Here is a 57,233-nt window from a genome sequence, read left to right as displayed (position 1 = left end):
TGCACATTTTAAGTTTTTGTTATTGAATTGAAAGCACCTTAAATGTTCTACTGCAGCTGCAATGACATCTTCTCTACAAGTAAAGAATGCAATGAGTTTATTCGCTATTTTGCTTTTCTGCAGGTTGGCAAAATTTTCCTACCGTTGCGTTGTTGAGTTAATTATCAAGTGGTTAATACCTTCCGATGCATGGTGGATGTACAAGGACAAGGATAGTGATAAGAAACAAAAACTTGTATAACAGACTTCATGTAGTAGGTTATTATAAAACTTCAGTGTTTGTCTACTGTATTGAACCAAATATTCATTGATAGCGGAAATCAAATTCACTATCCTCGGTGATAATGACGTATTAAATGACATGGTAAGCATTCCATCAAGAACCCACACTACAAAGTTAGTGTATAAATACGGAGAGGTCGACTTTAATAGTTTCAGTATGACTTCGCCAGAGCGATCGTCCAGTTTTTGTATTTTGTTTTGTAATATATGAAGTTATAAAATATTTTTACACTTTTTATTTACGCTTAATAAAACTTTGCCTTTATTTAACAAACTAATTACGTTATTTTATTCACTTCGTTTGGCTTCCAATTATGCCAAGACAGCAAAAATGATTTCGCCAATGTCACGTAAAGTATTCGTACATATTATGTAATAGCGTTTAAGGAAAATATTATATTATAAAGAAAAGCAATCTCATTAAAAATATCTTCTTATTTGCCATACATATCGCTTATCAAGTTTCGTGTATGTGATGGCATGGGAACGCATTCTTACGGCGACCGGACTAATTGTGAGAGTAGAATGTTACTTCTAACGCCATCTAGCGGTGTTCGAGTCGGCAACTACAAAACCAGTTCTCATGGCCTCTCGGTACTGCTCTGCTTTAATTTAATTGAAAATCAATTTTAAAGTTAGGAGTATCTTCACTGATATTTTTTAATATTAGCTTTTATTCACAGTTTTGTTCACGTCTACAGAGAAGAATACGATTTTTTTTATAATGCCTGGTTTTCGTTACCAAAGTGAGATTTAATATTGACTGGAAAATAAAAATATTTGTATTCAAGTAAATATTCTAACAAAATTAGTCGTTTTAAAAGATAATACTTAGAAAAATAGTCGTTTTTCTATTCAAAATTAATGAATTTTGTATTGTTACGTACGACGACGTAACGTAGAGTTTGTAGCGCTTAACTTTTATGTGCAGATAGGTAAGTTATGTTATGGTATATTATATTCATATAAATATATGCTATTTATTTTGATGCTTGAATATTTTTAGACTAGTATTTGTGCTAGTGTGGTTGTAGCTGATACAAGACTTACTTTTTCTTACCGTACTCCAAGTAGTCGTAGAGTCGTTGTTCCGACATAAATATGTAATCGTCATCCCAAACATTTTGAACTTACTTTTGGAAATACAAAATTTTGGAGTTCTAGATTAGGTAACGAACCAATAAATATTATGTTAACAAAAGCCCTTCGTAGGTTATTTATTGGGTATAATTATTAGACGGTAAATGTAATAATTAAATTATAGTTGAGCTACAAGTTAGAATATTCAAACCAACAATCGCTCACTTTTGCTTACGTTTTATACAAGTATAAAATATATAGAGAAAGTTTCACTAAACTATGATCTCTTTCATTACAGCCTATACAGTCCACTGCTGGACATAGGCCTCCACAAGTTTACGCCAAAAATAACGTGAACTCATGTGTGTTGCCCATAGTCACCACGCTGGGCAGGCGGGTTGGTGACCGCAGTACTGGCTTTGTCGCACCGAAGACGCTGCTTCGATTATTCGAGATCAACTCTATTAAAAGTCATTAAATATTTTTTCCCATATTTGTATTTACATATTATAAACATAGTACCTATGTGTTTTGTATTCTGCGTTGTGATGCCCTGATTTTTCTTTTTTGAAAACATTTCCCAGTGAAACCAAAATAAATGCAGTGAATTGAGTAACAAGGTAAAACCAATAAAAAAATTGTTCTATAAGGATTTGGTATATAAGTCATCAATGAAAAAGAAAACAAAACATGATATGTTAACAAACATTTAATTTTTTTATTCATTATCAATATATTATTTATAATAATTATAATTTAACTACATAGTAAATAAAGGTACATCTATTTGTCCATTTATGATACCACAGAGTACCTTAAACACAGACAGCAAGTATCTACACTTTAATTATAATATCTATCTTACTACTAACAACTAGTCTGCTAAATATTGATTTCTTTTGTATTGCACATTTCACCTTACCAACTTAATTCATTGCCAAGTTATGAATAAATTTGTAACGCCAGATACTTATGTCGTAATACTTCACCAAGGATGTGTACAAAACTCAAACGTGACATTGCTGATTAGTGTTGAAAATTCTTAAAAGGAAATCAAAACCAACTAAGATTAGAAATTAGGAACATAATTTTATTCTATAACAACAGTAATTACAACCTTAAGCTAGATTTAAATATTTTTATTTTACAATATTTTACAAAACGGCTGGCGACACTGCGTTTCTACTGTCTATAGAAGTCACTCGCGATTGCAAAAGCACTATTCACTGTTTTTTTGTAATTAAATATGCAATTCACTAAAAATAAAAAGTGCTACTACACAGCGCCGCCAAGTTATACTTCGAGTTAACAACAAAAAACATTTACAGAGATCGTAGTAAACCATTCGCTGTCACATCACGGAATGCACTAAGTGGGACTGTGTGGTGGGTGAGGGGTATGCGGGGCGTGCGGGGGGAGCGGTGTATGAGGCAGGGAGTGCGGGCTCGCGTCGCGTAGGGAGTCCGGGGAAGAACCGGGTGAAGCGCGACGTGGCGGGTAGGGCGAGAAACGGTGCTGCGAGAGAGGTGGCACTGCGCCCGGATACACCGGCCGAGGCAGTTGCAAGCCGGAACCGGACGCTAAATGCTGCTGAGCCAGCAACTGTGGCGCCAAGCACGCCCACTGTCCCCACAAAGCAGCTGCAGGCACTCCGTATAGTGGGTATGCTGCACGTAAGAACAATTGAGACCTAGCCGCCAGTATAGCTTTCTCTTCCAGAGTTAGGTTGTTGTTGTGTTGATCCAAGTCGAATGGTCGCAGTGGTGATCGTAAATAATGCTGCTCCGCTAGCATCGATTCCATCGTTTCCCTGCAATAATTTAAAAGATGCTTAGATGTTTTCCTTTAGACAATATGCTATACTTAAATTAATAATATCTAGTTATCTACCTAGAATTGGCAGCGCTGAAGCGCGCGTCATCGGGGAAGACGGGTGTTCTTTCGTGCTCCCCCGTGATATAGAATCTCAAAAAGAAACAAATTCAAAATAAAATAAACTTAACCAACAAAACGCAAGGAAGTTGTTTGTGCAGGAAACGTAAGCGTGTGTTTAAGTAAATATCGAATATTTCGCGCTACTAGAAACTGTAAGCAAATTATAAATCATCAAGCGAATGTAAAGTGGGTCTATATTTATCTAGATTCGATTACTGAGAGTTAGAGATAGAGTCGTAATTGAGTAGGCGCAGGCATCAATCAGTGTCGCTGCGTTTGTTTCTGAGAGCGTGTCTGATGCTCGATTAGTAAAGTGATACCAAATACTATCACACTCGTAATGAGGACTAATGAACGCTGGCGACCGAGTGAATAATATGCGGCGAGCAGACCAGCAGGTGATTATTACGCACGCTCGATTTTCATCATTTATCTCTTAAATTTTTTACAAATTTACTTCTAGTACCTAATGTTTACAATATAAAATTAGGCTAAAGCTATATTGTGCGATAGAAAAACAGAAAATAGATACCTTTCGAATTCAGTGAGACGTGAAGAATCTCGAAATCCTTTAGCGAAAGGATTACTGTCAATCTTTAATTTAGTAATCTGTAACAAAAGAATAAGTAATATTACTTCTCTTAAGCTGTAACAAATATTTTTAACTTCTTATGCCTGTCAATAGATATTTAACCAAATACAAATTATGTACTAGTAAATGGCATTAGTAAATAAATGTTAGAATAACAAATATATTTTAACACACAGGGAAAAGCAAAGTAAACATTTATATATCGTATCTTTTGCGTAATTTCTTATAATACAAGCGGAATTAAGTCGGTGCACTCATAAAATACTCTGTTGACTTAGGTACCGTCGAAGGTGTTAAAAAATGTATTTGGCAGAGGCCAAGTACTGTGATGAAAAATCGCCCCCTCGCTGCGCGCGCGCTCCCGCTGGGACCTCCATACAGCTTGTAAATAATATTTACGACAATCTCCCGCGAGCACGATTCCATCAAACGGCACTCGGTCGCCGAATATCCGGACAATTAAAAGATATTAAATTTAAAAAAATACTAGAAGAATACTTGAAGAATTTCGGTCTGTGTAAACAACAAAAGCGTGTTTATAAAAATCAAAGCCGGTTGGTTAATTTGCTACTGGCATAACTCTATCTATAAATTAATAAATGATTAATGAATAATAATGAATGAATAAGTAATATAACATTATGATAGCTTGTAATTTTGGTTGGCTATTCGAGAACTATCTATATAATTAACTAGCATCCCGCCCCAACTTCGAACGGATATTTAACAAAAAAAATCCCCTTTTTTTTAATTATAAGAATATAGCCTATGTCACCCGCGGATAGTGTTGCTTCCCAATAGGGAAAGAATTTTTCAAATCGTTTTAGGAGCCTATTCAATGCAAACAAACAATCAATAAAAATTTTCCTCTTATTATAAAATATTAGTATAGATAAATTATTCTAATAACATTATTATATTGTTAAATACTTATGGAATGATAATGATCCATCGAAGTAGACAAGAAGCCAGTTTGTTATTGACTTATCAATATTGATAGGTACTTGATAGACTTATGGATATATATTTAATCCCGTGAATGCTGAATTGGTTTTGAAATTTCTTCGAAATATTCCATTGAATTGCCAAGTCAATTGGCGAAGTGTGAATTCGGCATTGTGGTATTTGCAATAAACAAGTCATCGGGCAGCCATCGAGCTCGTGTCAATCTTTCAGCAATGCGTGTAGCGGCGGCCGGCGACGCGCCAGTAATTATCTGCCGAGTGATCCCGCACTATGCCGGGCTACTGAGCTATTCTAGCAGACGTAAGCGCTACAACCTCGTCATGCGTGTTTTATTGTCCTCTTTGTCGAAGTGCTACAGCGCTGCAAATGTCACACAGAGCACGAGTGTTCCACTTGACTCGCCTACCTACACAAGAGTTAATTGCATGGTATTTTGACAAGTTCGCACTAGACAGGTAATTTAGGACGATGAACTCCACAAAAGAATGTCGGAAATTGCAACGTTAACGATATACAGAAACAAATCAACTTTTATTTTTCAAACTGTTTTGTAATATTTCAAGCGACGACGATTAAACGCTTATTTTACTGTTAAAAATGTTTATGAATCTGTTTGATCTTCCGTCACGAAGGCGCGTTAATCTAACAAACGTCTTGATAAAGTCGCATAGTATTGTTCCAGATCAAAAGAAACAATAAACATTACGATATATTGACCGATTCATGTCAAGTGTTCAGTTAGTGGGGAATTTTATAGAACTAATGACTACCGAAATAATACTACTTTAACTACTGCAGTATCTTGTGTTGTATACGTATTATATGAAGGATAAACGTTAATTATTACGTACGTATTATTCTTCATATAACACGTACGTATAACTAGATACGCATCGCTCAGTGTTCAGTTAAAATCTCACTTCGGAATTAATGCGCCGTCATTTCGAGGTGAATAGGATTTGAGAGACACAATGAGGACTCGTATCACTCCACGGACGTTTGAGAACATGTTTCTTCGCCCCTCGAAGTACAAGCACCAGGGATGCGGTGTCGAGGGTCACACAGCTACTTACAATTGCACGCCCACCTGGCAAGACATTGACTACAATGGCCTATCACGCGCTTGCGCCCGATGTAATAAGTGCGCCTACGGTCAGGTAGCAGACATGTTGTCATATTCTAATAGAAAATGGTCGACTTAGGTAAGTACCTATAGTTTTACGTACTTGTATATTTTATAAGTATTATAATTGTTATTACTTTTTAACTACTTTGCTTTATGATGGATTTGATAAAATTAAAACATATCAATGATAATTATACCTAATAAGTGGGAGCACGAATCTCACAAAAGCGTTAAAAAATGTAAAATTTCTGAAAATAATGTTACTTATGTACTTGCAAGTTGGGTTAACAACTATGGGATTCTCATGACCACATCTCATGTCTTTGTAATGGTATTATGGTACACCTACAATCGTACCCGTCTACAAACTTAGGTAAAATAATTTTACAACAATATAGTCTATATTACTTTTTAATAAATAATTTCATAAAGCACGTTTCATACTTGTGAATAAAAAAATTTGCATTTTTCAATCCAGTTCCAATCAAGTTCCATTCTCGTAAAAACTTGGGACCATAAACCGTTTATTTTAAACCACATATTTGACTATTAATATAAAAATGTTTCATAGCAAACCATTTCTATCAATCATTTTAGGATCAAAGAACAAAGCTCCACAAAGATACAATCATAGCCTTTCCGCTGATAATACATATTTATAACGGGTACTCTTATAATATTCATCATGGGAGATTAATTGAATTGTTTTAATTCTACAGGTCGTACACCACACGTCGTGTAACGCTTGAATAATGAATGGAATACTTTCACGTTACCGACATTTATTAGATTTAGTACAAACATAAGGACGAGGCGTGTCAAAACAACCTAATTTCAGTATCAACAAACGGTCTCCTTGGGCGGCGTGCGCTGCCGCTCAGTGACAATATTAAAGGCGTCTTAATGACATTATTCCCGGGTGGGAAAAAAACTTCTAGAAAAAAATTCAGGAAAAAGGAAATAGTCGACTTACTGCGCTGGCGCATGTTTAGTCTACGATCATTATTTGTAATAAATATCCTTAATTAATGTATTATTTTAGTTTTTTATTTTTTCTCAATTTAGTCACAACGCGAATATTTATCAAAGAAACCATATTAAAATTAATATTCTTATAAACTTTACCTTTCATAGGAAAAATCAAAGTAATATTAAATCTGTATTTTGCACATTAAAAGCTAATATATTTGTCGATACATCGAGCTCGTAAGTTTATTTCGAAATGAAAAATAAAGAATCTGTCGTGTAAACACGGCGGGACGAGGAAGGAGACAGACAGGAACATTCTAGGGAATAAATAAATGTCGCGTTACCGCCAGCATTCTCCTTATGGTTTTATTGATTGACGTAGGGCCGTGTTTGACGTAGTGGATTTTAACTTTTAAATGTTAACTAAGTACTACAGTTCACGTTTTACCCTATTTTGAAATTTAATTGCTTGTGTTTAAAACTAGACATTATTTTAGAATAATAAAAAATATTAATAAAATTTCATTGTTTAAAGTGTTATTTTAAGTACGAAAAAAAAAAAACGTAAAATCTGTGACGAAAACAATGACACGTTACTTGTTTATTTTTTAAAAGTATTTTATTTTTAACTAAACAAATAGTATCAGATATCTAAAAGTTTCAAAGATTGTAGGAATTGTGCTAAGATAATAAATTTAAAACGACAAACAGCTGTGGGAGCTGTAAATGACGTTTTCAAGAATACCGGTGCTTTATTATTTTGCAAATGTTCAGAAATTACGGTCGATGCATGTGGCATCGATAAGTGAACCGGTTTAACTTCTTTAATAAAATAAATATTTCTTTAGCTATATATAAAAATTTATAAACAAATAAATCGCTCATATTTTGGATAGTTAGTACATTGAAATAAACATAAATTGCTAATAAGCGTTTCATAAATTTAACACATTCTCGAACGTATGTTGCGACAGTCTAACAAAAGGAACTTATATTTCATCTTCATCGTCCAGTAATTCGATAAGCTGTAAACTTTCACGTACCGTGCCGATGGAGAGAATAAAAGAAACGGAATGTAAATCGTAAAGATCTTCAGCGATTTCGTTCGCTATCTTTAGAAGTATTCTGCCCATCCACATAATTTTAGTTTTGTTTTTGTTATTTACTTAATAAAAGTTCTTAATTTTTAAAGTTCTCATTGAACTATCGTGTTATCAATTTGGAATTTGGTCAAGTACATTTCTTTCGGAGGGTCCTTGAATTTGCGTCAATAGTTCTCTTAATGGGCCTACTGTTAATATGAGGTCAACTTTACATTCGTGCCCGTAATCACGGCTATAGATTCTGAAAATCAGCGAGTAGGCAATCTCCCACATTTCAATAAGAACTATTCTTATAAAATGTTTACATCAAGTAACAATAATAATGATGGATCAAAATGACACGTTCAAAAGTGACAGTTAATTTGATGTTGGCGTTACAGATTAAGTATGTTATAATTAAGTCATAATTTCGTAACTTTTTGAGCCTGCACTAAAGGCAATTATCACATCCCTTAGCGGCAAGGTGCGCGAGTTAATAGATTATAATCATTTTGACACTTATATTGAAAATTATAAATGTTTTTATGTACTATGTAGTATCTATTAAATGTAACTATAGAATATGATTCATAATGGTACTTATAATATTTTGTGGTACATACGTACCTACGGATTTAAATATTTATCATCAAAAAAGTTCTTTGTCAATTTTTACTATAATGATAATGAAAAGTGTACTATAGACGGTATACCTAGATCAATTTCATATGAATTTCTTGCTTATTAAGTTAAGCTAACGATACCATAATATTATGTATATGTAGGTATCTTGAGGTGGCTGGGTGCGCAGACGCAATAAATTCAGACGGGCCGCACACGACGGCTCTGCGTGACGTCACACCTCGCGTGATCGATGGCGAGTGAGAAGGAGATCACGCTTTCCCACCTTCAGGCTGGCACGCCGGGAGCGAGTGAGACACAATATCGATAAATAATTTTACGTTAAATTATTTTAAATCCTGTCATAAGCAAGTACGTTGACTTCTTGTATTTTGAATTTCGTATGCTAATGCTTTTATTATAATATTGCAAATAACTTCCTAAAGGATAGGCATTTAGATCACTTAAGATATTTGTAAGTCGCATTTGCAACTGCAAAAGGTTAAACACAATTTTACGCATAACAACGACCTTATAAAAAACGTCATTAGTCATTTACGATATAATCAAAAATATTAATAGCAGTACGTTGACAAATATAAAAGGATCGTATTCTTCAGAATGGATCGATTATTTGAAGAGAAAAAGAAGTGAGACCGAGAGGTGCGCGGTGCGGAGGAGGGACACTCGTGACACCTGACCGCAGCCATTTTGGCCCGTGAAATATGTTTATTTGTCATGGCTGCCCTTTGTTATTGAAATTGTGTTTGCCTTTACTCCTTCTTTATATTGTTCGATTATGTCTGAGTAAAACTCGTTTGTGGATGCTCAATGTGAGAATAGCCTCGGATTGAAGATTTTAGAATATTGATTGTTGATACTGAGAAATGAGAAATAAATTTCAATTAAGTAGCCATTGAATGTGTTTACGCATCTACGTACGGCTGATTAGGCGCAGTTATTTTCGTGATTATCTCCTTCAAACGCGTAATATACAAAAGGTATGACTAACGAAACTGTTCGTTCGATCTCTCTAATCGCTATATTGTGTTTTGTGTCTATATTTTACATGTTCAAAGTCAATTGAGCACAGTCGCTTGTAATCTTAGATTTGTTATATGAACAAATATTTATTAGGTAATACGCTTTTTGAGGATAAACATGTTTGAACGGTCGATCCCTCGCGGCAGGTTGCCATCCGCGATATTTTTTCCGTCGTATCTCAGCGAAGCAATCGATCATAACAAATTCACTAGTCATCGGCTATTAAAAAACGCATTGTGTGTCGAGGACGCGTAAACTCTTACAAACATTGTCACCTCACCCCGAGTTGGATCCCAGACAAAGGATTGTTCACAAAACGAACAACGGTATGGTGGGTGTAGCTTATTAAATATTGAAGCAGGTTGGTTCGTTAGTCGTTTTCCCGGGAAACCACCCCGCGGCGCGTCCTGGCGACGCTGAGTCTCACGGCAAATGCACAAAAAATACACTTAACATTTTTTTAAATATTTTATCTCATCTCATATCAACGTTGGTGTATGATAAAGCACCAATAATGATGTTACGCCTCGAACCGATTTTGTGACCAATGTTAATAAATTTTGTTGACACTTTTTTGTTAACTTGTATCGTTCTTTATTACAAATATATGTATGCTTGCAACTCTACTTGTCTGTAGACAACAATAAAATTACACTACAAGTTAATAAATACTGAAGAGAAAAAATAACTGACTTTGCCATAAGAAAGCTCAAAAACTGCTACCAAGGAAAAGTTTTTTTTTCAATATTAAATTTATTATATAGATGCTGTGTCAGATTTACAGTGTCAACTAAATGACTCTATAATTTTTTGTCAAAGTTAGAATTTATGTGGGTTTAAGACGTATCGGTCGGCGCAGGTGCAAACACGCTAAGTGTGCTCTTATTGTTGTAAGGGATTGGGTTATCAGTGACACTATCTCCTCGTTCGACAAATGTTTAAGCTGTCAGAGTTGTGACGTCAGTAAGATCGTAGCTGCGCCCGCGCCGCATCGTTGCGATCGAAGAGTTGATAGCGTATTCAAAATTCTAGCTGTTATATACTTGAATACAATATATGTTTTTAGTAAATATCATATTATATTCTCTATATTCATTACATATATATCATTATCTATAATATAAAAATGAGTCGCTGAATGTGTTGCTAAGCGCAAAACTCGAGAACGATTGGACCGATTTCGCTAATTCTTTTTTTAAAATATTCCTTGAAGTACGAGGATGGTTCTTACGGAGAGAAAAATTCTAAAACAAAATAATAAAATTAAAGAATCGACTGTTAGGCGATACGAAGTTCGCCGGGTCAGCTAGTATTCTCTAAATTCCTATTCAAAACATTCTGAATATATATTTCATCAGTAAAATATATTTCATATTTATTGCTACGTCAATATATTTGATAGCAGTAGGCTTAGATTGTAAATCTAACTGTGCGTTAGAATCAATAGTTATCAATAACCCTGCCCTGGGGAGTCATTCCTACGGCAAATTGTATAGACGTAACCATTTAGTAGAGCAAGTAAACTATTACCCACTGCAACGAAGACTGTTAAATGCTTCATTTATAATAAAATCTTTAACAAAAATGTAATAGAATTATACGAATATAAGTATCCATATATTAATTAATAAATTGTCTCAACATGAGTCGGAGTTAATATTTTAAGAAATCCGAACCACGAGAGCTAATTAACGGGCGAATGAAGATTTATGTACCGCGTTGTCGATATAAAGTAACGCTTCCTTTATGAACCTCAAAACGTCCTAATTACTGCGCGGGAGAAAACAAAACGAGAAATTGTGACGCCCAAACGCTCTTGTGACAGGGAATTAATTGCTCGTGGCGACACATGCAGCATATGGATACGGGTGGGCTTAGCGGAAACATAAGCTGAGCGGGCAGAGGGTAAAACACCCGCCAATATGGTAACGGCCTTACGAAACTTTGTGTTATAATTAAATAAGACTAATTCTTAAATATCGAGCTTCTTGTTGTCTCTTATTCTATGGACATTAAAAAGAATATAACGAAAAAACATTTGTATCGACAGTTTAGTTGATGCTGAATCGAGACAGACAGTTTTATATTTAGCTCAGTGAAAACTTTAATCGTCAACGCGGCGCGGCCGTCACCCGCACTGTCCGTCCGTCGTCGGCATCGCCCGCGGTGGCCGCTTGATAAACAAAAAATTATGTGCTACCTCCCTTTGTTCAGACTGGACATACCTTTCAGCGAGATGCAATTAGTGTTCCAGAAATAATACTTGTCGATAGTCAGCCGACAACGCACTGCAATTTCAAACATTTGCTCCTCTGATCTATTTTCGAAATCGAATGATACCCAACAAATGATGCCAAATAAAACAGTGGACAACTTATTTATGACCATCCCGACGCGGATCGGTTACACTATGTACAATGTGTACTTACAAGTTGGTTTTGGTAGGCGGTGACCGCTGTGAAGACACATTCCGGAAAAATGAACGTCTTGAACTCCTCTTGCTCAAGGTCGGTTATCGGTGCGTTTATTGCACCTTCCCGTCTCAACACGAGGTGGATTCGAGGCTGATATTTATGCATTGAATTCAACACCAACTGCAGAAAATATATGATTGTATTAAGGTTTTTATAAAAGTTTTTCTTCCTTAGAGAATATATGTAATGTAAAAAAATAATTACCTGTCCGTTCTTGTCCATCTCGTTGTTGGTGAGCTTGACCTTCTCGAAGGAGACGACCTGCTTGCGTAGCTGGTCGCTGGAGAAGGGCGAATCGGGGTGCGGGTAGAGGCGCGCGGGCGCGGGCGGGTCTGCCTTGCCGGCCACCAGCCACGAAGAGCGGTGGTAGGCGTAACGGTAACGCTTGCCGTCTACGGGGACTACGTCCAGCAGCACGGCGTAGCGCGCCTCGGCGCGGCAACCCGCGAACGATACCCGCACCGTCGGGAACATGCGTCTGTCAATGATGATGACATGCTAAGCTATATCATAACTCAAACTACAATTTATTTCGAAAGGATGTTGATTTTATGTAGGAAATATTTGATTAATTGAGAAGATGCAGCAGGAAATCACTTATCATCGTATGAACTGTACGCTTGTTTGCCAACCTAGTTGTATAAAAAAAAAAACAGTTTCTTTATCTTTACAATCTAAATAACAGCTTTTTTATATTTTAATACAAGTAAAGCATCACGTGCATATTTTTTTCCTTGCTTTATCGACTTCCTCATGCTATTGTTTTGTTAAAGCGTGTATTTTCACATTAACGCAATTATTCGATAATTACTTGCATGAGTTAAAATTACCGCATGGTGAAACCGGCACCAATCGTCTTTGCTCATTAGAACTTTGTTTATCGCAAATTATCGCAACTTATAATAGCAACATTGCCTTATACGTCAATATTTGTAATAAAACGTGTAATGTCTTTTTTTCATATTTGATAGCATATATGTTTTCATAAAAATCAAAATGTGGCATCGTTATATTTTTCATTGTCTTGTTATTGTTAGAAGTGACAAAATAATATATTAAATAGGGAACAAAAAATGCACCGCAGCAGACAATCGTTAGAGCTAAAAATATATCAACGGAGTTAAAAAAATATGTACCAAAACGTACATATTTATATCAGAACGTATTTCCTCTCGTAGGACTACACTTCCTAGGCCTCGCTCCCCTTCCCCTTCTTAACGGAGACATTCTTTAATGTACCCTGTTGCAGAAAGATGAATGGGTAGACATTTTTGTATAGGTGTGTTTTTGTTTACTACTCGTAAAATTGCTTGTGGTAGGCTGAATTAATGGCTTTTATTACCCTCTTCCTCGTGACTGTGGTTCCCTGGTATATTTTTTCCTTAACAAGGAGTGGTATTCGTTTGAAATTGATAATTTAAGACAAACAATCGCTAATAGTTATTTACTAATGAGAAACAGAACGGCGAAATTGAAGTGTAAGAAAAAGCGATCTAAGATAATAACTCGTTGTACGAAGAGAGGAGTGTCACAAAAACTGGTGTCGGTAGCGAGCGCGTGTAACACTATCTTCAAATCGACATAAAATGGTAGTCATTGAGGCAGCAAGAACGGAAACAACAAATCTCTGATGTAACCTGAGAAGCAAGAACGTGTAGCGGTCGTTCGTTTTTTTGTTAGCATTACTGGAATGACTCGTACAAAAGCAATTGACAATTTGCTATCTGACATTAGGCAATATGAATTAAGGACGTATCTTGTGACCCGAAAACGACGTTATTATAGGCTTATTTTCTACCGACGACCACCCGCGCGCAGAGTATATTGTGTATATTATAGTTTACAATAGTTATGATTGGCTAAGATTTGTAATGGAATCTTTATGTCTCACGATTGTAGTCGAGGTACTAAACCCGAGACGCGTAACAAAGACGAGGCGTCATTAGAAATGTGCGTTCTAGCGATTTTACAACATCGAAGGACAACAAAAATAAGAATACCATTAATAAGATTTATGCACCTTTAGCCGTGGTCGCGCGCGTCGATTTGTGAGATGCCTCTTATAGCATTCACGATAGTGCACGCTCGCACGGGCAATTTCGTACATGCGTTAATGGCGACACTCGCCGTACACCGATATATATTGCCGCAATGATATATGACCACCGACGTCGTCCATCATTCTACCACCCAAAAGTTAGCAGAATACTGAGAGAGCAAAAGGATTAAGAGACACATACACGCGTTTTAATGAGCAGATACCGAAGACAGAAATAAGGGCTGACCGATTTAAACGCATCGTTATTGTTATGACATTGTTAAATTCTCACAATCGAGGTTTTATAGTTCATAAAATACGAATAGTCTTTGGAGAATTCTATTTTGAAATACTTATTTGATTTACAAAAAGATAAGCCATATAACTATGGTTTATTAATACTATACTAACATATTACTATTATATTAACATTTCTTGCTAATAATGAGGAGTTGTTACATAGATACGATAAAAACAACGCATGAGTCATTTCAGTGCTCAGGCATTTCGTCTTAATTAGAGGCGAGGTGCAAACTCGTCAATCATTGTTTCCCTGTGCGTCAGTTTGATGCATCTCCTCAACGCACTATTGCGTATCTTTCGACCATGAATCCTTGTTATATTCCTTTATTAGAAATAAATATTTATAAAATTTCTTAGCCGATATTTTTGTATTTATCAATGCTTAGCTATAATTTTTAAAATATAATATATTTATTTTCTATCAGCACATTATTGTGTATCCCTATTTAAATATATCAAAATATTTTGTTAGTAAAACCTTAATCTATATAAACTGATTTAATTATAAAACTAATTTTATATATTATTTCTTATATATAAAAATGAATCGCAAAATGTGTTGCTTAGCGCAAAACTCGAGAACGGTTGGACCGATTTCGCTAATTCTTTTTTTAAAATGTTCCTTGAAGTACGAGGATGGTTCTTACGGAGAGAAAAATTCTAAAAAAAAAAAAAAATTAAATTTCCTGAAAAAGTCTAAAAACAACACTTTTCTATACTCCCATACAAAAGATTTGTGATAATACTTAAAAGTCACTGTTAGGCGATACGAAGTTCGCCGGGTCAGCTAGTATTATATATAAATATTTATTCAACGCATTTACATTTTAAGGCCGCGTTGGCGCAACGGTCACAGCACTGGTTTATGGCCGTTGCGCTGGCGGTTGCGGCTTTGATCCCCGCACGTGAAAAATTATATAGTGTTGCCATACAGATGTTAACAGTGGTCTGGGTGTTTGCGCAGTCCTTCTGGGTCTCCCCACAGTGCCATATAAATCCGCCAACCTGCATTGGAGCAGCGTGGTGGATTAAGCTCTGATCTTTCTCGTACATGGGCAAAAAGGCCTATGTAAAGGCCCAGCTGTGAGATATTACAGGCTGAAGCGTAAAGTATTTATCATCATTTCAGCCTATTGCAGTCTACTGCTGGACATAGGCCTCCACAAGTTCGCGCCAAAAATGCGTGAACTCATGTGTGTTGCCCGTAGTCACCACGCTGGGCAGGCGAGTTGGTGACCGCAGGGCTGGCTTTGTCGCACCGAAGACACTGCTGCCCGTCTTCGGCCTGTGTGATTCAAAGCCAAAGCAGCAAAAAAGTTAGATGGTTATCCCGCCATCGGTCGGCTTCTTAAGTTCCAAGGTGGTAGTGGAACCTTGTTATCCCTTAGTCGCCTCTTACGACATCCACGGGAAGAGAGGGGTTGGCTATATTCTTTGGTGCCGTAGCCACACAGCACAGTATTTATACATCTAAAAAAAGTATTTATACATCTAAAAAAAATCATATAAAATATTTAAAAGTATCTATCTATTATTTTGTTACTGCTCTGTCGTTGTTCTAACATACCTAATAAACGACAAAGTCTAGTTTAAACTTAATAAATGAAAGTACAATTTACAACGATCAATTGTTCGTTTTTATTAGAAATGCTTGCATATTGATCTTAGAATAAATTATATTATATATTTTATTTTGTAATGAAATCTTAGAGGACTAAAATGTAAAAAACAAAAATATCAAAAAAGCTAAATTTATCTCGTGGTTTCACGTAGTCAAAAAATCCGTCGGACCAGGTTAGATCGGTCGGGCTGCTTATACGATTTCGATTTAGAATTTGAATAGTCTCACAACGAAACTTACATACTCTATATAAATTAAATAAAAAGTCACTCACAGTCAGTCAATCAGTCACTAGCGACAGTGAAGACAAATTATAAGAGTAGGGTACGCACATAAAATAAAGATAAGTTACTTATATCTTAATACAAATACAAATTGAGAAATAATGCTATGCGTGATAACAGAACGTATGCAGGAGGCAGTAAACATTAACGCAATGTTATCACGTCGTGATAGCACCGAGCGGCCAATCAGCGCGCGTCTAATTATACAGAAAAGCGCTTTATTATTAGCAATTATACGCCGCCATATTGCCAGCGATTTAATTAACTCGATTCGTTGATTAGGGACAGATGGCGCGCGCATATTTTGCTCATTAACGCACTTGAAGCAATCGCCTCGTATCATTAATGGCGTTTTGATAAAGCCAGATTTATTAAGTAATAATACTTATAATTGATTAATATTTTAATCAAATTCAAAACACTTTTGATTTGCTTTATTACAATAATAAAATTGCTTTAGCATGTATTTTATTACATCCTTTTAATTTATTTTTTTTTAAATACAACCTTTTATGCAATGTATTACCTACATGTGAATGATTTATTACAATAATAAGCATACACTAAGGTTTTCTTTCTTTATTTATTAGAATACATGCATTATTTGTTCCGATATTAGGATCAAATCGTTATACTTTATAGCATACATAGCCTTTGTTTAACTGAGGTAGGGACACAGCAGGAAATATTGTACTCAAAATCTGCAGCAGCCGGACTGGGGAAGTACCTCGATCTTACAGGAGATCGCGGCTAAATAATACTGCTTTCAAACAGTGTTGTGTTCCTGTGGTGAATAAGTTGACCAGAGTTCCTGGGGAGAGTCGGGGGTAGGGTCGATAACGCGCTTATGATGCTTCTGATGTTACAGGCGTCTATAGGTAAGCTACGGTAATCGCATAACATCAGTTGAGCCGAACGCTCGTTTGCCGTCCTAGTTGTAAAAAAAAGTGTGTGTGTTAGCTCCAACGCATGACTGGAGTATACTCCTTCAGATCAACTGTCTAAATAGGCACAAAAAGCCTTACTAGGATAAGAAAAAGATTAATACCACATCAAATGGTAAATAAACGAATCAAATGACGCCATCTATCGGGCCATAGTTGGCGTTATTAGTAAATATCGTCGTCTAGCGGAATCCCAGTAGGTTTCGATAGATAGCGTTACGAGAAATATAGCGAGGTCATTCGTTAAGTGGATTCTATGCTCTTCATATTTTTTCATGCTGGAGGCCTTATATGAAAATCGAATCTTAATGAGTTAAAATAAAATTTTAAATTCTACGTGTTGACGTATCTTAACATTAATGTATTCTTTATTAATACGCATTTAATATGCGTAATAATCAAATATTCCTTAGAATAAAGTAAACATAAACGTTACAGTTATTTTCAAGTTTATGTTAACAAATATTTCAAAATTAATAGTTATGAAAACATTGCTTAACTGATTATCATGCTGCCGTTTCGCATTAGTTCAAATTAGTACTAATAGTGAGCTGTGAGTGAGTTTCACTGCATAATTCAAGTGACAACAATCCCAGCCGGTAGCCAATGAATATTTCATATCAATAATGGCTCCACTTACCGCTAATTTTACGGCCGCAGGCTCATACCTAGCTGTGACTACATCTAACACAATCTGTGTACATTATCATGATCGCAGTGTATTGTTGACTGTTGTGTGACTGTTGTTGATTTTAAAAACTTGTATTTCACTACCCATTCCAGATGGTTTTACTTATTTAAACGATAAAAAAATTTCATGCCTGCCTTATTTTGTTTTAGATTAATTATTTTAATTTAAATGAATAGCTTCTGAAACAATTTCATTAGTTAGTTTACTTTGTTTCAATATATTACTTAGTAGTAAAAATATATGATGAATATAATACATAATATAATATTACAATTATAATCTGTCGTAAAGCACACGATACACTGGTCGTACCTACCTTTTTTTTACGTGGGGAAAATCCATCATGGATACCCTCCAGCGCAGGGCGCCAGAGGGTTATGTCAGACGCCTACTGACTAAGAAACCACCACGTGTGAGCAGTCGCCCGCCTGAGTGGGACGAGATGGGGTCGCACCAGCATTCGCCACCTCGCCCCGGTGGTAGGCCCGGGCAAAGCCTCCGGGCAATGGTGGGGTGGCCAAGCTCACAACAAGGCCACCCCTTAGACGTGTGGGGTCGTGTCATCTGGCCGGCCGAAGTCCCCCGACTAACGGCCGGCGACCCCACTATTACGAGGGGGGGAGGAGGTGGCCAACCGTCTCCTCTTTGCCCCCGTACGTCTGCGCCGGAGTGGAAGACGCCTCTGCTGGCCCGCTCCGCGGTCTCCTTCTGCGTCATTACCTCTTCGCAGAAGAAGACCGCCGCCTGCCACGATCTCTCGCTGTCAAGCATGGACTTTACGATACTCGACAGCGAGAGATCCCGTCCGAGAACCGCTGAAAGGCGCTCCAGCGTGTAGAGCGCCTGGTCGTACCTACCTACCTTAAGGTTTTGTAACGACATTTAAAGTTTTTTATCTGGCACTATAACAGTATATTACTAATATATAATGCAGCTTTCTAATAGTGTACATATATTGAAATCAGTTTATTGGCTTTAGATTACATCTTTAAAATGTACGGTTACTTACATACCTACTACTAATAACTAATGGATTAATGATGTGTCCTATGTAAAGTTTTGAGTAGATTTTTGCTAGTGTCCTTTTTCAGAATATGAGTAAATTTTATGAGTTAAGATAAATTAATATTCCTTTAATAATTAGTTAATATGTAAATATGATATTTAAAACAGTTGTTGGTTTCGTATGCCGGCTTTGAACGTGTGAGTGACGTGCGACATGATCACGACTTGTCGCCTCGCATCCGATGCGTTTGAAACACAACCCAAGCGATACTTCACCGCCAAATGTGTCGTTTAAACTAATTATATACGCTGATCACATAGTACATTCGTTTTTCAACGGAAATTGCCACTAAAAGTGCAGATTGGATCTGATTATAAACAAACACTACCCTCTATGACTTACAGCTTCAGTGAAACGAGAAAGGACGAGAAAAGAGAAGGTACCGGGTGTCCATAGGCATATTAAGGGATAGTGAGGATTTGAGAGAGCTATGACAAGATCTAAGGAATATTGACTTCCAATTAGTTCACTCTATCACAGTCCACTACTGGGCAAAGCCTTCCTCAAGTTCACACCAGATATTCCAGTTTTTCGCAATCCTCATCCAGCTTACACCGGAAATTTGACCGAAACCGGAGGACGTGTCACAATGCGTTTGCCAACACGCAAATTCTACTTCAAGACACGTCTGCTCCAGCGGCCATTGGTCCTGCGACACGGGTGACCAGCCCACTGCCACTTCAACTTGCTAATTCTGTGAGCTATGTCGGTTATAATAATAATAATAATAATTGTTTATTTGCAAGTACATGGTGTTGAAAATGTATAAGATTAACATTAGTATATTCCAAACATGTTCTACCTTACGGTGTGCAAATATTAAATATCAATGTGGTTAGATACAATATATTTTTAACATTAACTGTAGATTATTTATCATTGAATTATTTATACATTATTAAATTATTTATAGATTAATATATGATATAATTTCTTCCTAAGACTTTACAACTAATATTAATATAATTGAAAAAAAATATATAAAAAAAATATTTATACATTATTAATATATGTTTTTACTTTCGTTCTCTCGCAGATAGGCTCATTTTAAATACTGTCTTTGATAGATACTCCAAGCATAGTCCGTTCCATTGAACATTAAGCAGCTTTAAACTTGTGGACTAGTCTCTTCGCCAGTGTCTACGTCTCGGCATCGTATGTTAAAATAGGCAGGACGCATTGCTCGAAGACTTTTGTCTTTAAGCAATGCGAAATATTCGAAGTGAAGACTCGACGAAGCCTGCCAAACGCCGCCCAGCCCAACCGAATCCTCCACTCTAACTTCCAATACTCACACTTAATTTACAAAATAGCCTTTAGTAGTTCGAGAGTCTGGTTGAATCTGGATCTAGCTACAACTACAGTTGTTTACTTAGCTATGTTAGCTAAAACTATTAACCGCTTATAAAACAACTACCATAGTTTCAACGCATCATACATACTTGTTAATAAATTGTAAATCGTTATTTTAAGGTATTAATTTTGATTTGAGGTAATAAATTATGTTTAATTTTAAAAAGGCAAGCTTAACATCATCGTCTGCGTTTTGAGATGCGATTATGAAGAAGGGCGTAACGGCGCTGACGTATGAGTGATGAGATGACAAATGACTGCACGCCAACAATAATCCAACTTGTAATAAGAACGTATATAATATTTTCAAATAAACAATATAGCCAATTATCTGTGTGTAAATGAAAATGAAACTAATAGACCATTCATACTCGTACATATATACATTAAAGAAATAAAAAAAAATTAAAATAGTTTACAAGAACAAAGTACAATAGTATAAGCCGTTTATTATTCCCTTCTCAGACACAAACTATCGACAGAGTAGTGTACTTATCTCTAAAAATAAATAAAATTGGAGTGTCTTTTTGTAATATTAAAATAACAGCTTTTCATTAAATACATATGTATACACGGTACATATACCAAAAAAAAACATTTTTTTTAACAATTTTTGTCTGTCTGTTTGTTCCGACTAATCTCTGAAACGGCTGGACTGATTTTTACGGGACTTTCACTGGCAAATAGCTGATGTGATGCGGAGTAGCGTAGCGAATTCTTTTATTTTAGAAATTTATTTATTTTAGCTCTGCGAACGGAACAACAAATCTGTTGTGAATTTTCACTTGGACTAAGTCGCGGGCACAGCTAGTTTGATATATACGTCAGACATTTAATATATCAGACATTTCATAATATTAATTATGATATCGACTTATTTCATGCGAATATCAAAAATGGCGATTGTTTGATCTATGATGGAATCTATGCACACTGGTAAAATTAACTAATAGTCTTGTCTGGCATTATATAGATTACTTTTACTAGGAATATTCAGCATTATTGTGTTTTGTTTAGTTTCTATATGTGGTAGCTTGTCATTAGCCTTTTTAATTTTATTATGTATATAGCTAACCTAATAAAATAGAATAAAATAAAATAGTAGAGTATGATACTTATTTTTGAGAGTTTATTTTATATTAAAATATGTATTTAAAGCAATATTTTATATTATGGAGTTCCCTTACGATACAGATTTGTATACGAATAACATTAGCTTTTATAAGAAAATATTGTTGATTTTTACTGTAATAGAGTTTTTATGGGCATGTTGGAATGTGTGAAAGATTGATGTGTATTAGTTTCTTAATGAGCTGGTTGGGCGGGGCTGGGCGGATGGCACATAGGGTGAAGTATCGCTCTTCTTGGGAGGTCCGGGTTCGAAACCGCGTTCAATTTTCGACACTCGCACGATTTTGTCAATTCGACTGATTAATATCTACGTCAGACGGGCGGTGAGATCTCAGATAACTACTGCGCTTGTCACGGGCGACTTGCGTACATTTTGCTTTTTTATAACAATAACGCTTTACAATTCTTCTTACCAAGTTTTTAACACCTAATTTAAAACAATCTTAAATAAATAATTCAATGGTATTAAGTTAGACTATCTATGGGAACTAAATAACGAACCTTTTCTGTACTTTTAATTTATATTTATTAAGGGTGGAAATAAAAACGAATGCTAATACAAATTTCAATGGTTTCACGTAAAACTCGTGTTCACACGAATAGAAAATTACAAGGTACGAACCGGTGCGGCGCGCGTAGCAAATAAAACATTTCTACAATGCAACACGACGACCATTACCGCAGCAGATGTTGCATGTAAGTATTTATTAGCGGTTGTGTAATTAGTGATTTTAAACAAATATTACTTAGCCGTACTGTTTTAATTGCACGCCGAGCCAGTGACATGCCGCGCTCTTCCCTTATTTAGCGGTATGTAATCAATGGCTGCTTAATGGAAGTCAATTTTAAAGTATTAAAAAATTTATTTCAATAGATTATTGTTTTACTTTTATACAAACTATAAAAGAATACGCTTAGCGAAAAAATAATAATTTTACAGGGAAACTCACTTATAACTTCGTTCTGATGTAGTGATGCGTACACCGTGTGGGCGCTCACAAATCCGGGGATGGATATTTGTATTTGTAGAAATGTTTCTTTATGGTCTGATTATCTGTCTCTGTGGGTCTCCCCACCGTGCCTCGGATAGCACGTTTATCAGTCGTTTCCGATTATTATCATAGATAACGATCGTTAATATCGTCTGTTAGTACGGAATATCTACCAACCCGTAGTGGAGCGGGTGGTGGAGTAAGTTCCGACCCTCTCCTCACGGAAAAGAGGCTAGCACTGGGATGTCACAGACTGAATCATTAACTATTTCAGGCTGTCTTTTTTAATTTTACTATAACGCAAAGTTTTTATTCTAACATTGCTTTGATAGACTCTTGTATAAAAGTAAAGTACAACTTACAAGTATAAGAAACTTCATCGCCAACCGATATAAAACTGCAACGGAGTGTTCATACATTGTTTAAATATGTAAAATAAACAATTATGTTTTAATTTGTACGTTTAAAACATATCCGCCAACTCGCATTGAAACAGCGCGGCGTTAAGCTCAAACTCTTTACCCAGCAGTTGAAAGTCACAAGTTGATCCAATCAATTAAATTAAACCATTTTTTTTAAATATTATTGATTCCTAATTTGTATACTAACAAAAAGAGAAATCTAAAGATAAATGTTAATAGCATGTAACACAATTTTGGTACTTAAATAATTCGTCTCTTAAATGCGTTAATTCTTGAAAAGCTCCCGATTTGGCACGTACAAGTAACGCACACGGTATATTCAAGTTACACCTGTGTTTCCGTTTTCCGCGGCGACGAGTTTCGCAAGTCGGCACCGAAATTGCGAACTTAGTGATAATATTGCAAAAACTATCTTCACTACTAACGCTTGTAAGTTACATTTGCGTAAAAAAATGACAAAATTTAAGAATTAATATAAAATACATAGTTTCTCAAATTTGAAATAGTTTCTCAAAATTGAACTATATTTTTGTTAAACTGAATTTATTGGTTGCTATTTTTTTTTTAATTTTAATTCATACGATCCTTGTCCTTACAAAAAAAAAAAAATAAAGAATTGGATATTTGGTACAATCGTTCGAAAGTTATGCGGGTAGGTACATTATGGCGCTTTGTTTTATTTATCTAAATAGAGATGTTTATGAGCAGATATAATTTAATGCAGTTGGTAAAAAAGACAGATCTCAACTGTATTTTTGCTAGTACGTACAAATAGAAACAAGCGCTAATAAGTTTAAAAGTATTAGAGCTTATTTTAAACTAATCTTTAACGCTTTGTATGGTTAACATTTAAAGTTACTTACAGATATTCAAGTTTCACGTTAATGACACGAAATTGCTAGGAATTCATGCATCCGTAACAGGATCTAGTTTTATAAATACCTATATTATTAAACAACGAGGTTTAGGACGTAGCTCGAAGCACACAGTCTATACTTAGGATGTTTTCGTTTTCATTGTGATGGCGTAAACTCATTCACTTGTACGGAACTGAAGTGTAAATTTGAGCTAATCAAATGGTGAAAGAAAATAATTTTTATTGATTAAATTTAGGTGATTTTAATTGGGTATTTTCATTTATTTTATTATATTATCATAATTGTATATTACATGTAAGACAGAAAATGTATGAACAATTTTGTATACATGTATGTTAAATATGCAGTTGATTATTCTTGTAAATTTAATGTTATTTTAAACGATCATACATTTCACCCATTCGTGTGAAATTTCAATACATATTAGTAAAGCTCAAAAATCATAACATATATCAAAATTAATCACAATAATGTAGACTAAGGAAGGCATATTATCTAAGTACATAGTCTTTAGGTAGATATGTCGACGTCTGGCGAACATGCCCCGTCTGTGGTTGCTAATGTCGTCAGCTGCGGGGTGGGGTGCACGTACGGTCTGTTAAAACGCGACATGTCAGGGGGTGGAGCCTCCTACCGGGGTGGAGGTCCGTTGATTGTGTCATGACCTTGCTACTTCATTGCTGGATTAGAGAATCTGAACTACTGTATTTTGTATGTCGGTTACATTTTAACAAATATATTGTAACGGTACGCGTATTGATGCGATTGTAGAGTTTCTGTTTTATTATTATTTTCACTGTTATAAATTTAATCCAAACTAAAAATATTATGAACATAATAGAATAAAAATTTAAGTAAATTAGGAAAAGCCACTCAAGGTACGGAATAAAGATAGAAAACCATATAATATATAGTAAGTATTATCGAACGGCATCACTAGAAAATCTATTGTATAAATCAAAATAATTAATTATCAATGTTGTTTATTTAATTAAAATATTGCAAAAAAATATCCGAAACATCTGTAGCTAATTAAATACAGTTTTCGCGAGTTATCCGTGTACGACAGTAGTCAAATAACAAGCATATAATCGTCACGTTAGCTTCTAAATCTGCCAACATGGATGACTGAGCTTTGATATTAGTAATGTAGAGGCATCAAACGATCAGCTTTCCCCGAAGCCAGACATCAAATGATTAAAAAACAAAACAAGTCGCCTTTATTGTACACTCGTTGACTATTGTGTTGCATTTTTTAAATTGATTTAATTTATTTCCGTTTTTCTGAAAAATGTACGAGTAGATATCATAACGATATCCGCTATTAATGGAAAATTGTATAAATCGTCTGCATCCTTGGCCATTTTCATCAGGAGTAATTGAGGCGATGTTTCACATACGTATTACTTTACAAATACATATGTTCTCAGTGTACACACAGGGAGGCTACCGGATGTCATCGGCGGAAAGCGGGAGGGCTGTTCTGCGTACATAAACATTTTCCGCGTACTTACTTCCATAAATTAGTTCTCGCTAAGGCGCGGTATAAATACCCGCGAAACGCATGGCCACTCGCTCATTAATTCTAATAGTCTTATTTATTGGTTTCCTGTTTCACTACCACTAAATCAATTGAAAATTAGTTAAAGGAAGTATTCCAGACGTATATTACATAAATCGTTGTTTTCTCACACACTGTCATAAAAAGGACAAAACTTTTTGCTTTATTTAATGAACAGGTATCGCTACAATATATGTATGATGAAGATGTATTTTATTATCACCCATTAATAATAGCAGCCCATCCCATTGCAACGTTAACAATATCAAATTATACGTTAAATGGTGTTTACGAGACATTTATCCTTTAAAAAGTTTCCAACAATCACCTATCATTACCGGACGAGGCGGCCCGCGTCGCGCACACAAAGGGTGGCACCGGAAGAAAACGGCGAAAATTAAAAGTTTTCTCCAAACAAACCAACAGCTGTCATATTAAACCGTCAAAGTAAAGATTACAAATGAAATATTCACGGTGAAAGCGGGGCTCAGCCCGTGGTTATGTAAATAAGTGGCTACGAAAATGTACATAATTAGTTTACACGTTTTCTCCGCGGCGCCCGCCACCCCGACCCCGCATATTGCGTGGGGGCCGGGGGTACGGACGAGATTAACCCACGATACACTTGCTAAGGGTACATTTACATGAATCACACATCTATTACACGCTGTGTTCAAATAGGCTGCATGTGTTCACTTCACATAGCCCAGAAACAACAGATAGGGTTGCGCGATTCATTAAAAATGTATCAAGCTATTAAAACAAAACAAACATCTTTCCTCCTTCAACAAATGTTGTCTGCGTATTGTAATTAAATACAAATTAATGTTCTTCAAAGTACTATTACTGAAGATTTTAATAAAGGGTTTGATAACTATTGACATCGATATTTGACTTTCTAAATGTGTAGGTAATTGTACAAGCAATGTATGAAACAGTATCTATCTATTTAATACTGAAATAAATTGAAGGTTCATTATTATTGCAAGGTTGTTTATTCAAATGAAATAGCGTCGGAGTGATCGCGGCTGGAGTGACAGCTAATCTTTTAATAAGACACAAAGCGAAGTGAATTCGCGAGGTGTCGGAGCGCGGGGCTCGTCGCGTCAACGTTCGCGAAGAGACCGCGGGGGCGAGGTGCCTCCTTAATTCTTTTGTCGTTTTCAGCTTCGTCAAATATCGCGTTTCCCGTTTGCATACATTTACACCGACCCCCGCCCGCGCCTCAGCGCCGACCCGACGCCGCGCGCCGTCTTTCACGAATAAAATTAGTGTCGGCAGCGTGACACCGACTGAATTTAAGCTTAATAAGATATTTATAAAGAAATTTCCGATTCAGCAGCAAAGTTCAAAATTTGCCTCGGACTACGTAAAGAGTTCGGTGGCGTTTTCAATTTAAACTTGGAGCAAGTTAAATAATGTGAGAGCTCCGGCCAACTCGATTCATTTAAGGTTTTAGTGAAATTAGCTTTTGAATTCGAATGACATTAAAATCCAGAAGCGTTTGGTGTTGAAGTTGAAGGCTTGTATCTCACGAAAAATTTAATATATTAGGCTTAATGTTGTATTGTAAAATTATGAATGTTGATATGGAAGGGTAACGATTTTGATAGAATATAATATCAAGGATTCGTTGAACTTAAATTAATACTTAATTTAAACGCGTTATTTCGGCGTTTATAATAGATAAAACTATAGGGAGTGAGTAGTGGCAAAATAAGTGAAGGTGAGCGACCTGTGCATGCATTTGCGCTTCAACTTGCCGGCAGTTAATATGAACATAACTCAGAAGTAACACGGTCACCCTCCACCTCGCCGATAAAACTCCAAATTGTTTCTCGCCCCCGGTGGGCGCCGCCCTTGGTTCGCTTTTAAACGCCGTTTCAACTTGCACTTGTAAATTTTACTTTTTACTGTTCTCAAAATTGACATTACGTATTGTTTCTGTCCTTTATAATTTTTATACCGAAACTATGACGAAATAATGGTCTGTAAATATATCCGAGATCGTTAAGCGATTTTTTAATAGGAACTATCGCGAATAGAGGAGACACGCTGGCAGTGGCAAATGCGAGCCAATTAGAAGATAAAGCGTTGACAATTACGGTGTTGGATCGCGATCGTATATCAACAATTATCGTACGAGCGCGACAAATGGCGAGCGCCATATACGCGCCGGGTACGTGTAAGCGCGGTGCACCCAGCGACCTGCCTGCGAACACTACGCTGGATACGGTTTGTTAGCTATAAATTACATATTGCATTACATTATGTACACATTCATTAAATGTAAACCTCATTTGAGAATACGGCCTTATCACTAATCTTGTACTTACATGTATTATTTTTTTTGAGATAATTAATTATTGAGAATTTATTTATTTATTGAGAACTTTATAGGCTTGAAAACCTCACATTAAATCTCATGATTAACAGAATAATATTAATAACCAATAATGACAAGCAGTCAGAAAACGAAAAGAAAGCGTAAGGCATCTAATAATAATAAAAAAAAAATTAAAGAAACAATATATAACACGAAAATAATAAAAAAATACAAAAGCTTAATCTTGAATCTCTTCGAAATATACGGATAAAGATATTCCCGGGAAAATCATTGTCAAAGTAAAATTTTGTTTAATTTATACTTCGATCAATAATTTTATTTTGTCATTAAATGTCACATCTTTCATCGTTCATCAAGTGACATGTTTTTATCTCAATTACCCTACGCCTAGATGCCGAATCCATTCTGAACATCAAAGCATTTCATGGAAACAATTAGAACACAATGCCGTTTTGTTTTTTCTCGAAATATATTATTTTACGCGAGCATAAAATATTAGATATTATTTATCATGCGAGGATCAAATATTTGTATGAAAGAAAACGGTGGTGAGAAGTAAATCAAAGCGGCCGTTGTCTGCCAAGTCTGTGATTATAAACTGTTGGCACGATCGCGCCGGAAAACATCTTAACCACGCTCCGCTGCCGCTCCGCGATACTCTCATATCAAAACATGTTAATTTAAATCAATTAAGACAAGTTTACAATCGCCATTTACAATATCAAAAGCGATATCAAAGAGCAAACATAACTAATCCGAAAAGTATGAGATTTATGAGCTCAGTATATTGAGTTTTATTTTCATCTGGTTCTAATGCTGTTTACCGACTTCATAATTGTAACGTAATTGACCAGCACCGATTCTTGATCCTACATTTTGATTGAAATTTAACCACACATCGTTTTTAAAAATTATTTTATATAACATTATTTTTTCATTGTTTGTAATTTAATTGTTATTATAACATGTTGCTCATACGAAGTTTTCATTCACAAAATCATCCGTTAAATATTAATCATAAGACCTTCAAAATATTTGCAGAAGGGATGAAATATGGGACGTAATTGGATTTAAATCCACACAAAGACAGTCTTTATAATGATGTTTACCGCGTTAGATCCACCGCGATTAGCATTACAACGAGCGACCACGAGATAGTAGCTTACATTATTCTATTACGCTTGTTATGATAATCTCCTAGGGGTGAATGTAGCTAATGTGCTCAGATTTAACAACACCACATTTTTCCTCAGTCCCCGCCGATGGGTATGCAAATCTAGTCCATTTCGGTGCGTTATTCTTAAACAATTTCAACAATACGTAGGAAGAATTATATCGTCTCCACAATGACCAAAACGACTTAGATAGCAATAAAAACTCGTTAGTTTTAGCGGGTGCACCTGAATTGGCATTTGCAACAATTCAGCAGATCTCAGTAGGGCAATTCAATTACATCGAAAGATCCCTCATAAGCGAATCGTTTTTCCGAGTCATTAATTTTTTAGAACGACACAGGGCTCCGCGTGATACGGCGGGGTGGGTCCAGGCGGCTATCTCGCGAGATAATGCTGATTTATTTGGGCGAGCGACGGTCGCGATTTGTCGCGCATCGTCACCGCGATATGTGACTGTCATGCGATCGGTTGTTTCGCAGTCGCTGTTTGTTTAGCTGAATGTATTCGGCAGGGTATCGCGCCGCGTCTGCTGCTCATTTGTGACGGTTAGTAGGCGAGATTTATGCTAATCGTGGAGGCTGACTCGGATAAGTCCGCGTGATGGCGTGTGGTAAATTGTCTCCCAGTGGGACTTTTTAAGCCCCCTTGTGAGATTTGTATCTTTTTTACGCCATCATATACAAATATATGAAGGTGATTATAACAAAATGCACAATTAATGAACAATGAAAACACTAGTTAACAAGTAACTCTTTACATATCTACTTATTGATACTCTACTAATTGAGACTCGTTTTAATTTTTAGCTCTTGTAAATATAGACAGTAATAAAGAGTTTTGATTTGCTCAAAAAATTTAACTTTATTTTAAGTAATTATGAGTCACACAACGTAAAACATGCATTGTGAATGTTATGCACCGCTTGATTTGAAAATAAATGCGACTGTTATATTTGCGAATGTCGTATTTTACGACGCGTGGTAGAAAAAAAACTGAACTTTTGACGTCGTTAACTCGAGAACATTATAAGGAATAAATAAGTGGGGTATTAGTATAGCTCAATATTCTGTAACAGAATTCATTGCTTAGTTACCTATTTAATAATTTATATACATATGTCGATATTTGTTGCAAATATAATATCGCCTATCTTGGCAGGTAACATTTTGTAGTTAAGTTTCGTCATAATTTTATTTATTTTATACTTTATTGCACACCACAAATATAATACAAACAAAGCATAATATTAATAAATACTCTTGGTTTCTAAAACCTGAATACACAGGAAAGGATGCTTGATAAAATATCTTGCTCTGTCGCATTTTTAGTGTGTTAGCTTGGAGTCAATTTTTAGTACATATTACGTATGATACCTAATTAAGTAGTTTTGAATGATTTTCCTATGACGAGAATACCATAACATGTTTACGATAAAGTAGAAATATATTAATTCATATCAATAATTCTGTGTATAATATACAAATATATAAAAATCATAATATCGTTTAGGCTTGTAAAATGAAATAGGTACCTACTGCTTATCAGAAGATTACGTTAGCGAATTTGTCACGATCGGCGAACTGTCGCACTGATTTACGTCGTGCGATAACAAAGCGTCGCCGCGTGCGATCGCGACTGTCGACGTAGCATTGTTCGTGCGATAATACAGCAGTAAACGAACTGGGCGTTTCAGTATACGCATATTAGTAATCAAATAAATATTCTTTTTGTTCGCTTTCGCAATCATTTATTTAGTTTACACATAGTGGTAAAAATGATTTTAATCACTTCGTTCTGGTTGAATGTAAGTCAGCGTTAACGTGTGTATATTTAAAACTAAATATAAATTTATTGTAACTAGAGACAGATTATTTATTACCTTTTTGTTTAAAATTAGGATTTTTTTCATAAGTTACTTTGACACTTAAATGTCTTTTAATGGATACGTTCTTTTATATGTACAAATTCCAACCTACTTTATTAAGTTATGTTATTTATTACTTTTTTTTCAATTTATGTTTTGTATTATAATTGATAATTTGTTACGTTACATTTCTGACATTGTAATACTTAAAATCACACGCGGACTTTTATTAGCTGTATCAAAACATTATTTACGTGCAATTAAATAGTAACACTGATTTTTCGTACAAGCAATTAGTCGTATTGGAATTTCATGTCCGTTTTGGTAAACGGCGGTTGGTCTCACGATCACCCATTGTTCGATGGCGAGGCGAGACCGACACGCCTCGCGCCGCCGCGCGCCTCGCCGTGTGCCACCTACCTTATCAACTTGCGTTATAGCATTGATTTCGTTCGACAAACAATCATTTCAATTACCTACCACCGCGATCTTTACTCTCCCGTCGTGAATGAACATGACGGCTTTTAACTTTCCCCATGCGAAAACTGAGCCTGTGTATTCACAAATATTTTTTTGCAGTAACAACAACAAACTAATTTAATTTAATTTTAATTATGGATTTTTTCTGAAATAAATGATTATTATTATTATTATTAGTAAAACTTATTTACGCACGCTTATCTTGGGGAGTAAGCTGGTCAATGCGTTACGAAAAGAGTGATCGGGCGAGGCGAGCGGAGCAAGAGAGAGAGAGAGAGAGAGAGAGGCTCGAGTTTTCTTTCTCTCTTTCTCTGATGCCTATTATATAGTTACGTTTCATATATCTAAGACACAGTGCAGGCAGAAGTTTTACTTCAGTCGTGTGGTCTAAAGCACACTGGTTTTTTGTTTCTGAAAATGTTCCCAGTATTACCCTAGTATTCCTAGAATTAATACTGTAAAATTGATTCCTCAATTACCGCTAAATAGATAAAATTTCAACCTTACAAGAAAGAGCTTTCTTTAGGATATATTTCTACAGAATATCTTATTTTAATATGTATATAAATTTAATTTTTAATAATTTAAACATTGTAATAGATTGCCAAAATAATTTTATAATAACAAGTATGCACGCACAGTACTGTATACATAATCGTGACCTATATGTAATAAATTTTTTTTTTTTTTTTTTAACTGAGGTGGGGCACAGCAGGAATTTCCTGCTCAAAATATGGAGCAGCCCGACTGGGGTAGTACCTCGACCTTACAGAAGACCACAGCTAAATAATATTGCTTTCAAGCAGTATTGTGTTCCTGTTGGTGAGTAAGGTGACCAAAGCTGCTGGGGGGATTGATGATTGGGTCGGCAACGTGCTAGCGATGCTTCTAGTGTTGCAGATGTCTATAAGCTACGGTAATCTCTTACCATCCAGGTACGCCGTACGCTTGTTTGCTTGAACAAGTAATATGTAAAAAAAAAATTATACTGAACTTACTATATTTGAGGTAGAAAATGTAATTTAACAATAACTTAGTAACATTTTACAAATGGGTATCAGAAAATCTAATAGAGGATAGGTTTTTATTATTTGCTTGAAAAAACTAAAAACTAAAATCTGTAATTTAATTTTCGAACTTCTAATCATCAATACGTACTAACTTTTCTAATTTGTATTTTATTAAACATTGTGAATAGGTTAATTTCTTTTAAGTGTTCATCTTTTAAAACCTTATCCAGATATTTTTGTCAAAAAAAAGACATCGAATTTGGTACAACCATTCGAAAGTAATACGCGTACATACATTTCAACTATTTATTTTTATTCATATAGAGATAAATATATTGGTACAGTACCTTCCAGTTTTCGTGATGATCATTTCAGTTCCCAATTCGTTGAACTTGTCCCAGAGCTCTTTCGTTTCAAGGTGGCATTGTATGTGTCTCATCTCTTCGCTGGACCAGCGCTCCGTTAGTTGGGGATTGCGTGGAGGGGGAGAGAGCGCTCTCGAGCCGCTCGGCGCGCCGCTCGCCGAACCAGCCTCCGACGTTGAGGATACATCGACGGGAGAGTCTCGCTCGTACTCAGCGAGTGGTGGAGAAGGTGACCCAGACGCTGATGCTGTTGCGTCTACGAACTTTTCTGTAAACAGATGCATATTTTTTGATACACAGTTAAATTGAAAATTTACTCCGCTAGTTTTATACGGCTTTCGGAACGTCACTTTTCAAAAGGTTAAATTTTCGCTTTGTTTATGAATCAACCGTTTTGATTAATAATCCTTCCTTCGTAGTCGGGTAAAAATAAAAGATGCATTTGTTTCATTAGTACCTGCTTTCCTTAACTGATTATGTTAAAACAGGCACTCCCTAATTTATACTCCTCATTTTTCTAAAATTTCCTTAAATATAGTTTTTTGTCAGATAGCGAAATCGGGTTGTGATGAAGATGTGACCTCATCAGTGGTTTAGTTTTTGGTCTTATCTTCGGGCTTATTTATTGATTTTGTTTTTTGACGCTAGATCCCGTCAACATACGTGATCATGTAGTTCTATAATTGAAGAATGGACGTCAATAGTAACTCTTCAATTGTTACAAGATAGTTTAGACCTTTGAAACTAAGCTGATTAATTAATTAATTTATTTATTTATTTTTTTGATGAGCCGTATGTACGTAGATACTTAGGACTAACCATATACTTGATGATAAAAGTAGGAGAGGATCTACTTTATATTTGGACATACTTTTTTAAGTTTTAGTTGAGATTTATGCCTGGTATCATTAAGTATTGTAGTATAGAAGAAAAGTATAAATTCTTAAGGTAGATACTTAAACTAAGTTGAGCTCTTGTGACCTTGTTATTCATTAGTATTTGTTATTATATAGGTGATAACTTTGAATTAAACTTCAACGAACTTTTGAGGCAGCAAGTTAGAAGGCTTTTTTTGGTATTGCAGGGGAACCCTTTTACGGGTGATATCCAGGATGCCCGGGTAGGCATTCCTAGACCGTATATCGGCTTCAGCACTTGGGAGTGCAATACCGACCAAAACCCCTGCGGGAGCCTTCAGCAAGTTAGAAGGCTAGTTTTATTAGTACCTAAATAATTTTTACTGTTTTAATCAACACAGCTATTGCTATTTAAATATTTGTAATTGTAACTAATAACATATTTGTGTAGATTTTTTACGTAAATCTGCTTTAAAAAAACCACAGTTTAGTAAAGGTATTTTTGTCTAATGAAGCAGAAGAGTTGGAGCTTAAGCTTTAATTATTGTCTGGCATACCCCTTTAGTGCAGCAATCTAATGTGTGTGAGTAACACCGGCAGTGGTTGCAACCTACAGCTACGAATTCAATGTACCGACATTGTGACAGTAGGTATCTTTATATACTACCTACATTACAATAATTTATATTATTTTAAATAAATAAAAAACAGAGGAATAATTATAACAATATTAAATAAAAATAAATAATTATAAACTTCTCTATTTATTTATTTTTTAATTTTATGGTGTACAAAATATTTCCTTGCACAGCCGCCATATTGTTATTGGAAAAATTATATAGAAAATGGATGGTATGGAAAAGAAAACTATTTTTAATGTGTTAAGCAATAAAATTAATTATATTAGTTGCATTAAGTATTGGTCTCGACAATCTGGTGAGGCTTTCTATTTTTATTTCGACCGTGATGTCAAATGCGAAATTAACTTGTTCATATTAACCCTTCTACATCAAATGGTAATTTTTGTCCAAAGTAGTTTGTAAAAGAACATGGTGATAACTATCACAACGTGAAATAGATTCTTACTAACTAGAAGACATAACGAATGACGAGCCAAATGCATAATACTTTTTATACCTATTTTTTTTCTATTATCTAATCTATAAGTAAAAGTCCCGTAGACTTAAAATAATCTTATTCCGATTAAAAATTTTTTTATCATCTCTGACAATGAATATTACCATTACATGTTTGATTCTACACTACTTAACTAGTTAATTATTTTCAAACACACATAATCTAAATACGAGTAAGTGTGTGCAAACTTACCTACACAAGTTATTTCAACATGGAATAATCTTCATCTCAATACATTAACAAAAATAAATTATTGGTCTCAACTCTGTTATGATATGTTTGAATCATATGTGATAAAAATATTCAATGAGTAGATGGAGAAGATATAAAAGTGATTGCGATTTTTATTTTATCCAATTGTAGCTTGCAATTGTAAGAAATACCCACATAAAACGATTAATTAATCCAATTATCCAGTCACATTAGTCAGAATAAATAATGTCTAATTATTATGTGTAATTGATATTTAATTATTCTACCTGCAACATAAGTTTTTCATATATTTTGTATTTATATTATGTGGTTATGTTTGATGATATTGATGGTTATAGCATCTTCTTAGTTTTAATAGCTGTCGTTAGATGATAGGTACTATAGCAATACCAGTGCGAATAATTCGCACTAAATAAGTAAAAAAATTACCGACCGTCAATCATGTTGATGTTGTTTCAAAATTATAGCCGTCCTATATATAATTTTAATAACTGATTAATTTACAAAAACAAAAGCAATAATATTTTTTTTAGTTGTGGATGCCGGTAGAGCAAACAGTTATCTATAAAATGATATATAATTTATGTGGAGTAATGGTGAGGTTTTTCTAAAAAGGGAGGCAAACATCTGAACCTTACCGTATTATAATAATTAGAAGTTATGTAAAAATTGATATTAAAAAAGTAGTTATAAAAATGTATGATTTGTAAACAACGCTCGCAGGGTTGAGTTTCGTTTTAAAGTGGATATTTATATTCGTAAAAATATTGTACTTCGTATTTTTTTCTATTTACCCTTGATGGTCTCGCCATCATAATTCGCCATCAAAGCCATGTAAAACCGATGGTTCCGATAATCACCGAAAATACGAAATAACGTATAACTACGACTCTTGGTAGAAAAATGATTCGCTAATTATTATAAATGGACGAGCGTGGGGGATGAAACTGCAGTCATTTCAGGTCGGGCAACTGTTCCACTACTATGAGTTGTAGTTTGATGAATTTTAAACTACATGACATTATTACATTCTTTATTTAATATACATTATTTTATCGTTTTTGAGAAGATTTCTAAATTATATCGCATTCCTAATATGATATTAAAAGTAAGCATATATTGATGTACTTTTAAGAGTTTTGTACACTAAAAGATAAAAGACTTGTTTGTATGTTTGCCTGTTTGAAAGTGCAAATTTCAAGATCTAAGAAATCAACATTTTCTTATTCATAATAAATGTACAACAGGAACACACAATACCCAAATGCAAATGACATTTGTGTTTATATAAATAATGAAGTTCAAAACAGAAAAAAAACTGCGTAAATGTCTTGTTAAATACTTGATACAAACAAATTGTATGTGTGAAAGTGTGTCTTTATCAATGCCATTATCTATGTAAATTTAATTTATTATCGGACATGTTTTCTTACTATTAAACTATGATTTTTTACTTGGAATACTACGAGCTTCGATTATTGTTGAGAAAATATTTAAAATTATTTAAAATGTATTCAAATTTTTGTTTTTAATATATTTGTCTCATATAGTTGGACTAGTCTATATATAGTGTGGACTAGTCTGAAGAGTTGACAATCAGCCTAGCTGGATTGATTATTCAAGTGTAAATTTTGTTAAAATATTTTCTTCTTCAAAAGTGTCGTTACGTTGTTGTGTTTTTGGGACATTCTGAGACAAGCAGCTACAATTACCCGCCAATAAATAGTGACGAGGTGTATTAGATTAAATTCTAGTCCCATATCAATTTCTTAAATTTAGTTAGTTCTTAAATTTAATAGTAGATTTTTAAACTTTAAGTTATGATTTAATAGTAGATTGTTATCGTACGATTTATTTTTGTGTTAGTCACACATTATATGATATTAAAAATTGTTTAGATTGTTATCGCTTACCTAAAGGCGTAAGTGTGTCTTCTCTTGGGTCCCTGTGCCTCCTTCGCTCCCTGCGCTCCTGCCGATCCCTGGCCATAATAGCAGCTATAGAGAAGTCAGTGGCGCAAGGCCTCGCCGAGCACTCCTCCTCCATGGCAGGCCCCCGGCCCTCGCCCTGAAGCAGCATCAAGCTCACGGCCTCTGAGAACCTTTGGTCCCACACCTCACCGACTGTACATCCCATTAGTGGTACAGATCATAGTCTTCGAGACAGCCAATATAATATTAATATATGTTTCTATCACTTAGCGGTTTATGTTTAAAGCTGTCAGTTTTGTACAGTAAATTATCAAAACAAATTTTCTTTAAGAAACGAAATGAAAATATTGTTAAAAATAATCACTAAAATACTACACGACTAACAAATGACAGTTCTCAAACGTTTTATCAATTGACTAATTCGTGTCGATAACTGAAATAAGTTTATATGTGTTGTCACCGCGATCGAAAGTTTCGGAATAGAGGGAAAACTTTTTACGCGCGGAAAGGTAGGCGATAGAGCGGACCGGTGCGACTCCGCGCGCTGTGAACCCGACTGAGGCGGCGGCGAGGCGGCGACGAGCCACAGGGAGGGGCCTGATCGCCGCCCTACGCCACCACACTCCGACCACGCACACAACCGCTTTTTTATTACTTCTTTCTTATTACGCCTGTCTCGCTCGCTCTGGCCGTGATCTTCGCCTCGCGTCCCTGTCGTCCGGCGAGTTTTTCTCCGCGCGATAACTATTGAAATTTGCTAAATGGCTCACCGCGGCTCTGAAAAGGCTTTGGTTAAACAGCGAACCAATTCTAACGAAGTACTTATTTGCCTTTCTCGTTCGCATCACTATCTATGCACTTTGAAAGCTCACCGTGGGATACGATTCCTATCGATTAGCAAAGATTTGCAACATAAACAGGTAAATAATCTCTTAAGCGTTATGTGAAACATAAATAGCTGCTTCAAGATGATGGACTATTAATGATTAAGAGGCTGACTCCCTTAAGACTTTTTTAAACATATCATACGCAGTAGTGTCTCTATACGATATTTACACCTTTGGCAGAATAATTTAAGCATTTTTTTTGTTTAGTTGTTTTTATTTCATTTTTTTTAACTTTATTATATTTTTAATTGATTCATTATTTAATGTGTAATAAATAATAATAGGTAGGTATAAGTTTTCACGTATGATTATTCCAACGATATATTTTTCTTAAATGTATTACACAGTAGAGTTTTTAATTTTCATTCAATTAGCGTTAAAATATATATCTACTCAGTGCATTTCTCAAAAACTAAAACTATCCAACTTTAGTCAGTAGGTCGTTACATAAGTAACAGAAACCAAACAAACTAACAACATCTACGTACTTTAATTGAAAAAAAGTTAATTACATTACTCACATATTATAGCACTAAATCAAATGTGCGTAAAATTGAACAAACAATCTTTCCGTCAGAATGTTTAAAATAATTTACAACGTGAGGGTTCAAACTAACCATGTCGCTTCGCAGTAAACTGTTATCGGAGTTATGAACGTTAGTTAGGTCGGTAATGGTCGTCAAATGTCGCCGATGCGCGAATTGTGACGAATTCAATTAATTATTTTGTTCGTTTTTAAATTCAATTATTTTTTTTATATAAAGAATTAGAAGCTACCCTGTTTCGTTTAACACTCATATACCTAGCCTTATTCACCTTTATTAAGTTGTAACTTAAAACAAGTAATAAAAAAAGTTAAGTCAATTACTACTTAGTTCAACAAAGCCTTTTTTATTTTATTTATTTATTTATTTACACTTTATTTTTCACCAAACAGGAAAAAACATAAACAAGCAAAAGCTTTTTTATTAAATTTACTTGATCAATATCAATACATATAATAAAAATGTAAAAGATCCCTGTCTGTACATGGAAGATATACAGAAAGAATATTATTGGTACCTTTATCAATGCAAATAGCACTCAAAACAATGATTGTTAGAATTTCTGTCTGTTTGTCTGTGCGTTTGTGCACGTTAATCTCAGAAAGGGCTTATCCAATTTAGATGTCGTTTTCACTAATAAATTGTGATAAGCTTCGCTTGATATTTAGTGTTTGATCGTGTCAATCGGTTCATAAATAAACAAGTTGTGTCAATTTAACGAATCACGTTGAACATGTAACTACTCGAAACGCGGATGAAGTCGCGGGCACAGCTAGTTAATTAATATGTTAAAAACCTGTAATAATATCAAGTGTAATATTGTGTAATGTGAATGTTAATGAATAAATAAAAAAATTTTTTTTAGAAAATATTGAAAATGTGAACAAGATCTAATAAATATGTGTCTATTTACTTTATACCTACGAGAGTATGAACTACTAGTGGAAATTTAAAAAGTTAAGCTATAAACTATTCTAAAGATAAGAAAGTCTGTAAATCTTTTTAATACTAAATTAAATAAAGAAATACCTACATAATGTTATTGAATTGAAATATGCAATTATAACCTAAATTAAACCTACAATATTTCAATATTTATTTTAAATTTACAAAAGACCATAGACATTATACAAATATGACAGACGATATTATCAAAATACTACTTTTATTTTCATGACAAATAAATGTTAGTAGGCATTTAATGTACATAAAATTCAAGATAGAACTAATCAAGCAATTTCAAAAATCAATAACTTTAAATAAAAGAATATACACAATTTCATATAATTTATCAATTTTAGGAATATATTTGAATAGTAATTTAAGGAATGTTAATTCTTTTTTGATTTTTGAGACAAATGTGATCATTTAAATAATGGAATACCCACGCATACTCTATCAAAACTACTTATTATAACATATAGGTATATTATTCGTGAAAATAAGATAAGAACTTGTAATCCAGGTAAATTAAGATGCACGTTCTCTTTTTTATATTTCAAGTTGGAATTTAATAAATATTTGATAACGATATGTAGAATTTTATCTAAAAATTATAGGTATAAGCAAATGTATTCCTAATTGTAAGCTTTCATTGGATCTTAATTGCGGGTAAAAATTTGTTTAGAGATATTTTAAATTTTCCATTAATAATATTAAAATTTAAAACAAATACCTAAGTGAGAAAATTCTTTTAACTACTTACAACTTCAAATTAAAAATAAATTACATTTAAAAAATCGTTGCATCATATCAATCGATGCAAGTCTCGCCCCCGTATTCCAGAGGCTTTAAGCTTGTCACTGGACACGTCCATTTCACTTTTTGTACAAATCAACGGTTGAGTTGTGGTTAAAATTTAAAAGTAAGCAAGTTGTGTGAACGCACTCGATGCCACACGGAGGGGGGAGCGACGCCCCTTTGAGGCGGGCCGAGGGTGGCACTGGTGAAAATCGACTCTATCACTATACACATAGGTGTCATTATTATCATAATATCTGGGTGCATAGAATGCAAGCTGTGTTGGAGTGAGGGTCTTGCTAAGTAGCGTAATAAGCATTCGGGTAGTGTAGTTTTTTCGTTTGAACCCTTCACGATATCATCGATTCCATTCTAATGTCCATGCTTTTAAGGGTGGAATGGACATCGGTTAACCTATTATTACAGAGGGTCCAAATATTTTGTCTATTTTAAAATTATACGTTATAGATTGCTTCGGGTAATCAAAACAGTCAAGACGTATTTAACTATTAACCATAATTTGTAAACAATTTAGTTTTCATAATTGCTATTATTTATTAATAAAATGTAGAGTTTTAACTTAGAGGTATATAATACGTGTAAATAAGGATGTCTTTTGAATAGGGCACGTGATACCTACTTGGGTGCACAAAAGACCATGGGCTTAAATTGATAATAGCTTATAGTTTTTTTTTTTCTAATTTGGTTAATAAATGATTTATCTTATACTCAGCAGTAAAGGAAAGCATCTGAAATACCAAGTCACAGTAGGTATTGAAGCGTAGCAGATTAGAATCAATTACCTTAAAACTTGAAGGCTGCGACATCAGTTGCAATATTAATTAGCTTAAGTATCCAAATATTTAAGTATTAAAGTATTTAAAAAAAAGTACTTAAGTACTTAAGTATTGTAAAAGCTTACAGTACATTTTTGTATATTAATGCACTGAGCAAGTTAACGTTTCATTAATTATTTTTGAAGTACATCTTTTTTACGCAAGCTTAACTTGGGAAGTAAGCTGGTGAATGTGTGGCGAGAGCGTTACGAAAAGAGTGATCGGGCAAGGCGTATGGTATTTGAGAGGGAGATATAAGTCACTGAAGTTAGAAAGAGAGAGTGAGTTACGTTTCGCATATTAATTTCTGTAGGACCTAAAGAAGTTTGACTTCAGATGTAAAGTATTAAAAAGATACATCATCATCATCATTCCAGTCTATTGCAGTCCACTGCTGTACATAGGCCTCCACAAGTTTGCGCCAAAAATGCGCGAACTCATGTGTGTTGCCCATAATCACCACGCTGGGCAGGCGGGTTGGTGACCGCAGGGCTGGCTTTGTCGCACCGAAGACGCTGCTGCCCGTCTTCGGCCTGTGTGTTTCAATTTCAAAGCCAGAAAAAGATACATAGCTAACCAAAAATAGAGATGACTAGACCTCTTCTTTTTAAGATATTAAGAAGTTTATATTACTTTATATATAATAGTTAAATGCACATACTATACATAGAGCGAATTATTACATGTTCCTAGGTATAGATCATCAGGGAATATTATATTAACTTCAACCGAATAAAATTGCAAGCAACAAAAACTAGTAATAAAGAATCATAGAAATATCTAGCCACATAACGTATCCCTTTCCCAACAATGAAGCCATGAAATTGAAGTACCGACAATATTGAAACAACTAAATCACATTTAGCCTAAGAACGTCCCTGTATCCTATACGGTGTAATGCGATCGTTGCAGGATATTAACCACCCACACGCGTGTAATCTCGGCTACACGTGGCTAGAATGGATCATAGGAATTTGTATTTATATTGATAACTGAAATTATATTTACTTTTTCTTCTTGATTAGGTAGACACTATTTACTTTCAGTAATCTGTCCAATCCAAACTTCTGTTCCAATTTTAGTCATTATTTCTCTAATGGAGAAAATACTAATTGAGCTATTTAATAAACTACAAAAATAACACTTTAATCGATTAATGTGACAAATCAAGTTAATTTTAGTTGATAGATACATTTTAAGTGACAAATAAGGTACCTACTGCCAAATTGAAGCACCCTGTACCCAAACCACCGAATATTTATTTATTAGAATTAAAGGAATTAATATTTTTAAAAGATGTACAATTTACGGTTTTTCTTATACGTTTATCAAAATAGTAACACAAATAAGAGATTCTTGTAAATTAGTAAATAAATGTACCCTACATAAAGAGACTTCTTTAGATGTTTTTATTTATTTATTTATTAAAAAAATTTTATATAAAAAAAGAAGATACAATTTAGAACCATTAGTTACAAAAACAAATAAGCATGCAAAGGCAGCCATAGCTTATAGCGATCTCATCCATTTAATGAAAGTAGTATAGGAGAAATGTGTTGGCAATAGTGCGCAATTAACAATGCAATCTTATTACACATAAATAAATCGGCTTAAAATTTTAAACATAGTTATATAATATAATATTCATACTTCAAACGGTACATACATACATATGTAAATACGTACAAAATAGGTAAATGTATACCAACATACACATAAAAACAATATAACCAATAGAATATACATGAAGTCTTTCGACTAATTGGAAGCTCCTTTTCTATATTTGCAGGGCGCAGGCGTAGGTTATACTCGCACTCTTTACAATATTATGTAGGTAGTACTTAAAAAGATTATAACAAAATTGTAACGTACACCGAATACGTGTATGCGTGCACGCTCTTCGACGTATCGGTCGTATCGTGTGGCGGAGGGAGTAACTCAGAGCAGTGCCTAGGACTTGCGACCCAGGTGTAGGTTTAAGGAGATCTCCTTTGAGATACGTATCAACGCTCACCTTCACTGCTCGAGTTATACGCCACGCCTAGCCAAATTAATCGTAATGGATAACAATTAATTCGTTTGCACAAATTAATTATTGAATGAGTCTAGGTTAAGCTACTAGCAGGATACAACAAATGTATCGTGCCAAGCCAGAGCCAAGACTGCCTTAGCCGAGGTGACACCGTTCGTTTATACACGTCAGAACAATTCGAGTAATATAATAAATGAGGGTAGGTGACTATCGAACGATGTGCTAGGTGGCGCGATCGTTGCATCTGTTGTTTAATAATTCCTTTCTAATTGCGTAAGACAGCGCTAATGCCGACATACATTTAAGATAATGTAAGAGATAAATAGTATTTGTGCAAACGATTCTTAAAAGTATTTATAGGCTCTGCTTGACGGATATTAGTGGGCACGGAATTCCGAAGTTTGATCACTTTAGTAGTGAAGGAATTCATCATCATCATTACAGCCTATACAGTCCACTGCTGGACATAGGCCTCCACAAGTTTACGCCAAAAATAACGTGAACTCATGTGTTTTGCCCATAGTCACCACGCTGGGCAGGCGGGTTGGTGACCGCAGTACTGGCTTTGTCGCACCGAAGACGCTGCTGCCCGTCTTCGGCCTGTGTATTTCAAAGCCAGCAGTTGGATGGTTATCCCGCCACCGGTCGGCTTTTTAAGTTCCAAGGTGGTTGTGGAACCTTGTTATCCCTTAGTCGCCTCTTACGACACTCACGGGAAGAGATGGGGTGGCTAAATTCTTTAGTGCCGTAGCCACACAACACATAGTAGTGAAGGAATTACCATACGCATATGAGCGACAAAGAGGTACTACAAGTAACTTATTACTACGGGAACGCAAGTTACATTCAGTGTCATGTCCTAAAAAACTAAACCTTTCCTTAAGATAAGGGGGTGTGTGAGGGTGATAAAGGATATTGAACAATAAAGAAAGAGCATGCATATTTCGTTGCTGTCTTATTGGTAGCCAACCCAACTGTTGACGATGCTGAGATATATGGTCAAATTTGCGAAACCCGAATATAAAACGATTACATATGTTTTGCAATCGTTCCAATTTGCTTAACATATTACGATTTAATTTCAGAAAGTTATAGACTAGTCTTTAATGAAATCGTAGTGGTCTCTCAAAAGTCAAAACAGTACTTATTTCTCATTTAAAATTTAAGTAAGATCTATTTCATAAGAGTGAATTTTAATACAATTTATGAAAAGTCTAAAGCATGTACACACTTATTTTAAATGTGTTACAAATATTTTTAATCGGTATTTTTAGATGCTTGTTATCTAAGAACTGCCAATAACATTCAATTAATTGCAGCTTTGAAAGAAATATGTACTTACTATGTAAAAAAATGCAAATGAAGTAGTTTTGTGATTAACGCAAAAAAACTTACTAATACGGATAATGTTTTCACATTTAAACGAACTGCTCTAAAGCTAGTAAGGGCAACAACATCTTAAACTTGAGCACTTCAAAACCTAGTAAGTGCTAAGAGCATTAAAAATTATTATTTACTGACGGTGCCAATCTAGTGCACCTGTTTTTTACAAATTTTATTTATTAACTGCAAGGAACAAATTTAGATATCTAGTGGTTACCACCTGTCAATATTTAAGTAAAAGATCAGGAGCACTATCATAAAAATACTCATACCACATATAACAATCAACACACTACACAATATTTCTTAGAAATATAATTATTGCAGACTTGTTGATGATACTTATTATTTAAATTTCAATATTTCGTTTCCTGGACCAACTGCAATTCTTCACCGAAACAAACTTATACTATAGCTATAGAAGTATGTATAACATGAAAAAATACTGGTAAAGCTTTAAAAAAAAAATCAGGTTTTCTCTGTCTCTACATTATATTTATTCCAACATTAAATAATGTTTGTTTTGTCTTAAGGCCAGAAATATTTTATTGACTATATTATCACTACCGATACACAATCTTTTAAAGAACATCCATTAAATAGTCCTTACAATAAATTGTACTTTTACAGCTTACCTATCACTCATGCCACTGCATCTTCAAAGGACAAGGGTACACCGGCGTAAAACATCGCAGTAGCGACTTGAAGTCACTTAAATAAATTAGGACGGTCCGATCTTAATGAATGGCTGACACTTACGCTACTTTTATCGTGATTAACAGATTTCAAATATTTTATGCACACGTTACTTAATTAGAAAATGGTTTTTAAACAAAATTTGTAATCAAAGCAGTTCAATCGCCTCAGTTTATTAATTAATTATTTATTAATTTCTTTTTTGAAAATATTAATATTTTACAAATAAAGTTTTATGCCTGTTTGTTCATTTGTATTCAGCTATTTGCTTCAAGACTTTTTAAGACTTCTTTACGCACGCTTGACTTGGGAGTAAGTTGGTAAATGCGTGACGAGAGCATTACGAAAAGTATGATCGGGCGAGGCAAAAGGAAGTTGAGAGAGATATAAGCTAGTGAAGATAGAAAGAGAGAGATTTACTTTACAGACAAACGTCCAGACCTCGGCAAACATGTGTATGGTCACATGCAAATGGTTGCCGTGTGCAGGGATCAAATCGGCAACCGCCAACCCAACAGCCGCGATCAAACGCTGTGACCGTTGCGCTAACGCGTCGCCATGGTCATAATGGATGAAACTATATTCTGTTTGAATTACTACTTTAAGAATGAGAGACCGTATTTTTTACACGGAACAAACATATTTTTACATTTATTGTCAAACAGATCAAAAGAAAACCTAAGCCTGATCTAAGATCTAACTATAAAGTCTGTTATAATTTAAGTCTAGGTTTTAAGCCGTCTTAAGATGGATGATGATGGTGATGATGACTGCATTCATTTGACGACAATCAGGTAACACTATAATTTTATATCCATTAAAACTTACTGTTAGGTATTCTTACCATTATAATTTTTTTTTATGTCACTAGGTCGGCAAACAAGCATACGGCTCACCTGATGGTAAGCGATTACCGTAGCTTATAGACGCCTGCAACACCAGAAGCATTGCAAGCGCGTTGCCGACCCAATCCCCAATCCCCCCAGAAGCTCTGGTCACCTTACTCACCAACAGGAACACAATACTGCTTGAAAACAGTATTATTTAGCTGTGATCTTCTGTAAGATCGAGGTACTACCCCAGTCGGGCTGCTCCATATTTTGAGCAGGAAATTCCTGCTGTGCCCTACTTCAGTTCAGTATAATAAACAATTATTATTTTATAACAAAACCCCTAAATCGTTACGTTTCAATTATGCAAATAAAATGGTTGAAAACTTGATAAAGTATTGAAAATTAAGAACCTTTTCAAGTCCATGTGAGTTCTTTGTGCATGAAAAGCTGTTCATAGTTATACAATATTACCTTAATTAAATGTTTTTTAAATAATAATAATATTAATAACTCTTTATTGCAGAACATAAATTCCATACAATTAAATCAAATTGAATTTATAAGATTACATTATAATGATAATAAAATAATAATAAAAGAAAGAAAATCGTAATAAATTATTGTAATTAAGTGCTTAATTTCAAAGCGTCGCTTTAAAAGCGTTGTCAAATGATAAAAACATTAATATAATAGTGTTATTTTTTTTTATGAAAAATATTCTACATTGTACATTGGACAGACTATCCATAATTCTATAATATAAATAAATACTATAATATAAATAAATATTATAGAATTATGGATACAGTTAAAAAGGTGATTTGTTTGTAGTTTTTTTTTTTTTGTTGTCTTTCGACATTTTAACGATGTTTAGTCTATCGAATACCTAAAATACAAGAAGACAAAAATAAAAGTACGCAAATATAGAAAGAGTCAATTTATTTTAAGCAAACATATCCTTGCAGTGTGAATCCCCAGTGCAGGGTGACAATTCGGTGTGTGGCAGATGGACAACTCTACAGGGAATGGTAGAATGTAGCGCTTATTCTTTTTATTTAGTATCATTTGTACATCGTTAAAGTAATATAAGTTACTTCAATGTTATATATCTAATTTAAGTATGTGCTGTTCAAGTAAAAGAATATTTTCTCTGTTCCAAATGTTTACCTTTTTGTATTTCCTATTTGATAGAAAACTTGTATTTGGATCTGTTAGTGTGTGATATTTTATATCCATTAGCAATGCCACTTACAGTTAAAATACATATTTTGCTTGGCAGCAAAAACTACATTTTTGAAAGAAATTAGTAAGAGATATATAAAAGTCAATGTAAATATTGTGAAGAAGTTAAGTTGTAAGTTTTTTGAGTAGCCAATAACTAATGAGTTAGGTTTTAGGTAAAACAACTTTGCTTTGGAATGCTACGTACATATTATTTTAAAAGCAACTGAACCACCAAGTGGATAAAGCACCAACAATTTATTTAGGACAGGAGACCTTTTTGTGAGCCATCTACAGGCCTTTACTCAAGAACTAACCATCACAGGATATGAATCAGCTTACAATGTGGTTATGAGCTAACTTGTATTACAAATAGGTAAAAAGTAAAAATTAAAAAAAAAAATGAAGTTGCAATACAATGCTCTAATAGAACATCGTCCACATAGTCATAATGTGCAAACGCCAAGCTCTCCGCGTTTGGCTGACAGTGTTGCTGGAGTTGGATTTGGTTTCACTGCTAGCGTTGTTTAAAGTCAAGTTGATACTTTTATTATTCATCTTCATTTCATTTCATTCATCATCATTATTATTCTTTTGCAATTAGTTACGTAAGTTTAAGCGAAAAATATCTCTGCATTTGTTTTCAATTTTGCTAATAGTCTTAATGCTCACCTACATATTTTTTTATTAAAAAAATTAGATACTTTTATTGATTAAATATTAGCGACTAAATAGTAACAAAGAATTGAATAAGCATCGGTATTTGATGACTTAATTGATATAATTATTAGTATGTGTTTTTGACTACGAATATTTATCAGACAAATGAAACTGTCTAGTTTTAAGCAACAACCCGTTTAAATCTATAATATATATAAAAGCGAAAGGTCACTCATCACGAAATCTTTGAAACTATAACACCTACAAACTTGAAATTTGGCAGGTAGGCTCCTTATAGGATGTAAACATTCGCTAAGAACGAATTTTACGAAAGTCGACCCCTGAGGGGGTAAAACGCGGCTTGCAAGTTTGTATGAAAGTCCTATGTTTTTGAAGTAAGAGACTTGAAAATTAAAATGTATGCTCTATAGATGGTGATAAGGTGTCCAAATAATTTATCTTTAGAAATCAACTGCCTATTGGGGTTAAAACGGGGGATGGTAGGTTGATTCACTCATCACGAAATCTCCGAAACTATAACACTTACAAACTTGAAATTTAGCAGGTAAACTCCTTATAAATCGTAGACATTCGCTAAGAACGGATTTTACGAAATTCGACCCCTAAGGGGATAAAACGGGGGTTGGAAGTTTGTATGAAAATCCTATGTTTTTCAAGTAAGAGACTTGAAATTTAAAATGTATGCTCTATAGATGGTGAGAAGGTGTCCAAATAATGTATATTTAGAAAATAAATCCATTTTGGGGTTACAACGGGGGATGGTAGGTTGACTTAGTCATCACGAAATCTCCGAAACTATAACACATACAAGCTTGAAATTTGGCAGGTAGGCTCCTTATAAGGCTTAAGCATCCCTAAGAATGGATTTTACAAAACTCAATCCCTAAGGGGGTAAAATAGGGGTTGGTAGTTTATATGAAAGTCCTATGTTTTTGAAGTAAAAGACTTGAAATTTGAACAAAACTAAACAGAATAAAGAACAAAATAGAATAGAACAGAACAGAATAGAATAGAACAGAATAGAACAGAATAGAACAGAACAGAATAAAACAGAATAAGAACAGAACAGAATAGAACAGAACAGAATAGAATAAGAACAGAACAGAACAGAAGAGAACAGAATAGAATAGAACAGAATAGTAGAGAACAGAACAAAACTAAACAGAATAAAGAACAAAATAGAATAGAACAGAACAGAACAGAAGAGAATAGAATAGAATAAGAACAGAACAGAATAGAACAGAATAGAACAGAATAGAACAGAATGGAACAGAATAGAACAGAACAGAACAGAATAGAACAGAATAGAACAGAACAGAATAGTACATAACAGAATAGAACAGAATAGAACAGCATAGGACAGAATAGAACAGAACAGAATAGAACAGAACAGAATAGAACAGAACAGAATAGAATAAGAACAGAACAGAACAGAATAGAACAGCACAGAATAGAACAGAATAGAACAGAACAGAATAGTACATAACAGAATAGAACAGAATAAAACAGCACAGAACAGAATAGAACAGAACAGAATAGTACATAACAGAATAGAACAGAATAGAATAAGAACAGAACAGAATAGAACAGAATAGAACAGAACAGAACAGAATAGAACAGAATAGAACAGAACAGAATAGTACATAACAGAATAGAACAGAATAGAACAGCATAGGACAGAATAGAACAGAACAGAATAGAACAGAACAGAATAGAACAGAACAGAATAGAATAAGAACAGAACAGAACAGAATAGAACAGCACAGAATAGAACAGAATAAGAACAGAACAGAATAGAACAGAACAGAATAGAACAGAACAGAACAGAATAGAACAGAATGGAACAGAATAGAACAGAATGGAATAGAATAGAACAGAATAGAACAGAACAGAATAGTACAGAACAGAATAGAACAGAATAGAACAGAATAGAACAGCATATAACAGAATAGAACAGAACAGAATAGAATAGAATAGAACAGAATAAGAACAGAACTTGTGGAGGCCTGTGTCCAGCAGTGGACTGTATAGGTTGTAATGATTGGCAGGTAGGTTTCTTATAGGATGTAGAGTAGTCTCGGAGATTTCGTGATGAGTGACCTTTAATAGAAAAGTCACTGACTCACTCATCACGAGAACTCAAAAACCGCTGGATGATCCATCCATCTAGGATGGACAAAGAAGAAATTTAGCAGGGAGGTAGATTATAGTTAGTAGACGTCCGCTAAGAACGGATTTTGCGATATTCCACCGCTAAGGGGGTTTAATTGGGGTTGATGGTTTGTATGAGACATATACAGTAGCTATAAGTTCGCCTGATAGGTTATTTATACTGCAGCCTGAAAATAAAACTAAAAATGTGGTGTATAGAGAGGTTTTATAAAAATAACTATTAAATTATACTACCTGTGCCTTTTCAAAAGTTACTCAGCGTGATAAGCATTTCAAGTGACTGAAATAAAAAAATAATTTGCGTTAAATATCTTGATCGTAGTCGTAGTCGCGGGCAACAGTTGGTGTATTATAAAACAAAGTCTCAAAAAGTGTATGTGATCGATTTCCTCAAAATCTACTGAACGGCTAAGCCGATTTTGATGAGAGTTTCACTGGAAGTTTGCCGGAAAAACTTTGTGACACACTGATTTCAGCCGCGGGCACAGCTAGTGAAGATATATTTTCGACAATCACTGTTTTTTCTTAAGCTGTGGATAATTTAATAGAAACATTGTATCAAACAAATGTTAAGAAACTATTTACTATATACAATATCATTTTTTCTGTATTTTCTGAGTAGGGAACGAAACTGCACATGTTTGCATGCATAATGTTGAATTTACAAATTATACAGATAATTGCGCTGCTACCTTTTCAATGCATATTATCCTATTTATAAAGGTTGTCTGGAAGAGATCGCTACTAAGCGATAAGACCGCCTTTGTACTCTATCTATCTATCTATCTCTATGTGTAAATAACTGTTTTATGTTTTTTTTTTTCCGAGTGGTGTGCAATAAAGTATATTCTATTCTATCACTAAAAGTCATAACTTACAGGCCATGATTATGTAAATATAAAAAATCTTTGTAAAACAAAAGCCCGCTAGCAGTGAGGGCACACCAGAGTCACCGAGGCAAAGAGAGGCGCAAGCTTGCTTTATCTCCGCTGGCTCTGCGCGAAACAATATATTTATTGGACAGTAGCACGAGGCGCGGCGATCCGGCGGATGATCTATTCACTGCACACTTACCGCAGAACAATAACACGGAGCACAGAGTGTACGTAGAACGACGAAGACTTGTCGCTTACATTCCTACACTTGAACTTAACGGTCAATATTTTAATGAAACTTTTTTAGAAACGTGTCTTCGAGATTGTTTATCCTTCATATTTTCCTTCGTAGATTTTTTCCGATTTTTGATTAACAAGAAAATTGGAAAAAATTTAATATATTCAAAACTGGTGAACCCTTTTTTAAATTATATGACATTATATGACAAGCGAACATTTTAAACATTTATTAATAATATTTATACAAAAATTTAATTCCTAGTATATTTTATGTGTATACTTACGTACGATTAAAATAAATGTTTTTATATCTTGGTGTTCAGTGTTAGTCTACGTACGGCGAAGCGAAAACCGTCCCTCATTCGAGAAGGTCACAGTTTGTACAGCCCGGCGCCCCCGCCCTGTCGTGCTGCTCCTGTTTTACGACACACCGCAGTTTTGTTTCCAAGATTAAGCGAAACTAAACTGCACCGTACACTACTCGCTGACCTCACATATTTATCGCCATTTATACCAACGATATAAACACACACCGTTGTTTTTCTTCTCAGCAAAAAAGCGAAGCATCGAGAAGTCTAGAACCTTTTAAGTTATAAACAAAGCTTCGGGAGACTCAATCACAACCCTATTTGTTCGTAACCGTTCTCGGGAGAGGCGAACAAGATGGATCGTGGTGTCAACACGAATTTGCATCCCTTGTTTGTCTCCACGGAGTCTCGGTGGAAAAAACACCGCAATCTCATTGGGTCGGTGCACCGAGCGGCGCGCATCAGTTATTCGCCGGTGCGGCCGCACTACCGGCTAACACGATTATCTGTCGTTTCGACCGAGACGCTCTTTTTTTCCTTTTCCTTGTTTTCCAACTTCATGTCTACTCCGTGTTTTTCTGAATGGGAAATGGGATATGTCAGACGAAAAATTGACAAAAATATGGCCGGCACCGATGGAAATAGTGGGTTTTGCGATTACATCTGCCGAACGCCGCCGCATGCTATCGAAATTTATTTACAAGATGATTTCCTTGTTTTTGCGTGTTGTTTGCGTACAACACTATCTTTTATTACCATGTTCCAAACCAATTTGTTATTATGAATTCATGCAAATAAATGCGAATACGTGTAATGAATTATATTATCAAAAATAATAAGTGTTTACGAACTACTACTACTTTTAATCGACTTCCAAAAATGGAGAAGGTTCTCAATTCGTGTGTAATTTTATTTTATATTTTTATTTATGTTACTTCAGAATTTTTGACTGTGTGGCTCGATTTCCATGAATTTTACTTTAGTCGGAAGGTTATGTGTGTCATGTTAATTTTAAATTTAAATTTAATTGCGATCGAACAAATAAATGTTAATTTATATCTAATAATACGTATTTATTTGACTGATTTTTCGTCGACTTACGTTGTATTATACCGCGTAACTTTTCATTGGGTGCATCGATTTTAATGCTTCTTATTTTAGAAAGCTGATGCTTGTTTTGTGGTACCATTTTAATTTGATCAAGATATGACAACTTTTTTTTGAGTAATCTTTGACAGCGCGTATTTATTTGAATACGTTTTCGTCTACCTATGTTGTCGATGTAATTGAAGTCGATTTTTTTTGTTTGCGAGCAACCATAATTATTGAAGTTATACTTCTTTTGGTGAGTTAGGGAAAAATTATGAGGATAATTTTTTACGATGCACGCGCAGACCGTCACAAAAAAACCGTGAAGTTAGTCAACGAAGAAGAAGTTAGTCAACGAAGAAGAAGTTAGCAACGTGAAGTTAGCTAGCCGATGAAGTATAACTTCTTACGTGCGTACATAAGTTACACACACTTTTACACACACACTTACACTTTCACATTCTCTTCATTTTCACACTTTTACACATACACACTTTTTTGTATTTAAAATCTTGTAGTATTCGAAAACTTATTATTTATTTTTATGTTGTGTAAGCAATTATTATGAAGAAGGTGGATCTTAAAGGTTGTACCCTTGTTACCTTGTTACACGTGTAACTGTGTAACTGTGTAAATACTATTTTAAAAATTCATAATAAATATATATAAATACAGAAGCCATATAAGAGGAAATAAGTTCTGAGTCTTAACATTTAAATAACGCATTTTTTTTCTCAAGCAGTTCTCTCATTAGCGCCAACAGTGGCAAAAGCTAACAAAAAGCTGACCCAACAAAAACCGCGGGATGACAGCCGCGATTCCAAATATTTCGGCGATTCAAAGTCCTTCGAAACAAGACACTCATCTGTGATTTATTACGCCTCGTAAACCATTACAAATTGTTCACGAAAATGATGGAACGGTAACTTTTTTTCACTTTAAATTTGTATGTAATGCAAACATTCATTTTCGTACCAAACATGATCATGAGAAACGATTAGCTGGGCTCAGTTTTTTTATTGTTATTTAAATGTTACAACAAATTTCGTCAGGCAAATTTAAACTACGATATTGTCTTTGCATGCAAGAGATTATGAACATCATTCTAATGTCTTTATTTGACTTTTGTAAATGGAGTCTAAACTACTGGGAACGGATCCACTAAAGTAATAATTTCCTCACATTGAGGCTCCCGACAATACCTCACACGCTCTAGCCCGACGATTACTACTTGATTATATCGAACAAAAACATTCATGACCCGGAACTTCCATTACCGATCACAAAAAATATTATAACGCCTCTAGATAGTAATTAGCGGCCATCTGTTGGCTATTTAAAATCTTTAGTTAAATCTGTTTATAGTACTTCCAATTTTAAGGAGCTATTTTCTAACATATCTTTCTTTTTTATATGTTGTGGAAAAATTTCTTTGTTCGGAGTGAATATGAGGGTGTATTTGATTTCTAGTGCTATGTCATAGCTTCGTATCGTATGGAGGTGTGAAGCTTACGCCTCCACCGGCCTGCGATCGGACCACCCGCGCTGCCCACCGCCGCACGACCGCTACACACGGACAAACTTCGAACTCGGAGCTGATTTGTGCAAAAAATATTTATAGTATATTACTTTGCCGCTGAGTTATTTCCTTATGACATAGCTTATCAAACAGCACGACTTCAATGACTCATGAAAAATTGTTTTTATGTAACAAACTTATTGGTTTATTTATGGTAGGAAAGATTTTTATAAGGTCTATTATATTTGATTTTGCGAACGTTACCTGTATAACGAAGGTTAATAGCCATTCGTCTTAAAGATAATGATCGTTCAGATGATTTACATACGTCAACGGGGCTGACTTGAACCGTAATGTTCTCATGGGCCAGATTGTTGCAGTGTGGTCCGTCGTCCACGACGTTGTCGGCGCATGCGCACCGGCACGCGCGCTATGCGACTGCGCGAGCGCACCTCTTACTCTCACAGATTAATAAATGACCAGCGTACCGTATTAGGCGGATCGAATATATCATTTATGTAAATTATGACGAAGACATATCTAGCCAGTTCAGTCGCTGCCTTCACTCCACACGACTCACATTCCTTGCCCGCTTTAGTTAAATTCAAATTGTTTGTGTTTATTCTAAAGTTGTATTTTTAACTATGAGTAATGATCTAGTTAATTACGAAAATGACATATTATTGTATATAATTTAAAAAATATATAAGAAAGTTAATGAAACTCTAAAGTAATGTTGTTAAGTAGGTACCTACTATGAAACTATTCATAAAACAATGTAAATTTAAATATTATTTATACATAATTTGATGCCTTGTTAGTTTTATGAAAGAAATTTTTTAATCATATTTAACGGAGAAAAATACATATCCTATACTCCTGTTTAGATAGTAAAATCAAACATTAACGGGGGTGAAACCAAGAAAGTAGGCTAGTAAATTACTGTCTATATCCACTACATTTTCTCACCAGGTGTATTTATAAGAGGTCTTCGTTTTGACTTTCAATCTTGTGATGTATTGATTCCCATTGTGAACCTCATGTATGTCGCAAAAACATTTTCAATTGCTTTTACACATCGATGGCCCATTGTTTGTGTAACTTATTGTGGTTTTGTGACAACTGTTTGGTAACTCAATCTAAACAAGATTGATATATGTATATTACATTTTAAATACCAATAGTTATAAACTCTTTAAGTGATTCTTCATTCAATACTTAAAACTGATAGCAATTTATTTCACTATTCTTGTATTGAATATGGTTACGTAGTGTTATTTTGTAAGTGTTATTCATATTATCAGCATTAGTTATTTTTGTAGCTTTCTTATTCAACAATTCTACTGTAACATCATATTTTTTTTCACACTCTTACTGTTTAAACATATTAGAATAGTCGCACGACTTGCTTGTATAAAGTTCATGCTGTATTACTTGGCTTTAAGAGAAATTATATATATACTTAACACCTGCATATGCTCATTGTAATTTTTTAACATGTAATTTTGTTGGTGTCTTAGTAAATAAATATAAATTACACATGAAAATGTGCACTTTTAATACTATAGATTTGTGTTTAATGAACATTTAAAGAGATCTTGAGTATGTTTTTATTTAAAATGGAATTATAAAATTAATTACAGGTTTGTCTTGTTTTACTTTGTTAAATTTTTAAAAAAACTATGTGGTGTCATGGGACACCAGGTAGGAACGAAGTTCTTTTTGATAGTATAAAAGCAACACAATTTGAAAAAAAATTGTATAATTTTATATGTATTTTCTAGCTCTTGAATGTTTTTTTTAATTTTGTACTTTTGGACTTCCGTACTTACGCCATATTTGTTTACCATTTAGGAGACTTAAAAAAAATGGACTATACAAATAGACACTACACCCCAACGATAGCTATTTTAATTCATTATTTTACCAAAAAACGCCAAACATTTATAATGTTAATGTTAAATGAGTTCGATTTTTTTTTTCGGTTTCGTCATATTATACAGTCGTGTGACTGATATTACGTCACTGCCGTTATATATTTTTCTTACGGTTTTAGTCTCACATTTTTCTCAGTTCGGTCGCCCAGCCAAATGGCAAGCCTGTCGAAAGGAACTTCGTTCCAATAAAATAGAAAGTCTATGATTAAAAAAATGAATGATTTGATTTTATAATTTAGCGTGGAGTTCCTCATATTTAATCTTATTTCTGTTTAATTTGAACAATATAAATAATTGATTGTTTAGCTATTCCTTGGTCAACTAAGTTAAGCATTTATGTTAAACACACTGCAGTGTCATAAATGAGCCATTAGCCCCCTGAGTTTCGTTTATACTACTGTCACGATTATACTCTTTAACTCAAATATGAAATACTATTGTACTTTGAAGTATTGTGGGCGTTTGTTATAATACTATTTTAAATACAATACTCAATACTTCGCAACGAAAAAAATGCTTGCGTGCGTTTACTACTCGTGTCTATATTGTGACAATATTTTTTTTGCCATTCCGTTTATTTACGACTGACTTGGATCGTGTCTATAAATTAAACTTGAATACAATTTAACATTTGTATAACGTTAAAGATCCTAAATTTGTCATATTTTTTTCTTTTTCTAAGTATGTCTCTATCATATATTGAAAATCTCATTATTTTCTCATTATTCTATTTTGTTTTTTTTTTATTAATCAATATTTGTAGGTACATGTTTGTTAAAACGTTAAATTATCTTAACGAAACAGCGAATAATTAAATTAACACAAGAATGTTTTTTTTTTTTTTAATATTGTATGTAAAATATACGTACAAATATAAAATTATATTTATTTGTTACCAAAGTACAAAATTGTCATCAATCGTATTCGTACAAAACAATATTTAATATGTGCACATTGTTAAAAATAATAAATAATTATCATTGCAATTATAATGTAAATAATCTGCACATAAAAAAAGTATGTTTGCCCACGTGTCAGAATCACCCACGGAGGTCTGTTTGGACAAGTCGTCCGCCATTAAAATTGCATCTAGCCACCCTACTGCTCAACTTTTTCACTACCTCCTCGGTTTGTCAACTGGCACATTAGCCAAGGTGTTTCCACACTGGAGGTCTGATTTTTTGTGACCTGTTAATTGGTGACAATAGTGATCATCAACCATTCCAGTGAAGAGAGATGTTTCCTCAACAGATGTTTTTTTTTTACTTTTCTTGCGAACTGGATCGAGTTCATTATTTTCGTTGGATATTTGTGATAAATGAGACGTAATGACATATAAATAATAGTTTCGTAGAATAAATCAACGTTTATAAATATTATTTTTTATATTTATTTTTATTAATTA

At 34.4% G+C, this 57,233-nt stretch overlaps 1 protein-coding gene and 1 long non-coding RNA gene across 2 annotated transcripts; one reads left to right on the top strand and one right to left on the bottom strand.

The window, feature by feature from the left end:
* Positions 1-2,055: 2,055 nt before the first annotated feature.
* LOC123669195 (T-box transcription factor TBX20-like) lies at positions 2,056-37,039 on the bottom strand. The gene is made up of 7 exons (XM_045602820.1): positions 36,817-37,039; positions 32,679-32,964; positions 12,376-12,649; positions 12,127-12,291; positions 3,830-3,906; positions 3,253-3,327; positions 2,056-3,172 (listed from the first exon to the last, which is right to left on the bottom strand). The coding sequence occupies exons 1-7, from the start codon at positions 37,037-37,039 to the stop codon at positions 2,731-2,733; spliced, it is 1,542 nt and encodes a 513-aa protein (XP_045458776.1). The 3' UTR covers positions 2,056-2,730.
* On the top strand, positions 5,768-7,017 carry LOC123669196. Its single transcript, XR_006745708.1, has 2 exons — positions 5,768-6,057; positions 6,701-7,017. It is a non-coding gene; the product is annotated as an uncharacterized LOC123669196 (long non-coding RNA).
* Positions 37,040-57,233: the final 20,194 nt, after the last annotated feature.

This window comes from Melitaea cinxia, chromosome 3 (genome assembly GCF_905220565.1).
Source record: "Melitaea cinxia chromosome 3, ilMelCinx1.1, whole genome shotgun sequence".
Lineage (NCBI taxonomy): Eukaryota > Metazoa > Arthropoda > Insecta > Lepidoptera > Nymphalidae > Melitaea > Melitaea cinxia.
The sequence above is the reverse complement of the archived record's forward strand: the minus strand, read 5'-3'. Positions and strand labels throughout refer to the sequence as shown.

Bases quoted from the DNA above. Each gene is read 5' to 3' on its own strand.
- LOC123669195 (XM_045602820.1), bottom strand. From the start codon at position 37,039: ATGGGATGTACAGTCGGTGAGGTGTGGGACCAAAGGTTCTCAGAGGCC. The intron at 32,965-36,816 runs GTAAGCGATAAC...ATCTGTTTACAG, and splicing joins AGACACACTTACGCCTTTAG to AAAAGTTCGTAGACGCAACA. The intron at 12,650-32,678 runs GTACTGTACCAA...CATCATTGACAG, and splicing joins ATCATCACGAAAACTGGAAG to ACGCATGTTCCCGACGGTGC.